Genomic DNA, 72,089 nt, shown 5'->3' with positions numbered 1-72,089 from the left:
CAGATTAAAAGAAGTAGAATACATATAAACTTAAGGAATAATTATGAATGTAAGATAAATAGGAACAAAATCTTGTGACACGGTGCCTCGGTTTTTGCGGTGTTATCCGAAGGACCGTCCCATTATAGTCGCCTCTTACGGCAAGCAAGGGGTACAGCGGAACTATTCTAACCCGGATCCCCACGGGAACGCATTGGTACTACAATGTGCACTTCAAGATGAATGAACACGACGCACAACAAAACACTGTAACTGGGTATCTATGTTGTTTTTCATGCATACTACTGTAATAATAATAATATTATTATATATAATCAGATGAAGTAATAGAATTCAGTGATAAGTTGTACGAGTTCAACTGAATGTACTGGACTGAATTCTGCATGCTTCTTCTGGACTGAATTCTGCATGCTTCTTCTGGACTGAATTCTGCATGCTTCTTCGTCGAGTGGTACATGTAAGACAGTATAGAGTACACGCAATTTTTCAGCTTTCAATTTATTTGTGGTTCACTTCTGTTCAATTCTATTAAAGTCTATGCTGATCATTTCAAATAGAAATATATATTTTTAAAAGACGTAATAACGTGAATCAAAGGCGTGACGAGGATTTTAAAGTCGTAATATTGCGGAAAAGACATAATAACGTGAATCAAAGGCAGTCGTAATATTGCGGAAAAGGCATTGTAACGTTGATTTAGAAAACGTAAAAACGTGTGAATCAGAGGCGTGATAGGGATCGGAATATTCTACATACTGTCAATAATCAACGCCAACAAACTGCACTTCATAGAGCGCGTTACAAAACGTGAGTGGGATTATTATGTGTACTAGTATTCTGTTTATTCATTGTGGACAGGGCACCATTACGGGGTAAACATAAAGTTTTTATTAACTCCCTGCACCATTACGCTTTTAACTTACATTACGACGTCATTGTTTCGCTTTATTTTTTAATTTGCGTTTTTACACTTTTAGTTTGCGTTATTTTGCCCTTGTTTCGCGAAGGCCTTTCATTCGCGTTATAACGCCTTTTATCATTATAGTTGTTGTATATTAGATTTCGCATTCCTTATATAAAGACAGTCACGTGTCCCTTATTACACATCCTGTATTATCAGTCTTTATTTGACCTTTTGTCTCTCCCTTTATTATACCTTCCTGGGACGTCCCGTGAGAATCTGGTTTAGAATAGGTCCGTAATACACCTTGCTTGTCGTAAGAGGCGACTAAATGGAGTGGTCCTTCGGATGAGACCGCAAACACCGAGGCCCCGTGTCACAGCAGGGGTGGCACTATAAAGATCCCTCCCTGTTTAAAGGCCGTAAGCGCCGAGGTGAGACCTAAATTTTGCAGCCCTTCACCGGCAATGCTGACGTCTCCATAAGAGTGAAAATTCTTGAGTGGGACATCGAAAAATATACAATCAATCAGTCAACCTTTCTGGAACACCTCTGCATTTGTCAGTCGTAGTACATCGGATTTTCTCCGCTTGGAAACAGACCATATTTTTGTAAACAATGGAAAAGAGAGTTAGAAATGGAAGAAAGAACGTTAAACTTATAGCTTTTAGTAATGGGGCATAAAGATAATTATTTTGAATTGTGAGCAGTATTTTCAAATACATAATAAAAACAGCATATCTGTATCGCGCCCAGATCAACCAGAGACCAATACCAGCCCCTGGGTGACGTCATGAGTTGATATGGGACATAATACAGACATGTATTGTATATTGATTTCCTTCATAAACTATAAAAATGGTTCTAGTAGACAACCTTGAATCCAATGTCAAGTGATTGTAATAAGCATAAGTTTAAATAATTATAATAGGCATCCATGCTATTCATTTCGTATAGTTATTTCATTTATTTATACTGGAATATAGAATTGCATTAAGCTTTATAATGTTGTGTATTCACTTGTGTGTAGGCGACTACATACAGTATTTGTAGGAAATATGTCGGTAGCTTAAAAAGCGTCCAATTTCTCCTCTAGTTACCTTGATGTTTCGTATTTGACCTGGAATCAGGTTATCAGACAAGAAATGTGGTTGAAATCTTGTACACTAGTCTGAATTACAACGAATACACGAACGTACGAAAGAATAGGCAATTCATTTATCTGTATACACTCTGTTGCGAGAGATAAAATTTATGCTAGTTATATATGAGAAACATATTTCCGAACTCTCAATTTGTTAAGCATTTTAAATAAAAATGGTGATTTTCTGAACAATTTTGTGGTCTTTAACACCAACCCCTCTTTTCTTGGGCGGATAAAGTACAAACTACGGTCTCAACACTTCATTTTTGAGAATTTTCTGGTCTGTTCCTGTTTTATCAAAGCTTGGCTTTAACTTTTCCCATGGCAAATATGGTATCCCATCTCTTATGTAAATCCAAAGTTAAAGTCGTTTCGCGTCAACGTTCGCATCAATCTCTTTGCAGAGGGTGCGTTACTACGGAAGTATTCATACCTAGTGATCAGTCATCCAAACACACCACCGATTCCACGCACACTGATTCCACGCACAAGTACTCTGAAGTTGAAATTAAAATATGCTGGAGTTCCCCATTGAAAATATCTTAGTAGTATTTGGTGGTCAGGTCTTCCAACAGTCTGTTGGAATTTCCATGGACACGAATTGTGCTCCTTTGTTAGCTGACCTATTTTGATATTCTTATGAAGTAAAATTTATTCAAAAACTTCTACGCGAGAAGAAAAAATCTCTTGATGAGGCGTTAAATACGACATATATATCGACGTTTTATCTACTAACAATAATAATTTTCATTCATATGTCGATTCGATCCCGTGGGGATCCGGGTTAGAATAGGTCCTCAGTACCCCTTGTTTGTCGTAAGAGGCGACGAAATGGGGCGGACCTTTAGATAAGACCGCAAAATCCGAGGTCCCGTGTCACAGCAGGTGTGGCCCGATAAATATCCCTCCCTGCTCAGAGGCTGTAAGCGCCGAGCATAGGCCTAAATTTTGCAGCCTTTCACCGATAATGGTTACGTCTCCATATGAGTGAAATATTCTCGAGAGGGACGTTAAACAATATACAATCGGTTCGATATTCTCTGAACTTAAAATAGAAGACAACACAAAGCCGTCCACTTCTGATATTTATTGAAAATAGATATGAACGGCAAACTAACAACTCAACTTTATGATAAGCGGGATGATTTCAGCTTCTCCACCGTTAATTACCCATATTCATGTAGCAATATTCCATTATCATATGCAGATACTGTGTATATATCTCAACTGATTTGATACGCAAGAGCTTGTTCTGTGTATCATCATTTTTAAATCGAGATAGGCTACTGACAAACAAGTTGATCATGCAGGGGTTTCAACAATCTCGTTCAAAGTCAGCATTTCGCAAATTCTATGGTCGTTATAACGATCTAGTTTGCCAATACAACCTATCATTGGGTCAAATGCTGCCTGACGTATTTCATACGATTGTTAGGCCGTTTTGGTACATTGATTTTTACTACTGATATCTCCGTTTACCTGATCAAGATAACGGGCTCACGGCAGGTGTGACCGGTCAACACGGTATGCTTACTCCTCCTAGGCACCTGATCTCACCTGTGGTATATCCAGAGGTCCGTGTTTGCCCAACTCTCTATTTTGTATTGCTTATAGGAGTTATGAGATTGATCACTGTTCGTTAACTACAACTTTCATGATCTTCACTTTCATTTTTGTCAACACATGGAAAATAGTTCTTGCATGGTGTGGCAATTTAATGTGTGATCGATATAAAGACAGAAATGATGGATGTAATTTGTGCAAATGGTTTGTGCAGAAAATGCATAGCAGCTGTAAAGTAAATGAAAGGAAACTGAAAGAGAAGATTTTCAGTCAAACTAATGATATGTGTAGTTAGTATGTTTGTTTGGTTTGTCTGAATTACAAATGTATGTTCATTAGCGACAACGCATATATATATTTAATTCCAACGTTATTTATTACAATTGTTTTGATTGGACAAAAATAAAGCTGAACAAGAGTTTATACATCAATAAACCCGAAAACGCGATGTATTCATACACGCCTGAAAACAAATAACATAGTGCGGGGAAACTATTCAAATTTTTGCAATTGTTAATAAAGTGAATAAATTGGAATTATAAGAATCAAACATTCTTTTTGAAGAATTTATCGATGTGTAAACTCCGGACATTTTACTCACAAACTTAAAATAAAAATGCTTCGCACTTTTATTCAGTTTGTGAGTAAAATGTCCGGAGGTTACATATCGATAAATTCTTCAAAAAGAATGTTTAATCCTATAATATACATGTGTGTATATATATATATATATATATATATATATATATATATATATATATATATATATATATATGTATGTGTGTGTTGTGTTTGAATTTCTCTAACTCTTCCGTCATTTTACAGGTAAACGTTTCATTACTGTGTATAATATAACGTAAAATGGTATACTGTTGTTACATTACACATACTGTCAGATCACACGTGAGTTTGTTTTATATGGTATGTATTCATTCACAATTTAGTCCCAAGTTTAGGGAAACAATAAATGGAATTCTCGTGATCTAATTGAAACAGGTATTGTTTCTATCAATTGAATATTTCATTTTCATGTCGAAAAACAAAACTGGAATATGATGAAGTGATCATTAAAAGTTGTACAAGACTATTGTACAAAGGTGTAAATGAAGCTTGTGTAAAGTATCCTCTCTCTCTCTCTCTCTCTCTCTCGAGAGAGAGAGAGAGAGAGAGAGAGAGAGAGAGAGAGAGAGAGCTTTTGTACAGACCATTTAAAGGTCAAGGTGATCGGTTGGTATACATATTTATGCTAAAAGATTGAAATATGATGGCATATACAAAGTTGGCTGAGAATAATATGCCCAGATAATTAGATGTTGATATGCATGCGAATGTCCATTACAAAATTCTATCAAGAGGGACTTTAAGGCGCTTGATCTTGTGTCGCGTTTCTGATACTAGTATGTATAGTTGTGACCCATAGGTTACATTTCTTCTCAAACGCAGAAATGCGATGTTTTATGAATGCAAATTAGAGCAGATTTTGAGAAATTCTATTTCGTAGTTCAGCATGTTAACAGTGAGAAACCTGGAATACCTTGGTTTGTTGGCAATAATTAAATATCATTAACCGCATTTGGTGCGATTTTGGTTTTCTAGAAATGTGCACTAATTTGCCATTGCTGTAGGGTCATGTTCGAATTTCAGACGGTACATAACAGATACGGTGCAGTGAAGGCAGACATGCACGGATAGGTTGTTGAACTATTTTAGATTTATATCATAGTACACACCTTTCTATCCCTTGAAATTAGAGTGGTAGCGAATTTGGGTGATGAGATTGCGTATAAGAAAATCACTGAGCACATTCACATATGCAGTGATGGTATCTGCCCCACATCCTTAGTGTGTAGAGGAATTTTCTAAAGGGAAATAACTCGGACACATCTCAAAACTTAAGCTTTGACAAAACGATATACAGCAATCAAGCAAAGCACTTGCTGACTGGACCTATAATTAGCTGTAGACGATTTGATTAATGATCCACCTATGCATGAGGATTATTTATCATCATTTAGCAATTTCTATAACACTAAAAAAAAAACCCCACATTTTCTCAACACCTATCATAGCGCAATTTAGTTGTTGTTTTTAAGTTGTTCTTGGCACACTGATTTTGACTACGGATAACTCCGTTTACCTGATCAGGATATAGGGCTCACGGCGGGTGTGACCGGTCGACAGGGGATGCTTACTCCTCCTAGGCACCTGATCCCACCTCTGGTGTGTCCAGAGGTCCGTGTTTGCCCAACTATCTATTTTGTATTGCTTATGGGAGTTATGAGATTGATCACTGTTCGTTATCTTCACCTTTCGATCCTCCAAACACTTTGACTAATCCGTTACAGAAATCCGTTAATTTTCATTTTGATTTAATCAATTTTAATGATATTACATACATAGATTTTTTTCTGTTTCATTTTCAATATTTTTCAAAATTTATGAAGATTTTCAGAAATGATAAATGAGTGTAACTTCATACAATTAGTTCATTATTTACCTACAACTAGAGGGACTGGTTGTTATCTATAAAGTTTACCAAAGTAAAATAAAAACAAAGAAAGCTTAATCAATTGACCTTTAACTTATATAGTCTAAACATGTAATAGGAATAAATATCCCATATTAAGAATGGTAGACTTTTTTTTCTTAGCTGATAGCTCAAGTGAGCTCGGTTTTAAATCAGAAATCGCCATTCTCTTTACGCCGCAACTTTTTCCTGTTTCTTAAAGGCAAGGGGGGGGGGGTTCTTTCCATAAATTCCTGGAAGTTTCTCTCACATATCTTATAGGAGAAAGTATCGTGCATCATTTTTTTCTCCTTTAGGATAATGATGGGATTTTGGTAGAACAAGCAATCCACCCATTCTCGTATAATGATTTCGTCAATGGTGGCTAATATTTATAATTTTACAAGCATGTAAGAGTTCAATATTGAATCCTGAGATACTGACAAAAATTCCTACCACATTCGTGTTTGTGTTACATATTATTATATATAGATTTCCAATGCTTTTGATATTGATACATTTACCAATTAAATGAAGTGTACAATGCGTATGAAACCTGATGAACACAGAACGTCTATTTCAACGACTGGAAATTTTGACAGAAATGAAGTAGAATGCAGTAATATTCCATTATCACCTGCATATGGTTTTTATATGTCTCTCAAATAATACGATAAGCGTGAACATGTTCTGTCTATGATCACTTTTTAAATCGAGATAAATAACTTGATGATACAGGGGTTTCAACGGTCTCGTTTGAAGTCAGCATTACGCACATTCTGTGGTCGCTATAATGATCTTATTTACAAATACAACCTGTCGTTACGTCGAACGCTGCCTGGTATGTTTCATATACTAATTTTGACTACGGATTACTCCGTTTACTTGGTCAAGAGAGAGGGCTCATGGCGGGTGTGACCGTTAACATGGAATGATTACTCCTCCATAGCACCTGATTTCACTTCTAGCGTGTCCAGGGGTCCGTGGTTGCCTACTCCTACAAGAGTCTCGGTTTACCTCCCTACGCTCCTTATATACCTAGGACTCTTACATTCGAACACCATATTTCAAGGAGCTCGTTCCGACTGAATTTTGGTCGGAAGGCAGGGCCGTAAATTACATGGAGGCGGAGGAGGCAGCTGCCTCCTCCAACTTTTGAGCCAAAAAAAATTAAAATTTAAAGTTCATTAGAATTTATGTTGTTTCCAATAACTAAGAACATGATACCTCCCTTAAAAAGCATTCCAAATCTTTCTTTTAGAATGAGTTAGTCAAGTAACATCTTAGAAGACCCTAGAATCAAGGATTTTGCACGAAACGTGTTCAGTGTGCACAAAATGTGCTCAGCGTCTGGGGGCCTGGGCGGCCCCCAGACCCCCGCCTAATTTCCTGCCTCCTCCAAATTGAAGGTTAATTTACGGCCCTGGAAGGATGTAAAATCTACACAAATATATTAATCTGTGAATACTTATCATAAAGTCTTTCATTACCGTTGAATAACTTTTATCTAATCGACTGAATCCTAATATCCCTTGGAAATCCTAATACCACGTATGTTTGATCGCATTTGAATCGGTAGACGATTTGACATAAGATATATTTTTTTCGGATGAATTTTCCAGAAAACGAAAAGACTTGTCATTGTGATGCAAAAACATTTGTTTATCAAATCAGATTATTTTTCATTCTTTCACGCGTTCAAGAAATTCAACCATATTTTTATTATCGCTACTTTCCTGAAAATTCTTTGCCTCAGCTAGGGTCCATTTTCGTTTTGTAACTTGTTTTGAATTCCATTTTCTATTGTTAACTTAACCACCTTCATTTTTGCCCCATAGAAATGCCGGTGTCCGTCCGTCCCACTTCACATTGTGGACGCAACTCCTCCGAAAACTCTCAACGAATTTTGTTCTCATTTTGTAGGTATGTTGTTTGTACATCCTGAACTATTGGAACACTTTGTGGACGAAACTCTCCAGAGACCGCTCTACGGATTTTGTTCTCATTTTGTAGGATTGTTAGTCATCATATGTAGTTGATCATATTGCGCCGCCATTTTGATTCAACAAATTTTACAGGAGTTATGGGACTCTGTTGAATTTGTACATGCTACACTATAGGAACATTTTGTGGATGCAACCACTGAGAGACCGATGTACAAATTTTATTCAAGTTTTGTAGGATTGTTAGTCACAATATGTAGTTGATCATATTCCACCGCAATTTTAATTTGAAAATTTTTACAGACGTTATGGGACTTTTATGCTTCAACTTTTTTGCAGCGGTGAGGGACATGGCTAATCGTAGCAATCTTGTGTATGTTGGCTTTCGACGATATACACGTAAGTTGGAAATGAAATGAAAATAGAAACATATATTTATTCAGTATATCAGTGCATCATTCTTGTTAACAATGTAGTTTATTAATATTTGTCGGTTTTTTCGTAGTGTGTAATTCATGTAATATTTGTCTCTTGATAAAGACGAAGATTGTGTCGAAAATTTGAGGCTTAAATAACCAACAGTAAACAATTTCTTGTATGTATGTATATATATACATGTATATATATATATATATAGAGAGAGAGAGAGAGAGAGAGAGAGAGAGAGAGAGAGAGAGTCGCCTCTGAACCTGCTCTTACATGTAATTTTATATTCTTCATGAGATGGGTCACTGTTCGTTATCTTCACTTTTCATGTATTTTTTTTAAACAAAATAAATTTCATTTGTAAAGATATACATGTATGAGAGTGTCAACTGCAACGCCGTGACGTCAGCGTTTTTATCATTAAGCGCTAACACAATTCATGAAGTAAGCTGGCGTAAAGCGCCGTAGCGCATGTCCTTCATGTAAATTTCTTAATGGTAGTAAAAACTGGATGTCGTGTCCGGAGAATAATGTTGCACTGTCCTTCACATCTTTATCCTGGTTCCATTAAAATTACATGACGACGAAATTTTCATTCGAGGGGGATTCATCTTCCCAATCTAACCGGAAATGTTTTAGGTTTACCCAATAAAACTGTTACTGAATGTAGTGCTACAATGTTGAATTATGAATCTACACGTCACAATTCAAATGCTATCATAAAATATATTAGTTATTAACTTTGATATTCGGTCAATAAACAGTTATATCATAATACAAACAAATAAATCCGGTTCTCATGGAAACTACATGTACTTACAGTGGAATAAATAAATCCGGAACACATGGAAAGTACTTACAGTGGAATAAAAACCATGTCTGCACTTAGACTCGGATACCAATCTACAAAATATAGTTATACATGGGTGTTTCCTCTGCATAACCATAGGTTTGTCACTTGAAATTTACACCTGTCCCACTCTGGCCATTACATATCATAGCACGTGGTGGATTGTATTATGTCACGTTTTGATAGATATTAAATTGTATTCCACTCTAAAGTATTGATGGTAGTAGAAATCTTCACTTCCGGTTTGTGTGCAGTCTGAATAAATACTAAAACATTCTAAAATTAAAACGTCAGGAATAGACAAATCACACATTGTGAATCATTTGATTTTAGTCCAACTTGCAGTGATTTTATGAATGGTATAGATTTATTACATCCTACGGTTTAACAAGGAACCAGTTTGAATAAAGATATCGTTCAAATACAAGTCGGGTTAATGAGAATAAGTGATAAAAATCTAACAGGACATGGAAGGGGTCTTCGACATAAACTTCACATTCGTTCTCAATTTATGGCCTCGATTGTCTTTAATTATTAAAACGCAATTAGGGCACTTCTGCTAAAGGATTGTACGAAATACACAGCATTCGTCATAATTTTCTTAATGACTTCATTTAAATATTGGTTTAATGCTCCTTTTATTGTTTGGTAACTAGTTCAAGACCACATAATGTAAAATTTTATATTTTTCAACAAATTAATTGTAGTTTTATTCTATTTTTACCATAATTTTATTCTTTGTTAAAATATTTCGGTTTCTCGATGATTAAATGTTTATTATTTATTCAAAACAATTTTAATGAAAAGCATTCTTTGTTGTGATTTTCATGCATAACATGTTTGATTCGAATAGATTTCTGATAAGAAAAAACGACGTTAATTATCCACGAAATCTGTTCAAAAGGAAATTTTATTTTCTTTCATCTAATTTTCATCTATCGCCATTTCAAAATATTGCGATAGTCTTTTCATTTTTCGCTTTCGGTATGTCAATCTTTTTGTTAGTCCTTCTGCTATGTATTTTTCTTGAATATTTCGAACCTTTTGCAGAATTTGGTTACCTTAACGACGACTAGTAAATGATATAAAAATATTTACATTTTCAATGTTTTTGCCTTCGATATCTTTACCTATTGAATTGATAGCCATTTCCTCATGAATGTGAATTATGTGCGTATGAATCTAGCTATAAATACAATACGAATATTTTAACGTATGGAATTCCGACAGAAATGAAATTAAAATGTATAAATTTATGAAAAACTGTTTGAAAATACATAGGGAATGAATAACCTCGCTTCCCGCCAGCATACTTTTCATAACGCGCTTCATGAAGTAGATTAGTGTAAAGCGTCGCAATTCATGTCCCAAGGTATTTTCAAAAATGGAATTTATTTCTTAAATAAACATAATCTAGTTCGTAATGCAGTTTGTGAAAAGAAAAAACGTTGAAAATGATTGTAAATATGGAATTTTGAGGGACTCGTTTCACGGTTATTTTCGTTCTGAAAATAGAAGAATTTGTCATTGGAATTGATAGTCGGATCTGGGAAACATTTCATCGGGTCAAAGTTTTCCAAATTACTCGTGACAACTGACAAACATTTAGATGTCAGCCCTTATAACGCGTACAAACTCATTTGTATTAGCCCGAAAGCACTCAGTCGTTTACTCTGTTTACCGTACATTGGGCCGTCTTTGCATTGCAAAATCGCGTAATTGTATCCTTAATTTAAGATTAAATGAAGGAACATACAATAATTAATCCTTTAATACCGTTAGGTCTTACCGCTTACTACTGACATACTTCTATCCAAACCGTTATTTTTTTTCTCTCTCTAATTATTGTGATACATGTACATAACCGAGAAAATATATTTCAAATAACTAGGGTTGATAAGTTTTTATTTGAGAGATAGACCTGGTATTCCATATAATGAAATTCGAAAAAGTGATAGGGTTTATAGAGTAATAAAAAAAAATCCCCATGCCATTTAGGAGCATTTCCCAATTCCATCAGACACAATGTGAATGTTTATTTTAAATACATTATTGACACTATCAACACTTAACCAACGTGGTGTCTTTATCCACATCCTATGGATTTCCCCCAACCTTATTTACATAATAACAACACGAAAACTTGTATATGATTTATAACCACGATGAAGTATTCAAATCAAATCAAATTTAATTATGAAAACTAATTTTCATAGATCTTCACATGTGCTCGGTTTTTCAGTTTCAATATCATTTATATTTGTAGGATTTAGCTCAGCTGTGGTTGCGGGAGGGCTTTTAATTCAAAAAGTTCCAATAAAATCTTTAAGTGCAATTTTGACAATTAAATGCTTCTATTATGCAAGATTGGTAAGAAGTAGATAAGACGTATTTTTAACGGGGCAATTCTTTTTTTTTTTTTTTTTTTTTTTTTTTTTTTCTGTTGCATCACATGTATTCATTTCTGGGTTTGTTCGGGAAAAAATGTATTCCCTTTCTTTCTTTTTTACAATCGATATAAAGAAAGACAACTCTAACATGAAAAAGGCGGAGCCTTGTGTCATATGTATCACTGTTAATTACACTTACAAACATGGTAGTTACTCTAATGTATTGCAATCATGATTAATGGTTTAATTCTCACTACATGCAAGATAAATCGTATGAAATTTTAATGTAAGACGTGTATACCAAATTAAGTTACGTGTAAAAATAGTTTTTGAAAATTTATGGGTTTTTTTTTCATGTTATTTAATAAAATTATCGGTAAAATATTTACAAGGTATCAGAGAGGTCCTGTAGACGATGTAATGATAACCATTACATAATACACATCAGTTTCTCTTGATTAAGATGCACATCGATGTTCAAAGAAATACCCATCATAAATATTTCATCTGAGGGAAAGAGATATCAATTCCTTGTCAGAGGAAAATCCGCTTATGGTTCTTATCACTTCATCAAACGGGCGAATGAGTGAAGTAGCAATTACAAAACCGGGGTTCGAGTTTTGTAAATATTCCCCCGAGAATTGGGAGCATCTCGAGCCCGATATTAGACGTTCCGTGACCAATTGACATAAATTCGTTCCCTTATCTAACCGATGCGCTAATGACTTAATCAAACATCACAAGGGTGCGAACTTCCTTGCACCGAGGGCGATTACGAGTCGCTAATTAAAATATTAAACATTCTATTCTCTTGAAACACTTAACAGTCATATACCTGCCATGTTTATGGATGGCAATGGGGAGAGAATTCGTAATACATGAATTGTTGCTCAAACAGAATGCAGAAATCTTTGTGTGTAAATGCATTGTTCTTAATACTAAAGCTTATGAAATAAAAACACCCCTTTCCTTTAAAAAAAAAGCTGGGGACTGTTTTTACTGTATATTCAACTGTTATATTATACGTGTTTATAAACAATGACAGACGTTAACAATTCGAATGCTGCCAAAAATGCAAACGAATGCACACTTCTAAAATTAGAAATACATAAAGATCTAGAAAAAGGTTATTGACTAAATATAATAAAATATATTAGAATATGTCATTTTTCACATATACGTATCCAGCAAAATCGGTCCGCTTTTCCACAGGTGTTTGCCAATATTCCGCCAATAACCTATTAATGGCGTATTTCTGGGAGAAGAAAAAATTACCACTTTATGCACATACATGTACAATGCATATAGATGAACATATTTAAAATGAGTTTCTCTAATGTATATTTTGTAATGTTAGGAAACCTCTCTAACTTTTATTTTGAACTGTTTTATCGCATTTCGTCAGCAAGACTGTATGTGACCATGACAAATAACTTATTACATCACATCATCCGGGCCTTTTCATCCCTGTAAAATCTAACTAATCTACAGGTGTTGTGAACAAAGGAGAGGCCATCATGAGCTATTCGTCCATTTCTATCAAAATCATTTATCCACATTTCGCTGCTGAAGGACCACACGGATAAGATAGAAACGAAATGGACAACAGTTTAATGACCAGTTATAATTATCCGTATCCCATTAGCAGGGGGGTATTTCGTCAGGCCCGGGTGATAATGACCTAGATTAGCGATCAGATCAAACGTGCACCGGACGTACCACGACTTTGCTAAAATTCCCTGAAGTCCTAATTTTCAATTTACCAAGGACTATCCCTGAAATGTCTTCTGTAGATTATTCTAAAGTGGTCGAGGCAAATCTTTGAGAATCAGCAGTTTTTCACGGGTGTTTCAAGAAGGAGAAGCAGCAATCAAAAGAAGGTGGATGGTCAAATTTACAGAGTTAGGCCTGATGATTCAAGAGAATACAAAAGTTCCTGATAATCTGTAACATGTGTAATGTTTCACCCTTAGTATGTACAACAGAGCATGATTACGTCTTTTGAAGAATTTTTTTTTTAATCGCGACATAGAAGGAGTACTTTGAATGTCTATATTGTATCGTGTTTAAATAACAACAGGCTCCTTGCATGCAGTATAATAGATGGCGGCTTTTTATGACATATCATCGGGGGATAAGCAGAGAGACAGCGATCAGCCTCCTTCATAATGCAGAGAGAATAAAACCCACCCGTAACTAGAGATAATTACTCAGTACTACCGTTTTATGAATATCATCATTTATACTGATGTCGAGTTGATTTCCGCGGGGAGGGTTAGTTATGGTCATTAGTCGAACCCTCATATTGTCTGTACCATCTAACGTCCGTGTTACCTGAATAATTATATTACTAGAAATACTTGTAACACCTGAGAAAGATAAACAGCCATAAAATTGTCGTCAATAATTAATAAACATACTGGCTTGCGTATTGTTGGGGTGGTCACTTATTTATTGCCCTTTGAATTATATAAAATCTTTGGTGTTCATTGCAAAATTTTCCAAAATATCACGCAGAGGGAAAAAAAAGGTTTTCTAAGTAAAAGAAGATTTGGATAATTCATATCGTTTTGTAGAGAAATATCACAGTTAATTAAACACACGGCTCATGATTACGAAGATCACAAATGACATATTTCCTGTTGCCAATGTAAACAAATAGATACCCTTATATAACCTGTGTGGCTTACCCATAAATTTTACTTCTTGTAATTTAATTTCAAAATGACTTTTCTATGATGTTGTAATTATGTGTATCAGAGTGCGCACTCTACCTTTACACCCTCACCGTGCCTGTAATTACGACATACTTATAATGTATTGATTCTTCACATCAAAGAGGTGATTAAAGTTATCCCTTCTAACAGTGTGTCCCCCATTAACATCTTTATCCGGTTACTTTTGCAGATCTGCGGTCTGTTTTATTCATTTGCAAGTCTCTTTTCACAAATTCCTGTGTAAGACTTCTCGATACCGAGGCCTTTGTACGTGATTGCATGACTTCATCATATAAAAGCCCATTTTCGATAAACTTCGAATTTTGGAAAGAAATATTAGACCGACACATGACAAAAACTTACTTAAAAGGAAACTTTGAGTCCTCTAAGGATGGAATTTGCACGAATATGAGTTTAAACAGAAATTAACATTTTTTTTTGTTCCATTCTTCTTTTTTCAATTTAAAAATGATTTTCTATCATTGTGGATCTATATAGTGTATATAAATACACACGAAGCATTATTTCTTGAATTACATGTAAATATGTCGTAAAACAGATAATTAAACTGTATACATCTTCACGTACTGGAAAATTAACGATGATTTAACTTGTTCAATGGGCCACCGGGACATAAACATATATATATGTGATCATCGATGCTAGAGCAGACGACAGAACTTATCCTGGTTTATCATATTTTGTGGGATGATCAAGGCATCATGGTCTAAAAATTTAAAAAACAAACCAAAATACGTCATAACAATTGACTTCTTATAATGAGTTCCAAAATACATTTTAAAATGAAATGTACTTGTACATTTTTAAATGAAATGTACTTGTACATGTACAAATGGGGCACTGTTATCCAGGTCAATGGAATCCGAGACCACGTGTCAATACTGCCGTTCTTCCAAATACTCAAGTAGGTGCTTTTGTGTCACTGGTATCGGAGACGAAGAGAGCAAAGATGATAGACGTTTCAACACCACCATTGACGCTAATGTTTGAAATCTCGGAAGAACTCGCAAATATCGCGAGAAGAGATGTCCACAAAAGATATATGGTGTGTTGGACTTGTCAGTTGTCAATCGCTGCACAGAAAACATTACTATCAATTACCAAACACGAGGTAGACATATTAATATCTGTTATTGATTCTGACGCGCAATAAAGACTTACCTTGAGGTAATAGTACATCGTTCATTGTATGAGATCTTCTCTAATTAACATTTTGTCAAAAGAACGTTTTGAAAAAATAGACACTAAGCTATATCAAGATGTGCAGTGGAATTCATCAAGTAATTTTTGTAGGTGTAAATAAATGTAAAGTGACACATGTAACTATACCGTTGATGGTACATGAACAGCATGTGACTTGGTTACATGGATATAGAGGCAGGAGACTAACATCGGTATTTTTAGATGAAAGGCAACGCATGGTTCTGTTCACCTAAAAGCTTTTTATACTATATAAAGACGAAACAAATATAATTCAAAATAATTCGTGATGTATTTAAATGAGGGGTCGAATGGAAAATGGGTTTTAAAATGCTCAACAGTTGAATAAAGGGATTACATTTTACGAACTCGCTCATATAAGATGTTATCAGTGGAATTTGAAATGATGCAGCACAAATTCAACATATTTATAATGGGCGAAAAGAAAATGAAGTTGCCATTATTTTCTCTAAACGTGCCAGATTGCGGAGATTTTTGTAAGAAACATAACGGCCTTTTAAATAGATATTGGAATTATCTAACTCAAATCTGCTTGGTATTAAACATCTTTTAGCGTCCATTTGAATGAAATTGCAAACGATCCATTAGTATCATTTGATATAAATCTAATTCCATAAATTCAAGGATAAATTGCTCGTAATTGGTCATAAAATGTTTTGCAATAAAATGGTCTGTAACTGATGTTAGTCAATTTGTAGTTTAATCTGTTTGGAAACCAGATGAATTTACATTTTTTTTTTTATCCTTTTTAAAGAAATCAAAATGTCCTTTTCTTCATTTTCCCTCTATTTCAAAAATTTAGATAATTTATGTTTTCTATCAGGATCTAAGTGCAACAGGATTACTTTCCAATTCGAACGGAACTGAAAAAAAGTATTTTATCTATTGATAAATATACCATATCAATGAAATAGCACTGCAGCTATTGTATATCAATATTTATTTTAAAATCAAAACCATTTTTCTAAAACTGTATTTTTGAGAAATATAACTGCTACTCCTTCCGTATCAAAGAGGAATGACTAAATTAAAAGAACTTACAAATGTGTCAATCGATATTCTCCTGATTCTGTCAGTTCACATCTATTCGATATATTGAAATATATTTCATCAATTATGACTATACAATAAATATATGTATTTATAATATATGTATTTATAATCAATATCCAACGCCTGCGATTGTTTTGGAATCACTTTTTCTCCTCAGAATGTGACACCTTCCATATACCTACACCATCAACATAAATGTAAGTAAGTATATAGTATATTATTGCCACGTGTTATAACAGTCGTCACCACGATATGTACTTATAGTTTTACAACGAACAAACCGTCCGGGAGAGAGAGAGAGAGAGAGAGAGAGAGAGAGAGAGAGAGAGAGAGAGAGAGAGAGAGAGAGAGAGATTTTATTACGTGTTACAATGTCACATACTTTTTTTTAACTACATATATTTGTCCCAAAAATAATGAATTTAATCTACAGTAGTCAGGAAACAAAAAGTAAAGATGTCTTCCAGTTTTCACCTATCAGGTTAAGTACCACACCTGTGATTTGTACAAAAAATGATCAATACTATTTTGGTAGATTAATGAATATGTACTGTTCTATATGAAAGTTTCGTTTTTAAAGCTATTTTACTCTGAAAATGTTTTCTATAAATGGTGAAAGAAGACCAGAGAGAGAGAGAGAGAGAGAGATCCTACATGAGAAGAAATAAACCCCGAATTGCGCACGGATGAAATTGAACGATCCGGAAAGGATATCGATGATAAGTGATGTCTTTAGAATACAAGTACATGTATATGAAATGAAACGTGCTTTCTATTAATAATTGAATGCAATTAACCTGCACATCTCTTTCATAATTTGTCAAATTTAGAGAAAATATTAATGAGAGGATTATGTTTATGGAGATCGGAGAAATATTTTGCCCCCAAGTCAAATGTTAGTAAAGGTACTAGACGATCAAATGACATAAGATGTCTTTATTTTGGTCATTTAGGGGATTAAAGGATTAACATTACATTGACTGATTTTGTTTGACACAAAATGCCATTAGTCTTTCAGGTTAATTTACTACCAACTGTAGATTTAATGTGGACAGTATTGATTGCTGTATAAATTTATTTACACATTACCATATCCCTCTCTCTCTCTCTCTCTCTCTCTCTCTCTCTCTCTCTCTCTCTCTCTCTCTCTCTCTCTCTTCTCTCTCTCTCTCCTATAAGCCCATCCTTCCTGCAATGCCCCTACCCTGTATGCGGTGATTGATGATATATATTTACAGATTCATTTCCTTTCAGACTTTCACGAAATTTTTCGCACTCAATACAAGCAACATAGCCTGTTATTGAGTTAAGAATGTGATATACCGAATTATAAAATTATTTCTATATTTTTAAAACATGTGATATTATTAATTGTTCATTTTACGCAATTGTACATTATATACTAGTATATATGATTGAAACCAATAGAAACTTTCCCCTGTTATTTCTAGACATCCAGGTACTAAAATGTGAGTCATTTTGCTTTCGTTGCCCGTCAAAGACGGGACGTATTATGGTATAGCATCGTCCGTCCGTTTGTCTGTTCAGACTTTGTAGGCAAAATGCAAAATGAATCGTAAACACCACGATCTTAAAACTTGGTACATTTGATCACCATGATGAGAGAACGGTGTCTATTGTTTTTTTAAGGTGAGAGGTCAAGGTTGTGGTATCAGTTAATAAAAAACCTTATAGGCAGAATACAGACCGAACTATTGAGCTAAGATCTTACAACTTGGTACAATTAATCTCCATGACGAGAGGAAAGATGCCTATTGTTTTTCAAGGTTAGAGGTCAAAGTTCAAGATCGTAGTATCAGTTAATAGGAAAACCTTGTAGGCAAAATACAGACCGAACTATTGGGACTAGGACCGTCAATCTTGGTACACACACTCCTCATGTCAAGTGGGGGGAATCGTTTGTTCTTCAAGGTCAAAATATCACTTAGTAGGAAAACATTGTACGTAAGATACAGCCCGAACCGTTAAGGCTAAGGACCGTCAAACTTAGTACACATATACCTTATATCAAGCGAAGTATGTCTAGAGTTTCTCAAGCTCAAATGTCAAGGTCGTAGTATCACTTAGTAGAAAAACATTGTTTTCGTTTTCGCGATTTTTTGGTTATTAATACAGGTATTGCCCTGAAATTTTGTCTCTACCTCCCTCTCAGAGAAATACATAATTAGTTCACATTTCAACTTGATTGGTGCACCGTGACTTACTTAAGGGCTTAAAGTAGGTCAAATAGTTTTCTGGACTTTTTCTCATCTGGATACAAAAATTACACTGAATGTCTAACGTGCGTATGTTATACCGTTTGCGGTACTCTTGTTACAATAGCGTTTCTATTGTACAGAAGTTTTCTTGGGGACCTCAATATGTACTCACTTTAGCTTAATGACAAGAGCATTATCAGTATTCCTTGTAACATACCCAAGTGATTAGCAGCATTAAAATTTTCATAGAATTCGTCATGTGGTATGTAAGGAATTTTACTGCGATAGGAAAGAAAGTTTCCTTTGTCAATTAGTAATTCAGCAGTGGCGGATCCAGGATTTATTAGGGGGCTGGGGACGCCGGAAGCTCCAGGGTTTTCGACACTTTTTAGGCTACTTTTAGGGGTTATTCTAGATATACTTTATGAATAATAAAATGAATAATTGATTTGGTCACAAAAAAGGGGACGGACCCCTGTTTAGATCCGCCACTGTTAGTATACAAATGATGTATATAAATCGTTGTTGTTGGTTTTTTGTTGTTGTCGTATTGCAGAAGCCCGTATTACTGTTTGGACATACCCCTTGGTCAGTCACGTAATACTTCAGTGACGTTTTATTATTTGTTTGCGTAATATTAATGTGAGACGCGGATTAACTGTAACTTACTCTAATCATAATAACAGTTGATAATCAATAAATCGAACATTTATGGTCCAATGTCATACAGAAGAAAACGATGATTGAAAAGTACAGAAGTCCTTCACAACTGATCAATCAGTTAAACTCTTGCTTTACACCATTGCTGATGCTGATAGGAATACATTGGATCAGCTTCTGTCCTTAAAGTTCAATTTTTGCTTACTTCGTGTGACGAATATCCAAACTTAATACTTTATATTATATTAGTTGCGAGATGTTAATGATGGTGGGAAATCAACTGTATGAGAATTGTATTCCAATATCTTTACCTGTCAATAATTCGCCTTTTGTTGAATCGAGGAAATAGTTTTAATATGTTTAAACTTGAAGTCATGAACAGGTTTTAATTCAAGTCAGTGTATAAAGGTTCAACATTTCCTACATGTATGTCTTTATTTGTAGTTTACCATCTCGTGGGAGTTAGATAAATTTGTTTTCTAGTTTTAATGCTTCTTTTTAAAATTACTTTATAGAAAAGAAAGAATTACGATCATATTGTCTCTCATCAAAACAAAATGTATTTTCAAAAATGAATTATTTTTCTTTGCTGTTTTCAATTCAATGATATCCATCTACGAAAATATGAATTTGACTAAAATCACAAATAGATTCTGTATATTTTTTGTTTCTATCTATATTCTATGTTGTATTTTTTATGAGTCGAATTACTTCTTGAAGATTCTTGAATATTGTAAATATACACAGGGACTGCAAATACTTATACCATTCTTGATCCAACAAATGATCTGTGATTGTGAAGAGACTTAAGACAACATAGTGCGTGTAATCATTAACATACATGTACATCCACACACTCTCATCATGCTAGAGAATATCCGTTCCTGGCGAGAACACTTTGTACAACATATTGTCATGTCATTTTGAAAACAAAAATCAAGTGTAAATGACATGTTGTAAATGTAATCGTTTAATATTTGTACATTTCCAATGCCTTTGTCTTTGGTATCTTTACAAATTGTAACGATAGCCATTTCCTCATGAGTGTTCAGCAGTTGTGAACAATGCGCGTATGAATCTTGATAAATATAACACGGCTGGGAAATGAAAATAGAATGTAAATCTAAATAATAAATTTCGTTTTTGAATAACACGCCTCATGAAGTATACAGAGTTGACGGTCGCATGTATTTTCAAAAATGAATTATTTTTCTTTGCTGTTTTCAATTCAATGATATCCATCTACGAAAATATGAATTTGACTAAGATCACAAGTAGATTCTGTATATTTTTTGTTTCTATCTATATTCTATGTTGTATGTAGAAATATCATTTCTGTTTTATAAATTGTATTGTAGGAAGAGGATAGTGTGCACTTTTAGAATTTGTGTCCAATCCCCGAATAAAACAGGTTTATTAAAATAAGATATATATATATATATATACCGGACACTGAGGCAATTTCTCATATTTGGATATATATATATATATATATATATATATATATATATATATATATATAATTCAATAAAAAATGCAGGAAAATATACAGTTCCAAAATATATTTAAATCACTAGCGCTTTCTGGATTTTAACATGACTGTATATTTTCCTGCTTTTTTTATTGACTGTATATTTTCCTGCTTTTTTTATTGAATTATTTTGACTGTGTGATATCAACTCTTTCTATTTGGATTATATATATATATATATATATATATATATATATATAGATATAGATATAATTTACCATTTATTTATATAGCTGTAATAGTTCAAATAAATTTTCTTAAATAAAGGAAATATTGAAAATATCTACACATACATGTATATACACTGTATTTTATACTTTCTTTATTTCATCCATCTGTACGGTATCCCCTTGTCAATCACTGTAAACTAACGACCCCGCTCGTTGGCGTTTTATACTTGCTTTACGTAACGTTAATGCCGATAGGAGATTAACTGTGTCAGAATTTATACCCAATAATAATTTATTATCAATCAATCGAACATTTATGGTCTCGTGTCACTATTGTAAAAACACGGAGACTGATTTTCTACTGGAAGACATGTCCGAATGTCTACAGCCTACCCATGGACACGTGGCCCAGTCCCGGGGGTCACAGTGTTAGTTTTCAATGGAATAAGAATACGACAGGTGTCTCATAAATATTACATTTTATTACATCCATTCGTCAATCGAAAATAAGTATTGAAAAGACATAATCCTAATCTTTAAAAAAAAAGCTCACTAAACTTTCGATCACATCTGAACGGGAAAAAAATGGAATCGAGACAAACCTGGTTTTCAATTGCGTTTTCATTTTGCTTCTATTTTTTTTTTTTTTTTTTAAACTAAAGTTTACATTTTCGACAACTTGTGAAATGTCAGCACGTTTTACGAGACACATGATAACGAGGTTTTGCGTTACACCACATGGATTCTGGGGAGGATATCTGATAGGAGGCGGTATTGTTCTGTGTAATTTGTACCCGATGACAGGCCCCATGATTTCTGGTATTCTTCTCCGTGCTTAATGACCTTTAATACCGACCAAGTTTTTAAGCAGAGTTATAATATCATTTTTCTGTAAGATTTTTTTTTTTTTAAAACATTTTGATATCAATCAAAGTACTTACCAGTTGTGAGAGTAAATTTTAAAAAGTTTTCAACAACTCATGAAGTTTATGCTTTATTAACACATCCAGATTTTAGAAAGTAAAGCTGTTTATGATTATTTGCCCCAAAAGAGTTGTGGTCAATATTTTTTTCTCCAAGATGGTTTTTATGGATTTGAAGGTACATGCATGTGCTTGGTTGGATTTGATTGGTAGTATCTAAATCTTAAGCGATCTAACTGTAGATAAGTCGACTTTCAAGAGATCATCAACGTCATCAGATTTCTAACGATTCGATGAGGATCAAACATTATCAATCTGATCGGGACGTTATCTCTCTAATTATGAAAATTATTCACATCTGTGCAGTAAGGAAAACAGTTCTCTTTGTGCAAATATTACTTTTTTATAACTGTGATGTGTATATCACGTTTAAAGACGATTTGACATCTAATAAAGACGGTGGCTTAAATGATTTTGTTCACGAAAGCAGTGCTAATCGCTTACTTTTCCTTTGCAATATTATGTTGCCTTTAATGTGTTTTCATATAGGTTGAGTGTGATTTATGGTTTAAGACATCCAAATTGGATAGAAGTGATACGTGTTATGAAATATATGCTTCTGAGGAGAAGAAACGATTTAACTCTTAGTGAATATGTTCTCTTTAGCTTTCAGAAATTTCTTTACGTAAGGTTTAAGTGATACACCAATACTATGAAATGAAAATGGTTTCTGCCATGTAAAATTAGAATTCTTTTTGTCAGTTTTATCTTTAAGAGAGATTAGTATGCCATATAAACTCGTTAGTTTTTACAAAAGGTTGGATGAACACGAGATTTAAAACGGAGGATGTGATATCCTTTTGCAATTAGACAACAATGAAAAGTAATTATTCAACTAATTATCCATAAAAGGGAATGGACCGAATTTCTTCAGATAACCCTCACCTGGACAAAGATAATCTTTGTTACCCTGTCTTATCAAGCTGTTTTGCTTCGAAACTGAAACCGTTTCCTTCAAGAACTTTATCTGATTTTAGGGCTGATATTAGGTTCCGATAAGAAGAAGATGAAAAACCTAACCTATGAATAACTGATAATTTGCTAAATTTCTGATAAATCATCGACTTTGGAGCTATTTTTTGTGGTTACAAACTGAGTCCTTTTTGACCTCTTACATCAATATATCGGTATTGAAATATTTGAAATGTTTCTGTTGAAAATTCAAGATTATGTGTCGATTATGTAATTCTTTTGTAATTTTATTCAATACAGTGATTAATGTCCAAAATACACACCTTTCTTTAGTTTTAAATAAGAAAAGTACCGTCACGAGTTCTGTGTTATTCTATATTTACACGTTATAATCGTTTATTTTGGGATTAACTGACCTTGCATGTACAAGGTTACATTATAATTATGTATCTACGCATTGATCAGCTTTCTTACATGGGAAAATATTCAATAATCAATCGCACGATATTTAATAAAACTTTGAATTAATTCAATCGATCATTTATAAGTGGAAATTCCCAAAGGATTTCATTTCTACCCACAAGAATAAAGTGATCAAATATATACTACTTTTTTCCCATGAGAGAACAAATCACGGATTTATACTTAAATTTATCATATGTTATAATCACAAAAGTTCACAGCAACTAGTCCTTGATAAAATGAGGGAGACATTTTATGGGATAATGGCATTCCCACTAAACATCAAATCAAAAGATAATCATTCGAAAAAGTTTCAATTTTTCACAGACTTTAAATAACCACTAATGGTTATAACTTAATTTTATTCTTGTTCATTTACCACGAAACTTTAAACTTTTAAAAGTTTAATGCACTTTCCCCTCTGGGCTTCAATTATATCATTATTATTTTTCTTTGCAAGTCAACAATGCAAGTAAAATGTTCGTACATGAACATAACACATTTATTTCAGGGTTACGTTTTTTTTCTTCATTTTATGAAACTTATCTTTTTGATCCTCATATTTTGGGAATTGTTTCACTTTTCATTTTGTTGTTTATCAATAACGATGTTGCTACACGTAATATATACATGTATGTAACTATTTATAATATTTCATTGTGCGATACATTTGGTGTAAATGTGTACGAACTTATTTTTCCTTTGAACCAATGTTTTAAAGTTTTGTATACCCAGAAGCAATTCTATGAATTTCCTTCGTTTCAAACCTTCAAGTAATGAAAATATTATACAATGTTCAAAATCAGATGATTTGTTGAAAAATGAAATGATTTTATAGGATCAACTTTTAGAAATCCATATTTCTACGTAAAACAGGACGTGATGTTTATATGTATGTGCATATCTATTAGAACACGACCATTCTTAGCTCAGTAGGTTATAGGTGACTTAAAACCCCAACTAAATAGTGTGAAGGAGGGTATCATCGCAGCCAAGTTTAATTTACTGCAAATAAACTGTAGTTGTTTATTTCTGTAATCTGGCCATATTCGTATTTTCCAATATTTTCATTTGGTTACTTTGTCAACTCTCAACTATATCAGGTTAATTTAGTCTTCATTCTCATTCTGAAGTCGGATGGGGAAAAAAAGTGGAGACTTAAATTCCTTTTTGAAACCCTTGATATGTCACTAAAACGAAATAAAGACATAAATATTGGCTGGCTTCAGTCGTTTAATAACAGTTCATATGTTAAAACAACATCTCAAAATATAAATACAACAAAGAATCACGTGACAGTGTTTCTACTTTTGTGTCTGCTGCTACGAGGCGTCACTGAAGACTACCTACTATGGAAGGTTATATTTACATGGATTTGCTAAAAGATCATTGGCAATATTAAACTTACATTAATCATGAGTATTCAAATTGCTCTCTTTCATTCTAATCATTTATAGACCATTGGTTCGTTATTTATTTATTTCATTCTCTCACGCACCCAACATTCAAGCAATAAATTGTCTATCATTTAATGCGATCTCACGATCTCTCTAGGTCGGCCTTCTGTAGGAGTGGATGTTGCGTCGAGGTTAGTGGAGAAGTGCGAAGTGGAGATGACGTAAATGGTGTTGGTGGGAAAAGACCCGTGATGGGTGAGGAAATGGATGAGGAAGACAGTCCAAAAGGTCCATGAGTGGTGCACGTGCAAGGTTTTCCCGATGTCGCGCCACAAATGGCGGGATTGTGTTCCATCCAGGGAAAGTGCATTCTGGGTGGCATGTGGAGCCCTGTGGATGCGGATGAGATGGGAGGGAGCGCATCTAAGCCTGGTAGACGGTGAAGGGGACTGCTGGTGTGTGCCAGGGAGTTCAACATGTCAAGACGTGACGGAAGAGGACTAGGAACGGACAATGGCGTAAATGCTGAACCAGCAGAAGACGAAAGTCCGTGAAGTCCGAGGGAGGGATAGGGTATAGAGGAAGCACTCGGTACGCCGTACGGGTAGGAGGCTGCGGCAGCGGCCAGGTAGGCGTACAACTGGGGATCTGGAGGGATCCCATAGGGCCAGGTCAGGGCCAGTCTCTGACGTTTGTCCTTCATACGGCGGTTCTGAAACCATACCTGTTGAAAACAAATAATATATTTTGTTAATTATTTTTTCTTATATCTCAAATTTAAAAAGGGTATATTTCTAATAAAAAGATAATTTATCTTTAGAAATAAAACGTGTGCTTGCATAGAAATGTACCTTGATGGTGCTTTCTGAGAGGTTTAGTTGAGCGGCAAGTTCACATCTCTTTGGGCGAGAAACGTAATTTTCTTTGAGAAATTCCTTTTCTAATCTGTTGAGTTGCTCTTTAGAGAAGGCTGTCCTGTACCGGCGAATATCCCTCTCTTGTGCGCTCTCTATAAAAGATAATAACCTCTGGTTATTACTCCAATTGATACTTTGGTGGTTAATGCAAGTGCAATTTTAGTCAAGGATTAATAGTCAATTTAGCGGCCTAACCAGGGTCTATAAAATCGTTTTCATTCAAACTTAAGTATTATTACTTCAGCAGTCTGGAATCTGTGCGCGTGCATTCGCGCGCAATATTTTCTTCATTTGATTTATGACTTGGAACGAATAGAATTATACTATCGATGAAACTCTTTGATTTTCAAAATTGGAAATCGTTTACATCGCTGAGCTATTGATGGTTGCAGGTGTGTTTCTAGGGGGTTTTCTGTAGCTACCTGGTGACGTGCTGCGATCCATTGTTTCATTTTATGTTCCCCTCCCCCAATAAGGTTGATTCGGTTCTCAGATTGTCCTTGCCTTGTATATAAATATCTTTTATAAGATGGCGAACAAATAGATTATTACTGTGTCCGAAAACCCCCTCAAAGTAAATTATCATTTGCTAAGAGAGGCAATACCATGAAAAAGCTAATGTATGATTATTGTTCGCTTACACGTTCCAATAAGTCTCTTTAAGTTTTACCGAAGCACATTAAAATTTGCACTTCAAAGAAATTGGAAAAGGTTTAACACACACTAAAATATTTCCACTAAATAAAAATAAATAATTTTACTCGCAACATCTAAGGCGTTCTCCTTTATTAAAGGCTTTGTGATTTTGACAGTAGCTAAGCAGAAACAGTTTGGGGTTAAACAAATTCTTTAACTTTTAATTTTTTTTTCAATTCATTTACCGTGATTGAACATATTCATATTCACAGATATTTCATATATACGGTGCTTTATTTTATTTTTTTTTCATGTTCATGTATATACATGTAAAAAAAAAATTCAAGACAATGATACCCCAAGTCGGAACGCTTTTGATGAATATTAAAACGTGTTAATTAGCAGATGAGATTAAATCACGTGCCTACCTCAAGGATACAGACGATACGATTATAACACGGTAGATGAGAAAATGAAGAAAAGAGCAATTAACAAAAGCCTTCGGACATATAACTCAAGTGAACTGCAATAATTGAATTATTCCTATCACTTTGATCCTTCTAATTACCTTAGCATAAACAAATAGTTGTAATTCTATTAGTGTTTGATACTTATTTGCAATGGAAATGAGATGCAATCCATCATGCACTGATTGGAGTCGATCATAAAAGTGTAATATCTACCATGGCGGACTTTCATCCGTTTTATTTACATTAAGATTGCAAAACGCCAACGATATTGGGATTAAACTTATTTTGGGTTTGTTTGTATTGCCAACGGTAAAAAGAAATTATACTTTTCTGTTTGAAAAATATGAAACAAATCATGACAAAGCAAGATTATGTGTATATTTCATCTCAGCTCGAAATTGCGCGCGCTTTGCAGATTAGATACTCTTAATCCTTTCTCGGTCGCGTGCGAATTACAGTTATTGTAAAAATAAGTAGTCAATTTATTTGTTTGCATAGACAATATTTATACAATTATTGTTCGGAATAATTGTCGACCCACGGTTTGTTTTCGAATAAAGTCGTTTAAATAACACATAGTAAGATAATTCTTAAAAACAAATTAGCTCTAAAAATCAATATTATTGTTAGATAAGTCTAGAGGGGTCTTTAATTTCAGCATTCGGACCTAACAAGACGACGACAAAATTAAGACCAGCGGAGAACCCGACGGGAGATATAATCTACTTTTATGGTGAAAATGGACGTGAGATAATGAAAAGAATTAGTCAAAATAAAACTTATGGCCCTTGGAAGATTGAGAAAGGGATTAGATAAATAAAATATACCCGATTCCAATTTGGAGTTAGTGGTTCAGCTGGGGTTTGATCTATTTTGTAAAATTACTACCGCTAAATTACCTCTCGAAAGGATGAAAGGACCGCGTGAAAAGATTACCTAAGCGAATTATTGCTCTATAAAAGGTCTGTGTGCGATTAAAGGCACATTTTAACTCCAAGTGAAATGTCCCTATATATTGCATGTATGTTGAACAAAAGTCAAAATTGATGCGCAAAGGCAACGTCTTAAAGCTGTTTATCAATATACCAAATTCCCATATTAAACATGCAATTCCCAGAATTCGCTGGGGATAAAAAAAGAAATCAGAAAAAAGTTTCATTGTACGAGTTAATTTCTTTTCATCGTACGACACATCAGCTAAGATGAACAGATTAGCCATTGGATTCGCTTTCTTTGGTAGCAACTGATTGTCAAATCATCGTACATCAAAGACGGCCATCTAAATGGAATTTCTATACCTCAAGTCTATTTAGTCAAATGAAAAACATTTTATAGCTTACCGTTTTATACAACATTAAACTTGAAATACTTTATCAGATTTGCGAGAACAAAAAAAGGCCCCTCCATGCGGCTATCATGAAAGTCAGGGGAAATGTTGCAAAACCAGATTGGCTACAAAATGTTTGCCCGCTCTAGTCCACGGTTGTTCAAAATAACACGAACCAGTTTTATGAGATTAAAACAACAGACTTGGGTACGCGTATAAATGGCATTTTAATTTTTTTCTTTTAAATTATCATGATTATAGTCAAATTATTTCAAAATTTCTAAACAAAATGTATATGATTTCTTATTGTAATTCAAATGCAATTTCCATTTCATACATGTATATATTTTGTTCTAATGTCAGTCATCTAATTTGATTTCAAAAACAATTTGTAAACTTTAAAACATGAACTTTAATTTTTCTTAAGACAAAAATGTCTATTAAATCTGCATAATCACATATAGTGGGGCGTTCAATCGCTTCAATGGAACGAAAACTGTATGCGATTGTCTTAAATGTAAAATGTCCATTAGCAAATTGGGCGAGAATATCTTGGGTAAACCCAGGTTTAACATAAACTGACTTAACATACACAATGAAAGACTCATGCTGAAATTCATTTTTAAGGAAGAAAATCATGAGGCAGAAAATTTCACATCCTTCCTAAGGCTAAATAGGGGTGACTTTTTAGTCAAACAATTTGTCATGACTTAAATATGTGATAAAGGCAATTGATTTGCACTCTACAAAACATGTTTGCTTATGACATATAAACTTTAAAAATTGAATTAAAACTGAATGTTGGAGATATCAATTACTGCATTAGCTCTAATAAGAATGACATCCCCCCCCCCCTCCTCGACCCGTCGTAGGTAAATTTTTCCATTATATACATAAACATAGGTATTCTGAGAAAATATGTTAGAGTTGAAAGTTTAATACTATTGTTAATACGCCGCACATATATTAAGCAAACTGACGTGAAATATAACGAAACAATTGATATTACCTTTATAATTTGAAAATAACGAGATACAATTTTTTTCTTCACCACTATAGGATAATTTGATGTGAAGAAATTCCATTGTGACTGTTTTGTACTAACATAATACTAGCATTATAAATACATTTAGAAATGTATGTGGCTAAAAGCCTGGATCATGCCATAAATTAATATATACCAAAATAGATATACTAATTAGTTTTAATTGCTGACTACATATCAATAATTAAATATGCATTAAAAAGATATCATTGTGTCATTAATTTTAATTAATATCTTGAGAGAGAGAGAGAGAGAGAGAGGGAGAGAGAGAGAGAGAGAGAGAGAGAGGGAGAGAGAGAGGGGAGAGAGAGAGAGAGAGAGAGAGAGAGAGAGAGAGTTATTTTTTTTAAATAGTCAAAACACATCAACATGGATCAGTAGATGACCCGAAAACGAATATTAAAGGCAAAATAACAAAGTAACACACCTTTCCATTTCCCAGAGAAGCGTTTATCAGGTGTCTCTATCCCGGAGCTGGAGTCGGAACACTCGGAGCGGGGAGATTCCGGGAAAGTTTCCAGTGACTTCTCAAGCTTTCCGGCATTGTCTTCAGACATGTTCTTCAGACTTTCTTCTGTCCCCGAGGAATCACTTAGGCTCTGGTTATTAGGAGAAGAAGGCAGAGATCCTTGCATGTTGATTTTGTTTCTAATGAAATTCAAAGTCACAAATTCGCTTGTCAATAATTAGGATAATTCCACTAAAACAAGAGTCTCTAATGTCCCTTTCTCTGAATTATCAGATACAAGAAGGCGATAATGTTGTACATTAATGTCATCTGAAGAATTGAATCTGGGAGCTGAGTTAGTTAGCTCCTTTCTCACTGAGGCAAGTCAATGCTCTGATCTTAATGTTCCATGATGAGTCTCTTATAGACAACATTTTCCCAGGTAATCAGCCGTGAAAACCTAAACATATTCATTGATAGAATAATTACCTCAATAAATCAAATAACAAACCTGTGAAGATGGCCCATTTCGACTGTCAATTGCGCATCGATAACAAGATTCGGGCGGGATGTCGTGCTCGCTTCACTGCGCGGGGCGGGGCTCCGCAAATATTCGATTGTTGATTGGTTGATATTAAAAATCCCGCTACTACGCGTCAATGATACGGTCGTCAGTGAAATTTCTTTCATCTCCAACAAAAACAAATTTGTTATCTAATACCATAATTCCATAAAGCACAATATTTAACAACTGCATTTATTAAATTAATTTATTACTTTCAATATATCAACAGATAAATATCAAGAGGCCACCTAAAAACCGGAATTTCAAGATGAACAAATGAGAAAATCGATGATTAAAGTAAATATTGCCGGGTTACATACTTATAGTGCATTTTATTACTTAAACGCTTTTGAAGTTTGATATTTACATAGAATACTATTTATTGTTGGACATTTGAATTATTCAGGTTTGTGAGATCTCTGAATAGAGCCGATCGTTAATACACTGAACTGCAATAAAATTATTCCACTTCAAAAGTCTCTCTAAGCACTGTTATGACACTGCATCCGTTTGATGTTCAATGGTTTGAACCATAACTCTAAGTAGGCGTAAATATTTAAGAAACATTGTAACTCGCGACTGACTCGCCTTGAAAATTCAACTTTTAAATTTTCACAGTTTAATTTTCAACAGATGGAAATAGTTAATATATGGTTATCAATAATTTAACAAGGTTATCACGAAAAAATTATCTGTCTCTCTCTCTCTCGCTCTCTCTTTTTATTTTTTATTTTTAGGAAGAAGTAATGGATGTATTCCTTTTAAACTGCAAAATCAAAATGGGAATGACATTGGAAACTTTTAGAACTTCGAAGAGGAAATACTCATACTATTTGAAAAGGCGTCTCCAGGAAAAAGACTATTATGTCGGTAAAAATTATCGTAAAACGTAAGTTGATGCACATGCAATCATATGGTAATATACAAAACATATTTGTATACTTCATCTTCATTTTTTAACCTGAAGAAAATGTAATTCAAATTTAAGATATAACTAAGAAACAGATGGAAACTATACTTTGAAAAATCTCTGCTATTGATATTTACACAGCGTGCGAAATTCGGAGTGGGTCGTTCCTATATCATTCCCCACCTTTAATAATTGTTATTGTTGCAACTAGAATAACCCCATTCATAACAATCGGATAAGTGTAATTATCTACACTATTTTACCGGTGCGAGTTCAAACAAACTCACAATATTGCGTGAAATTGTTCGGGATGATAAAAATTAGTACTGGTAGGTTAAATTCTTTTTATTTCTTAATTATATATCTACGGGGCCTAGCGCCTTGGCTGATTTTGCGCTCTGGGAATAAATAGAATCCACATCTTTCTGACTACAACAGATTGATGAAGTTTTTATGATAATTAGTACAAATACTTCACGTCTCTCTTTTTAAAAAAGCCGATTTACGACTGTTAGATGTGTTAGCAGAAGGGGTGTCCTATTGTGACGATTAATTCGAGTAATAAGAGCGTCTCAGAAAGTGTGTATTTTGTCATTTGTGGGTGAATATTGAATAAATATCGCCTTTCAATAACCTTTTTCGTCATCCACACTGAAACGAGTAACGTAATCAAAACTCAGTACAAGAATCCTTAAACACACACACATATCTTACGTTTTCTGCGTCGAATAAAATGGCAAATATTCTACTTTTCCTCAGAAAAAAAAAATCGTGTAACAATAATTAAATAATTCATGTGATATATGGAGAACAGTCTCGTAACATAGTACTAATTTCTGACACAATACCTGCCAATGTGCAGAACACGTGTAAAACACGTACTCAACAACAGATACAAGCTGACATTGATTTATACGGAGGACAGAAGGTACGGTACTCCGACATGGAGGTACAGGATCAGAGTTAGTTCAGTTGTTATTTATTACGACACTGTGGTGACATGATTGTTTTTCGGGGTACATTTAAATTTGCATCGAAACATTAAACAGTCGTAACTTCGATAAACGGGTCTTATTTAGTCTTGTAAGAGTAAATTGACATGGGTTGTAATTTTAGTTAAATTATGACAAGTGATCTTTGTACAAATAATGACAGAATTTGTCAACATTTCATAAAAAGTCCTTGATTTATCACCAATGAAGTTGAACACATTTGTCTATGATAAATCAGTTTAAACATATCTTGACGAGGACCATGCCCAAATGTCTTCATAAATGGATACAGATTATTAATATGGCCAATGTTTTCTGGTCATCATTATTTGAATAAATGCGTTATCTAAATACAATATAGGTTTATATAACTGAAAATGTGGTGAACAAATTAGTGGAAAAGTAGGTAAAATACAATTTATCTACTTCCATACATGATATATTACAATCTTTCACACTTTTTAAAATTAGCATCAGGAAATTACGAGGTAAAAAAAATCAATCCAATGTAGCACGGCTATTTCTGGTCCACTTCCGTATTAAAAACTTACAGCTAAGTTAAAGTATTACTTTTAAGAAAAACATCCCAATGAAATCAAATCTTTTCCATGGATATTTAAATGTATTAGTACTTTTGATGTATTAGCTCATTTAGAATTAGTTCTAGGGTGCATGTCATGTTAATAATGAAAATATAGCAATTAGACATGCATTATTTGTGTATATACTTTTAATATAAACTACTGCTCATCTAATGCTGTGTTTTATTTAAAATACTGCTCATTTAATGCTGTTTTTATAAAATACTGCTCATCTAATGCTATATTATATATAGAATACTGCCCATTTAATGCTGTATGAAATACATTTTCAGTTACATATAGGAACAAATTCCAAGTGGAATGGAATCAAAATTCGCATATGTTTATGGCTGAACACGTGTAAATGGTCTTTGATCCCTCATCATGACTGGACATTAAATGACCAAAACAACCAGCGAGGGAATCATCGGAAGAAGAAAAAATAAACATATGGAGTCTAACAGCGCAGTTACACAATTTTGTAAGGTCCAAGATTGAATATTTGATAGGATATTGATAGAGCTTCTGTAACCTTACTTCATCCCGAAATCTTCGATATTGTTCCTCGTGTGAACTACCGTATTAAAAAATGTACCCGGGTCCCAGGGAGCCAAGTCGCCACACTAATTTGATTGGCGGGGATCAAAGCGGTGTGTTTATTTTCGATCTGTTAGCTTTCATTGTTATCTATCTTGTAATTACACCTACACAATCATGAGAGTGTTATCTGTTTCATTGCTAGAAAATTAGGCATCAGTAGACTCTGCCCGTCGGCTGCTGTGCTGTGTTGAGCGTTCATAAAACTTTTAAAAAGAAACTGTAAAGTCGAAAAATTTCCGCGGGGTTTGGAGGCCTGGGTAGTAATTTAGCCAAAGAAAGTGTGAAATGAACCGTTTAACTTTAAATTTATTACATTTATAGATAATTTGAACTTCAAAGGTACAGGGAAGATTATCTTTACACCGAAGGTTATTCAGGGTACCGTAGAAAATATGTTTACACCTTCTAAACAAATTAAAAGATGTAAAGATATTTTTTTCCGTTTTCCAACGTAAAATGAAATTTATTACACGGTGCAATAAAACTAACGTTCAAAGTGTGGATTTATAATTTTATATCTGTTAAAACTTTTGCACTAGAAAAGGTACCGTTTCAAACCTGCATTTTACAGGTACTTCAAAGGGGCTGGATTTAATTCTGTAAATCCCCTCAACTGGTCTATCAAGAAAACAATCTTTTATTATCATATTCACTTTCGCAATTCCTACCACAATTAAAACCTTTATGTAATTGATTTTGGCCACTTTTAATTCATTGAAAACAAATAAATGGAAAAAGACACTCCAGAATATCATATAGAACTCTATTTGTTTCAAAACATTGTCGATAGAAGATAAATGACTATTTCATTGGATAATATCTCGATGTTCCACAGGAAAAAGAAGAAGAAGAAACGACAAGGGTACTTATAATTCATTAAAAATCATGTGACAGACAGACTGGAAAATTTGGAACAAATATAAACAATTTAAAAGATGAAGTAGAAAAACAGATGTGTCAGTGTCAACGTTTACACGAAATCAATGTCTGAGAAACCGAGAAACTTTCTGGTCCATTATGGCGGCTGGGGGAAATGCAACTTAATCAAAACGTCTCGTTCTCAATAAAGATCTGATAGGTTTTTGTTAGAAATGACAAATTAATCCGCAAGTGTCAGAGTGTAATGAAGGCCTACATCTGTCAATAATCCTGTAAAATTAAGTCATTTTAGATTAAAAAAATATTGTTCATTTTGTTGTAATTAGCACATTTTATGGGTATCTGATTAATCAAAATCGCTAGATTCCCCTCAATTACGAATGATTTATCAACTACGGTTTTTGTTTTTAGTTTACAGATTTCTCGAAGCAAAATAGAAGTCAAAGGATTAATAAAAAATAAAATATTGCATTTATAACGAACGAAAATTCACATCAATGAAAGTCGTTTGAAAATCAAAGATACTTGTGTATACTGATAGGGGACCTCATTACAAATATTTGACATTCATCACAAATCTGCTTTTGAAATGTTACATTGATAGATAGGATATGTCCGAAAAGTCCAATCAAATGCATTGTTATTTAATGCCCTTTTGTTCATTAGCCCTTTATACAAGTTGACTGTCTCTAAAATGTTTTCTATCTTATTGCTTCCTTCACGATGACCCTCATTCATTTACTCAAATAGCCACTTACATTGACGTTAATACTCGTTCCTATTTCGCGTTATATAGAAAAAGCCTAGTGTAGCAATTTCTTTTACGGCTAATCTGTATCCGAGGACTAACGCATCAAGCTTTTAATAAAGTAAATCATCTGTGTATATGAGGGATTCTGACATCTTGTTAACCAGATTTTTTAATTTCTCAATCATGATAAAACACGAGTTGGTTTTACTGTCCTCATTAGCTACAGCAGATGACACTGGACAGAGGACATACTGGTCAGCCAGAGAACACGGACAGCGGACAAGAACACTGATGTTGTTTTGTCAAATGTCAGTACACGAGAGGCGTAAACATGAGGTTGTTTGTCAACAAATGATGTTCAATAAACGTCATTTATACTGCACGTTTTACTAATGTACTGTCGTGTAAGCACGCCGTTGTACTAGGTATGTGGATACAGTGTATGGAGCGATACCCTAATTAATTTTCTTATCACACGATTCTTCACAGTCTCCCCTTTCTATTATTGATATTTATTCTAATATGCTACATTCAAATAAAAATGTAAGTATAGTATAGCTTTAAAAGAGCGCACAATGAACGTCATTGCCTATTTGGTTGAATTGAACAATTCCACCATACAATGTCATAGCACTTTTAAAACACCGCATCGAAAAACCTTTAGTGTGTCGCAAAAAACCAAGTCCAGCACTCACTCCAAAACTCTTTTAAATATGAAAACATTCACACACACACTTCATAAGTTGGTGTGTGTATAATTACCTATCTATCTATTACGGAAATAAATTTCAGATTTGAAAATACAGGAGACGCTTAACGTCGGCATGAAGGGCGTAGGCGCTCCATGAAGTACAATATGCATGCTTTTGATAATGGATTATTTCAAGGTTATTGTTTTCAATACCCTTTTTGTATTATAATATGAGCATTACTGTTTTATTATTGGTATCAAATAAATCTATGTACAATTTAAATTCTAACTATACCAACATCATATGTGTGTTCTTAAAACTAAAGATGTTAATGTGTTTTGTTTTAACGATAGTCTGAATTTTTTTTAAGCAAAGATGTTACATGTACTTTGGGGGGTGGGGGTGGAGGGATGGGTTTACATATTAATGGTCATCATGTGTTTGCTGTCTAAAAGTAGAGAATACTAGCTATAACAAGTTTTTCATTATTATTTTTAATGAAAAAAATATCTTTAAGTTTTGTTTTTAGAAGAAATATTCTGTTTCATTTGAATTGAAATAAGAAAAGAAAAAACATTTTCAAAATATAGGGGGGGGGGGGGAGCTGATAAGAAGTATAAGTCACTTGATCCTACAAATTAAATCTGCTTTAAATATTAAATAAAATAAAACAATTTATTTGCAATAACTGTGGAGTTTAACCGATAAATTCGAAATCAATTACTTTTCCTTTGTGTGGTGTCCATCTGTTATGAAGACAAACTGTATAAATCTTCAAATTACTTTACAGATACATTGTGTATATCTTTGATAAGATTATGCTATTTTACTGACGACATTTCTTGTCTGGGGATTCTTTTCCTGGTGGGAAAGACACGAGTTATGAACAAAGAAAAAAGAATATCTGCATGTTTGTCTCTCTCAGTTTTAAAAACTTGGTAAGCTGTAGGTCCAATGTTTGAAAAATGGATAGGTGAAGATTAGAACAACACAAAAATATCACTTTTTTTTTTAAATTAAGGTACTTTGAATTTTTCTTATATTTGTAACACTTCATGTCCCAGTACCAGAAACGTGCACGTAACCACAGCTGTACCGGTTTTAATCATTACAGTTCATACCCTCATGTATTACTCCTTTTATTTACATTCAATGTTCATTTCTATCGAGATATTCAGCATTACAATTTGTAGAGATACTACAGACAAAACGCATTATACACATGTCTCTGTGTGAGTATCAAAATGTGATAGGCGGCCAACCATGTTCTATGCACAAATACGTGAGAATTTGGAAAGTTGCATGTATGAATAACAGTTAACTCGGTTTTTGGTTTTTTTTTATATTCTATATGAATTCATATTAAAATTCTTTGTATTTTTAGACTTTGATAATTGGATAATATATCTATTAACATATACTTTATGCAACGCATGCAAAATGGGACGCAAATTTGAATAAATATCATCGTCGTTTTATTTCAAATTGCCAAACTCTCATAATGTTCTGCAAAAAAAAAAAAAAAAAACCAATGTGCATGCATCAGATCCCAGATCTATCTTTGTTTATAAGGATCTAATCAACTAGTCAAAAAAGAATTCCTCAATAATTAAAAGAATCACGACACGTGACTACACGGTTAGATAAAAACAGTACATGTATACAGAGCAGGCCGCAGACCAATGCTGATACATGTATGTAAGACAATTTTATCATGGCGATCTCAAATAAAAAATGAAGAGAGAGAGAGAGAGAAGTAAGGTATATAAAAGTTAATAAAATAATTAACGGAGAGAGAGAGAGAGAGAGAGAAGTAATGTATATAAAAGTTAATAAAATAATTAAGAGAGAGAGAGAGAGCAGAGGTAATGTATACAAAAGTTAAAAGTTAATAAAATAATTAACGGAGAGAGAGAGAGAGAGAGAGAGAGAGAGAGAGAGAGAGAGAGAGAGAGAGCAGAAGTAATGTATATAAAAGTTAATAAAATAATTAACGGAGAGAGAGAGAGAGAGAGAGAGAGAGAGAGAGAGAGAGAGAGTCCCCAGAAGTAATGTAGAGAAATAAAAGTTAATTAAAAGAATTAACAGAAATAAACAGCTAACCCTAGTGTTCAAATATACGCGTAGAAAATTAATACAAGTACAATCAACATACTTTACAATTTTCACTGAGCACATGACAAATTATAACACACCCTGTGAAAAGACAAACTCGTGGCGTAAAATACAACGTACATATACAGCATTTACGTCGCAACATTTTGAGTATTCAAAGATATGATAGACGATATTCACAGACGGATTCTCAATACAGTCCTGTTGATTTCCACCCAACAGATAAGAATTTCACACCTGTGTTTCCGAGGTTAATCCAGGGGGGTGTTTTGTCATAATGATACCTTGGTGTAAGAAACCAACAAACTATAATGCTCATAATTACCCTGCAACTGTCTTAGCCAAAGAAAATGTTCAAATATTTGTCTAATTAAAGACAAAAAACCACACAGTACTTGTTCGAGGCGTAGAGCTAAATTTTACATGCTCCACGGAAGGAGGGGGTAAACAAAGATCCCCATCCGCGCGAGAAGTAGGTTGTTTTGGGGGTATAATCTTTTGATGTGATGAGTGAATTTAATACCGATAAAATGGAATGTTCTCTTAATCTTTTGTATTGTTTTCACGGCGGATAAACAAGCGTTCAAACAAGACATAATGGTGTATACACGTATCGCAATATCTCACGTCTGCTAATTTGAGTGGTTCATTTATTTTCCCAGTTTGCACTTTGGGTGTTCGAAGGTTACAGATGTCATCCAAACACGCTCTAAATGAGAAACTCGCAGGTGCGAATTCGCTATTGTTTTCAGATAATAGTGCATGTTTGGATGAAAAAGCGATGCTTCACAGAAATTTGGCAAACTTTGGTTCATCATATCGAACTAATTTCTGTTCTTTTTTTTTTTCGCATAAGGAAGGTAACAAAATCGATATAACCAGGTATTTATTTAAGAATTAGAATACAAATGTCTTTCATTAAAATAGTTGCATACACAGTATTGTAGGAATATTTGCACTGTGGGTAAAATAAGACAGGTTTCTCTCACGTCGATAAAGCAAGCAAAGAACAGTAACTCAATATGATACAAATATTACCTTAGATAGTTTTAGATTTATCGTTCCTGTATCTACAAGAAATATACACGCATATACTGCCTAGTTAGGGGTTCATGGAGTGTTAGAAGGCTTTCACGGTCTCTGTTTAGAATTTAACAAATTATGTTGACAAATCATCAAAATGAAGTAATATGCAATAATCGAAACATTTTGCCAGTACTGACGGCCTATATATTTTTTAGTTTGTCCTTTTTCTGAATAGTATTTCTAAAAGGAAAAGTAGTTTATGCAGATTTCCTTGATTTATATCCCACACAACACGTTTATGCTTGTATTTAAATCGTTGTCATTTTATCCCAGCAGTTTTTCACGACATAATAAGTTTTTATGTTACGCTTTTTATCGAGAAATGAAATACACCGACACAACAAAAAGGTTACAGATCTGAACACGGCAAAGTCCAGGCATTTTGCTACTGTTCATGTTGATAATACTGGGAGGAATGAAAATTGCTTATGAGATTTTTTTTTATCGGTTTCTTATAGTTCGTGGTTGAACCTAGACATGTTTGAAGGATAACAAATATTTGTTATAAAGTTGTAAGGTGTATGTTTCTCACAATACATGTAGGAAAAATGGTGGAATTTTCAGTCCTGTCAAAATTATATCATTGTCCAAGATAGAAAAAAAAAATACCTCTGGATAATTTCTTCTAAAAATGGTATTCAAATGGGAAAATTCTCCCAAGTGTTTTAAATAGAATAATTAGTTCTGATTTGTACAAGATGAAAAACAAATGACCGAAGAGAGACTATTGACAAAGAAATAACCGCCAAACTTCCATCAGATACAAAGATCGCTGAAACCTTTCGCTCATAAATAAATTAGTAAAATGAAACATTTAAATTGTTAGTACATTTCTTTTTAAAAATCCTAACATGTTTCTGATAGAATTGAATATTCAGAAAAAATATTACTAGCATACCAATCTCATCTAGCAATCTTGTCTTGGAAGGATGAGATAGACACGAGCGATGAATTCGTAAATATTACTATAATAAAGGGCAGCAAAGGTCGAGTCTGCAATTTGTCGTGATCAGAGTTAAATATCGCTAATTGTGAAAGAAACATCCCCTCTCCAAATACAGAGAGAGAGAGAGAGAGAGAGAGAGAGAGAGAGAGAGAGAGAGAGAGAGAGAAGAAAATCAAAGTTAAAAATCTTCGACTTACATTGCAAATTTTTCTATGAAAATTCAAATCTTGTACCTCCACATTTACAGAGCTCATAATCTCTGTTATGCAAACAAGAACTGTGTCATGTTTTGGTTTACTTAGGTTAAATATACATGTAAAATTAATGTACTAGTAAAAGTTTCGTTTAAAGCAGATTTCTTTCTTCAATTTACAAGATAATTCTTAACACAATAAACAGTTTCTAGTGTTTGTCACATATCCTTTTGTTTTAAACATGATACTTTCTATTTGTCGGGACCGGAGTTAAATATAAAAAATAATGATAAAAACATGTTCACAGGAATTCAATTTCATATTTATGGAAAAAGTTAACACATTGTAGTTCAGTGTCTCTTGTTCCACACCACGGGAAATTCCCGAAAATTTACCTCCTGTAAAAATTAATGATTTTTAAAACATATAACGCAAAATAAAATCATTAATTTTTACAGGAGGTATTTTTTCGGGGATTTTTCCCGTGGTGTGGAACAAGAGACACTGAACTACAATGTGAAAACATAAAATACAAAAGCAAATTACCATCATAGCAGATTATACAAGCTGATAACCACTAAATGTCTTCAGAGAAATACATTGATTCAACACAATCACTCTGAAAGTATATTACGGCTTGATTTGATTACTTTTCAACTTTTCAGCAAGTTTTGCTTATCGAAAAAACCCTAAAATTGTAAAATAAGGATTTTCCTGAAAATATAAGGGTTTTGTTAGGATTTTAGAGCTTTAAAAAATAAGGAAAATAAGGGCCTCAGATATATAAAAAAAAAAAAAAAAAAAAAAAAAAAAAAAAAAATAGGAAAATTAGAAAAATTTAAGAACCCGCTTCAAAGCCTGTGTAGGTCGTCATTTGTTTAATACAATATTCCAAAGTCTTGTAGAATTGTTGCATGCAATATCTGGGCTATTGTTGCACACAAGCATTTCATGAAACAAGATGATCCACATCAAACGTCCAGGGTAAATGTAGTGTTGTTGTCGTTTAGAAGTAAACACAGGTGGCTGACGGACATTAAACTGTGTCAATGCACACTTTTATACATCTCAGTACTTATAATGCTTCAGTATCTGAACTTGATGAGAAAAAATAAATTACCAGCATAAAAAAACGGAAATATGTTTTAACTACATTTAAGCAATGATTTAATAGTACATGTACTTGAAAGGTGTAGTCTCATAACTGCAATTGTGTGTGCATACACATTGAATAACACGCGTTATGAAAATCTGTTGTACATACCGTTGTAGTTATGAGACTACATCTTTCTGTTGTACATACCGTTGTAGTTATGAGACTACATCTTTCTGTTGTACATACCGTTGTAGTTATGAGACTACATCTTTCTGTTGTACATACCGTTGTAGTTATGAGACTAAAATCTGTTGTACATACCGTTGTAGTTATGAGACTAAAATCTGTTGTACATATCGTTGCAGTTATGAGACTACATCTTTCAAAAAATAATAATCCATTCCTTATATTTACATTTTTGAAACCCTTTTAATGTGTGCATTTATTATTTATATCTTAAATCTCCCGCCTAATTCTTTGGGTAAGTAGCAATTAGACATGGAAAGCAAAAATGTGATGTCGTAACATAAAAGAAAAAGTGCGAAATGCTGAAAAAATATAGTAGTCCAATTCTTGAATTGGTTTTCAATTAAATATCATAAATATCAACTTATGAACAAAGTTGTACAATCTGAACTGGGTTTAAAGAGCTCTTTTTCAAATCTATCTAATTGCAAACAGTGTAGGTATAGTTTACGGTGCTAGTCGGCCATGTTGTCACTTCGTGAAATTGAAAGTACAATTACTGAAAGAAAAGTTGTTGAAAAGTCCCGCACTTGGAATATTTTTTTGTGTCTGTTTGGTGATATCAACCACATTAGAGACAAGATCGACTTCTTTGGCATCGAATGAGGTGCACTTGTATTGTTTGAAACGGGAATGGACAACAAAGCTTTGTTTTCATTCTACACACGTGCGACCGAGCGCAAGAACTGGTGATTTTGTCTGTAATAATAATAGTAATCCGAGATTCCTCTGACTCTTAACCCCGCTTTTATATTTGACATGTGCGGGGGAGAGTCAGAGCGGACTCCATATTGAAAAGTGGGAATTCAGCGACACCAGCTGGTGTCGCTGCTTTACCTACCTCTTACAACTTTATTTCGCGGACCCATCTTCCAAGACGCGAGGATTCAGTTATCGGAAGATTATTCTACAAATACATCATGATTAATACGATGCTATCGCCGTTTAAAGGATGGAATTTTGTGTTTACATGTGCTGACGTCATGCGCAAAGAAATCAAATGGCGAGGCGGCGACTTCATTCAAGTGATGCTCCATTTGTCGGTGTTAGGGCCGTTTAAACGGCGATAGCATCATATTAATCATGATGTATTTGTAGAATAATCTTCCGATAACTGAATCCTCGCGTCTTGGAAGATGAGTCCGCGAAATAAAGTTGTAAGAGGTAGGTAAAGCAGCGACACCAGCTGGTGTCGCTGAATTCCCACTTTTCAATATGGAGTCCGCTCTGACTCTCCCCCGCAGAAGTCACAAAATAAAAGCGGGGTTAAGAGTCAGAGGAATCTCGGATTATAATAATAGTAGAGGTCTATACCATACCATCCCCTAATAAAGGGTAATAATAATTCTACATTACATTATTGTAGCAAAGAATACCCCAAAAACATTGATGTAGTATTTGGTAAAACTACTTGTAATGTTTTAATATTGCTAAAAGTCAATATTTATCACAAAATTTTCCCCATGAAACCACCTTTATTTTTGCACTATTCACAAATCTTTACTTTGAAAAACATTATCCAAAAATTGAAATTCTTCATAAACGGTGCATTTCATGTATTGATGGCATCTACATTATTATTTGATCAAATAAAAGAAAATCCCACGTAAACACAGCAAAATCCTACTTCATTTGATGCTTCCAAAATCTTGGGTATCCTAAGACCTTAAGCGATTTTCATAGATTTTCCATGATTATTTACCATCCAAATTCAAAGTGTGTTACTTATTTATAACTGCACGAACATATATTTTCTTCAACAACTTGCCCTAGAGTCACTGAAAAAAGTTGGAATGTTAAAAAGCAACGCTTCAATCGACAAACAATGAAATGTGCACAACAAGCGGAAACGGATCACAAATGGTCATCGAACGGTTTCTTGTCCTTAAGAAAGGTATAAACATAAAGTGATTTCTGATTTTTTGTATGTGAATTAAGCTGACATAATATTTATTTTCAAATAATGAAACTTCCAAATGCCAAAAAGCTATTTTCCGCCTGGCATCATATATTGAATTTGGCATAAATATAACATCATTGAACGACAAGCAAAGATTTACAAAAATCAATATTCGCGAGGTGGAAAATTTCTTTGGTTGGATTCTTCAGAGTTAATTGCATCCGAATTTCTCGGGAATTGTCTTTTGCGACCGGTAGGATACACAGTGTTTCCACCCGACTTGTGACAACCGATAAATGATTGTCTCTGGGCCTCCTGCTTATCTCCAAGTAAGCTTTGGGGTCCCAAAAAAGCTGAAGATACTCTGTTGTGGAAACTCGCAGAAGGTACACCGTGAAGAGAAGTCAATGTTTGTGCGCTACTATTACCGATGTTCCCGGATCTCGACACGTGTTCGGCCTGATTGTTATAGACGATTTGTTGGTTGTGGAGTGCTCTCTCCCTGCTACGTCTTCTACCCACTCTGGACTCAGCATCTGTATTCCAATTGTCGCAGTCTACGTCACCTCCCGTTTCAGTGTTTTCTAAATTATCAGATCTAGAGAAAAACTTATCCTGAATCGTCTGACTGTTGCGCAGACGTTCTAGCAGAGACCCCGACTCTTGATTATTTCGATTTTCCCAAATTCTGTGTAGCTCTGGATCAATGGGAGACGCCTTTGGAGTGCTGTGTTTCGGATTGAGTCTTCCGTTGTCTAAACTACTATCGTTTCCTAATTGAGATATGTTTTGCAATGCGTTCCATGGAAGATCTTTGGCTCTTTCAGATGAAGTTTGTGATCGTTCTCTCATTCGCGAATTTCTGCTCTGATAAGCCATCCTGTTATTGTTACCTCTTTGTTCTACTTGCTCCAGAAAACTATTTTTTTCATCCCCAGTAAACGTTTCATTTCTATCACAATAAGGTTCTTCATTATACTGAATCCCCTCTCTTCGATTGATATGGTTTTGGGAATAGTCATAGGTTTCTTCCCGTGTGTCATTTAGATACGCTCTTGATCCTATATTATTGTTGTTTCCATGGTGACCTCTTGCGTATGCTTTTCTTGATGGAGTGCGAGCTGCATGTGTTTGGTCTCGAGGTTGCTCAAACGATGTATTGTCTTTGTTCAACAACTCTTGCAATCTATTTCCTTTTAGGGCATCTCTTGACCGCCTGATGTCAATGTCTCTCACGGGCCAACGAATCATACTTCTCCTCAAGTAATCTTGATAACGCGTTGTAGGGTCGTCATTTTCTGCAGTATGCCTCTGTTGCGTATTTTCTCTGCTCGCAGATGGTGGAGAAAACACATTTTTTGACATAATGGGTACTCTTATGTCCTTTCGCTCTCCTATTTTTGCGGCAGTTGGTGGGTATACAGTAGAATTCGTCGCAAACATTTTAGTGTATTTCAATTCTTGATTGACGCCCGACATTGTTTCCAGGGATTGCGGTATCACATCTTCGTAATCCTCTTTAACATTTTGCATAACCCTTTCTCGTACATCCCGATCATCCGTTCCTCTTCTACCGCTAACACTTCTTCTTTGTCTGAGGTTATACAACACTTCTTCATCACTTTCTCTGTCTCTTTCGTTGTCGGCTATATTTGAGCGGCGATTTTCACATCTCCGAGTGACAGTCCTTGGCGTTGTCTGTCGACTGTTTTCTATCAGACCACTAACAGTTTTCTTTTGGTGTAAATACTCTATAACATCGTTGTCATCCTGCAGGTCTTCCTCTTCATAATCAGAAGGAAACGACGCCGAAGGAGCTGAGCGGCGCCTTTGATCGTATTTACTAAAACGAGATCGTCTGGCGTCCTGTGGACTACGACGGTTAGTTTCCACGAAACTACTGACACTTCCCCGTTCGTTAAGAAATTGTAAAACCTGTTGGTCATTTTCCAAATTACGGTTATTCGAGGGTCTTTGGTCATACCTTCCTTCTCTACTTGAAGATCTGGATTCGAAATCATATTGTCTACGCTGTCCTCTTCCTCTGTCCGAGCTGTAGTCAGATCTCTCATATCTCTCTCGTAATTGTTGATATTGTGGCTGTGGAGATCTGATGTGTCCATGTCTTTCTCCTGAGTAGTCTGTCTCTCTGCTTCCGTTGACTTCAATTCCAGAATCAACCAACTGACGATCTGATCTAGTTCGATTTCTAATATTCTGCACACCAGAGGCTCCAAAATGTTCTCGATACGTGGTTTGGTACGAGTTTGCTGACGACTGTGTGGTTGGAACTTTGTATATAGGCATCACAACATGCTCTGCCTCATTGTTTAGATATTCAGAATATTTTGGTGCGTAGTATTCGTTGTAGTAAATTTCATTACGATCTGAAATATCGTTCGATTTGTGAGATACTGCTGGCTGTGAATAACTTCTTCTTGCGTGCATACGAGTACCGATGGGGTGGTAATTCTCAATATACCATATCTTCTCATCTCCCGAAAGCTGGTTTGTAGGGTCATCACCATATTCTTGATTTGAAAATTTATGATTTGACAATATATTTTTTCCGTCTGCTTTCATGTAATTCTCAGAATGAGAAGATTTGGAATGGTTTTCCTGTAGTCGATCCTGGAGATAATGGGCCGATTTTCCTGGTCGAATAATGTAGTTTCCTTGTAACCTCTCCTCTTGGTCTGAAGTAATCCTTCGAACACGTTCAGATCCACGGAGCGACGTTGAATGTGGCACTGAAACTGTAGGATTACTGCCCTGTCTTACATTTTGCTGTAAATACGTAACGTCATCATTTGGAATTGCGTTACTAGGAGAATGGGAATAGCTTTCCTGCATATCTCTCTGATGATCTGCAGTATAGTCTTCCAATGAGAAACGCTTCTTGTTTACATCAGTAAATTCCGACTTATCACAGCCCAGAACAGGACTTAGATTCAATACACAAGATGGAAAATTTTGGGATTTGTCTTTACGTACAAATCCAGAATGTGATGAGAGTGGTGGTTCTGATGTGGGTGCCAGGGGTGGTGGTGGTGGTATTGGTCGTTCTAGCACAGAACGTAGAGATGGAGTTGTCTGTGTTTGTGCTGACTTATCAAAGCCCAGAAAATGACCTGTACTCAATGCACAAGAAGGAAAATTTTGGGTTTTGTCTACACGAGTAAATCCAGAATGTGATGAGAGTGGTGGTTCTGATGTGGGTGCCAGGGGTGGTGGTGGTGGTATTGGTCGTTCTAGCACAGAACGTAGAGATGGAGTTGTCTGTGTTTGTGCTGACTTATCAAAGCCCAGAAAATGACCTGTACTCAATGCACAAGAAGGAAAATTTTGGGTTTTGTCTACACGAGTAAATCCAGAATGTGATGAGAGTGGTGGTTCTGATGTGGGTGCCGGGGGTGGCGGTGATATTGGTCGTTCTACTACAGAAAGGAGAGTTGGAGTAGTCTGTGTTTGAGCTGACAGAGGATTTGCATACCATGTACAAGATGGGAAATTTTGGGTCTTATCTACACGTGCAAATCCAGAATGTGATGAGAGTGGTGGTTCTGATGTGGGTGCCGGGGGTGGCGGTGATATTGGTCGTTCTACTACAGAAAGGAGAGTTGGAGTAGTCTGTGTTTGAGCTGAAATTCTTTTCCCTCTTCCTGACGAAATGTCAGGAACATACTGCCTCTGTTGAGTTTTAAGGATTGATTGATAACTTGGATTTCGTTGACACACTCTGCAGTACTCTCGTTTGTCCGTGGTTGCTATATCTGGTGTAGGTTGTGATGTATGTTGTCGTGATCCTTTTGTTTGGATAGCGTCCTCGTGTTGTGTTCTAGAACTCAAACTGCGAAAACTTTCACTTTTAAGTTTTGAGATTGGTCTGCCATGTTGATTCGACATATGCTGGACTCCAACTAATGAATTGGGATGTGACAGGACTCTAATGTTTTTCTCGGCAAGAATATCCTCCGCGTGGATTATTTGATCAGACGTAGCTACATAGGGTCTTTCACTATCTGTTCTGGTTTTTGACGTTTCCATTGTAGTATATTTACCACAACTACACTTCATTCCTTTCACAGTCTGATCAACACCCTCTGTTGACCTGGATAACGATCTAGAAGAATTCCTACGCAACTCTGGATATTCAATGTTCAATTTAGTGCTGGATGTGTCCGTCTCGTTACCTTCAACATTGATGACATAAGAATCATGACTTTCCCTAGCAAAATTGCATGTCTTACTTTCTGATTTGGGCCTCTTTTGCTGGTTAATTCTGTGGTCAGAGGGTATTTTGCTACGATTGGACCTTAAAGATTGTTTGCTTCCTTTTTCGTCGGGGATTAATCTATCCCTGGATTTTGAATTACTCTTAGATAAACTTCTGGCAAGCTTCAAATCAGACACCACTGAAATAGAGGGAAAGTTAATCAAAGAAAAATAAATTTAATATCAAGAACTTATATTATACATGTACATTTATCACTTTAAATTATCCAGTTGAAAAATTTCATGTCGATACAAATTTTGAAAGGATTTGGAAAGGACTACATTCTATGGCGGAAGGATTGTTTCATCAAAATGTCCTAAATCTGCACGATTTTATAGTTTCTGTTTTATCCAATCTATTGTCAATATTTGCAATCCTGGACGTGTACTTCAATTTTGTAATTTATGGTGCAAGTAGTAGAGATTCAAATGTTGTGAATTCATCAATTTGGTTATTTTTTTCCAAACAGAATACCGATTCTAAAAAACCTCTATATCATTTTTCCAGACATTGTGTATGAAAATTTTGTATTTTGACCAATAATTCAAATTTGTTATCCATTATTGTTATCCACTTTTTAAAATTCCGTTTTCAAAATTCTTGCAGAATTAGGATTTTTTTTTTAAATTTTCAATGTAACATAAAAATGTAATTTTGCAAGAGTTAATGCAAACTCTATTACATACATGTAGATCAGCTCAATATCATATGAATGGAACACATTCCTTTTATTATGAATTTCTTGGGTTCTCATACCTCCTTAAACCTCCCTCAACAAGACGTTCATATGTTGAGAAGCAAAATCCTTACAATACGCACATCTTAAAGTTGTTTACAAAGGCCTTAACTTCAAAACTGTGAGAGGAGTTACAAGGACAAACCATTTTACTCTTGCATCACTTTATAATATTTCCTCAAAACTGACTAAGTTCAACAACGTGTAATTTTCTTTCTTTAAAAATTGAATATCAAAATCTTTCCCACATGAACATCTTCAATACCAATGGTAAGAGAAGTTAATAGGACAAACCATGCACTCACTGGACGTATTATGTAATGACGCTGTAAAGAAGCGTAAGAGTGACTTTGCATTTCAGCTGGATTGGTGGACCGTGACTTACTTTAGGGCTAAAAGTAGGTCGAAGTTTTACAGATTTTTTTCGTTATGGATACAGGTATTACACCGAAATGTAGTCACAACCTTCGTCTCAGAGGAAGAGTGATCCAATTTGCATTTCAGGTTAATTGATAGCTGCAGAACTGTAGCTCTCTGAAAAAATATTTTGACATAACATACCCCTACTAACGTTATTGTTATTTAAATTTACACCACGTGGGTTTTTTGACCCATTAAAAGGTTAGAGGTGAGGTCAAATTCCGCAGTGAAGGAAACCGGAAATAAATATGCCAAAGCTATAGTCATTTTCTATATACTGTAATAGACATGTATCATCAATGCAAATTAGAAAATTCAATTAAGTACTGTCATACCAGCGATGATTGTGAAATAGTGAAAAGCTCAGGAAGTTAAAGTCATTTAAAGATTTAGATTGTAGTTTATCTGATATTTAGTCTTATTGTCGTGTCATGAGGGGGGAGGGTCTTTTCTTCTTTTGTTCGGGGGGGGGGGGGGGGGGGCAACGGTAATAATTCCATTGTTTATAACATATGCAAATAAAGAAATTGGGGAGACTGCTTTCTTTCATTTTTCATTTATAGTGGTATTTAGGGTAATACAGAACTGCAAACATATATGCATGTATTCATGGAGAATTTGTATAAAAAAAATTATCTTTGGTAGTAAGTTTTTAACACCCCCTCCCCCTCCGAATTAAGAAATCATGAATTTTTTCGAACTTAGGAGAAAAGTTCCCCCTCCCCGATTTAGGATTTTGTAGAGTGGGCAAGTCACAGGACAAATCAATTTTTTTTCTCTTGTCAAGGATTTTTAACAAATTAAGTTATCTTCAGCATTGGTTACAAAAAGAGAATATTTTGCATTGAAAATAGAATTGGTGAAGAAAATGTGCGATTCCTGCCTTATAGTATATTTGCGACTCATATAAACTGCACAAAATAATATATCACATTATAAGTTAATCATCGTCACAGAAAAAATGAAATTGATGTTATTGTTAGATTCTATTACTACACTTCTATAGCATTCTATTTTTAGATTTATTCCTCTTTAAAGATATCTCATAAATTTTATAAGATATGTTATTGAACTTTCAAGATATCTTCTAAAGTTTATGAAATATATTAATTGTATCCTTTATAATTGGATATCTGATAAAAGATGATAAAATATGTTATATATTTTATAAGTTATCTTCTAAAACATATATCTTATGTCTTTTAAGATATCTCAAACTTAATAAGATATCTCAAAAACGAAATTTTATAAGACATCTTGTTAACTTTATAATGTATCATATGAATTTACTTTTATAAGATATATATCATAAAACATACAAGATATCTTGCATGTATATTATAAGATATATCAAAGTTTGAGCTATATTTTTTTTTAAATTGTTTATGAGATATCTTATAAGATATGTAAGATAACTTATAAAGCTTGTGAGAAATCTTATAAAACATTTAAGATATTTTATGTTTTATAAGATATCTGTTAAACATTATATCATTTGATATACAAGATATCTTATAAGGCTTAGGAGATATCTTTCATAATTTATAATATATATCTTAAATATTTTATAAACTATATATTATATGAGATATATATCTTATAAGATTTATTAGATATCAGAAATAGAAGATATTTCATAAATTATATATGAAATCCTTAAAGGAATACCCGGTAGATACATTGTATAAATATGGCGTGCCATACACCTCACTTAGGAAGAAGCTAGATTAGCAGGATTTATACAATTATATGAATATATACATATTTTCTATATATTTTAAGAAATATCTGTGAAAAGCCTAATATGCATTTTCATAAATTTAAAACTTAACGTACTAATTTTACTCTTTATGCTAAAGCAATTCATCAGCAAATGTGAATTATTACCACGGCTGTACGTGCTCTGCAATGCATGCAAGCAGGTAGTTATAGTTATACAGTATCAAAGTTGGTTAGGAAGTACTATGTACAAGTTACTACTCATAAATGGAAATTCAATGGTTGAAAATTTTCCACATTTATTGAAATATACATAGTTTTCTTATCTATATGTATTGATCAGAAAGTAAGACAATGTTACACCACTGTATCTGCAAAAGTTTTTTTTAAGTCTTAAATATTAAAGAAATTAAACCTTTAGAGTGGAATTTTTTTTACAATATGTCTATATATACATAAAATCAGATGTTGAAATTTTATAAAATTTAATTCAATATCAGTATACATGTATATACATACATTTCAAAGTTATAACAATTTCTTAAAAATTCTTGGAAGTTATTTTTATAACTTTAGTCTGTGACATGCACTTTAGAGCATCCCAGATTACAGGATTTGAAGGTAGATCCTTAATGTAAACTGATGAATTCATTTAGGAATGTGCACTGCACACCAGCTATTTCCTCAAAATGAATCTCTGAAAGAAAAAAAAATTCACAATGATCAATATAAGCTATCTAAATTTTATTTTCCAGTATGAAATATGAATACTGATTGATTGTCTTAATTACTCCTTCTAGATATCTATTCTGTTTCAATTTAGTATCAATAGCATTAAAGACAAGAGGCCCATGGACCACATTGCTCGCATGAGTTACCTTGGCCCATATTTAAAGATTGTTCTTGTATATTTGCATGTAAAGCTTTGATCCTTATTGTGGACCCAACTTACCCCCATAACTATGATTATTACAAAATTGAATCTGCACTATGTCAGGAAGCTTTCATGTAAATGTAAATTTCGTTGTCCCAATGGCTTCTTGAGAAAAAGATTTTCCCTATATATTTGTATGTTAAACTTTGATCCCCTATTGTGGCCACACCCTTCCCCTGGGGGGGGGGGGGGGGGGGGGGGGAGTAATTTTAACAAACTTAAATCTGCACTATGTCAGCAAGCTTTGACATAAATGTAAGACTTTCTGGCCCAGTGATTCTTTAAAATTAAAAAACAATAGATTTTCCTTATATATTTGTATGTGAAATTTTTATCCCCTATTGTGGCCCCATCCTACCCCTGGGAGCTATGATTTTAACAAATTTGAATCTGCACTATGTCAGGGAGCTTTCATGTAAATATAAACTTTTGTCTTACTTTCTGGTCCATTGGTTCTTGAGAAGATGTTATATTTTCCCTATATATTTGTATGTAAAACTTTGATCCCCAATTGTTGCCCCATCCTACCCCCGGGGGCCATGATGTTATCAAACTTGAATCTGCACTATGTCAGGAAGCTTTCTTGCAAATTTGTGCTTTCCTGGCCCAGTGGTTCTTGAGAAGAAGATTTTTAAAAGATTCTCCTTATACCTTTGCATGTAAAACCTTGATCCCCTATTGTGGCCCCATCCTATCCCTAGGGGGTCATTATTTTAATAAACCTGAATCTACACTATGCCAGGAAGCTTGCTTGTAAATTTCAGCTCTTCTGGCCCTGTGGTTCTTGAGAAGACTTTTAATGAACCCACCCTATTTTGTGATTATCTCCCCTGTGAAGGGTGGCAAGTTAGGCTGAAATTAACACTATGGTTCTGGAGAAGTTGAAAAGGTTGTACAGATGGACTGATGACAGCAAAAAGTTATCAGAATTGCTCTTTCAAGCTTTCAGCTCATGTGAGCTAAAATCAATTTGGAATTTTTCTTTGCTATGTGATTTATCTCTACCTACACTGCATATACACTATGCCTATTTTACCAGAAAGAAAAATTTTAATTATAACTTTACATATATATCTTATGATTTTTTTTTCAAAATAGATATTTAATATAATTAACATTTCATAGAAGAGAAACAAAAATACCATAATCACAATTTGAAACTAAAGATTGTTTATTAGGAAATACAAATGTCTCCCTGAGCTCCCCAAATTGGAAGTTCTCCAAATGAAACTGCCCCTTATTGTACTGTATGGTATTGAGGAGAAAGCATGAACAGAAGCATATAAGCATTTATGAACTCCGATAAGCCATATAGAAGTGTTCACAAATTATTTTATACCCTCCACCCCTAAGATTTTAAGAAAACAATTGGATCTTCCTATCCCTACAATATATGTCAATCTGCAAATGGCATTGAAGTATTGTGAAAAGTTTAAGTCTAACTCTGATAATCCATATCAGAGGAGAAGCATTCACAAGCTATTTAAACATCTTCCACTCCTCTTAGATCCACTGTAACTTTTAGGAAAATAATTGGATCCTCCCGTCCCAACAATATGCACATCTCCATATGGCATTGAAGCATTGTACAAAGTTTCAAGTCTAGCGGATAAGCCATATACGGTAGGAGGAGAAGCGTTCACAAGAATTTGTGACAGACAGATGGACATACAGAAAATACAAAAACAATGTCTCGATCCCCCTGGAAGAGGGGAGACATAATAAACTAACTGTGACATCATGCTTCAAAATACTAACGATTTATACTAAGACACTGAATACTTACAATTTACACATGCAAGACACAGTACTATTTGATGGGCAGCAATTAAAACATGGCTTCTAAAAGGAAAAAAATCATGCACTTATTTAGTATGTAACAAAAAATGTAATATTATGAAATTATACGATTTGTCAGTAATTAAGATGCAGTATTCCATGAAACAGTGTGTGTCATCTGCAAGTGTACTATATACTCAACCAAGACAGAAATACAGGCAAAGTGATAGCATAAGCAATAATGTATCTCTTCATGAAAATATTTCTAAGATCTGCTACATGTATAATTATTAGCTTAATTCTTATAATCTTAAATTTTTTGACTTGTATCTGATGAAAGTTTTGAGGTAGAAATTGTGTTTGTGCCTTTGTGTGCATGTACATAATTAATTTGTAAATGTAGTTGTACCCCTAAGTAGATTTTACATAATAAAACACTGAACACATATACATGTACTTCATAAGTTCTGTTACATATGGAATCTGGATAGGGCCACGTAGTTCACTACCGCACCATCGCGCCATCGAGGTTTGGATCGATGGTGCGATGACGCGATAATGCGATGACGATGGCGCGATGGTGCGATGACGCGATGATGATGGTACGATGACGCGATAATGCGATAACGATGGTGCGATAGTGCGATGGAGCGATACTACGATGACGCGATGGTACGATGACGATGATGCGATAACGCGATACCGATGGCGCGATGACGGTATCGCATCATCGCCATCGTACCATCGCGTCATCGCACTATCGCTCCATTGCACTATCGCACCATCGTTATCGCATTATCGCGGTATCTTACCATCGTCATCGCGCCATCGCGTCATCGTCATCGCGCCATCGTCATCGCATTATCGCGCCATCGCACCATCGACCCAAACCTCGATGATGCGATGGTGCGATAGTGAACTATGTGGCCCTTTCCGGATTCCATAGTTACATGTACATATACAACCATGCATAAAAAGATGTTTAAATACTATAACAATTTTTTATGAAACAAAATTATCTGCATGCAGTGTATAGCTTGGTTAAAAATTTAAGGACAGATAAAATGATCTCACTTTGTAGACAGAATAATCTCCTTTAAAATCTTGAAAACATAATCATTACATTCAATTATAGGAAGATGTGATACCTTGACAAATCTAGGATTCCTTTGAGGATCTCAAAATACATTTGTTCAAAGGGTGGTGAATCGATCACTCAAAGTCCCCAAAAAGTACACTGAAAGCAGACACATGCACAAATATGTATTATGATTTGAAATTTAGGCTAAAAATATAAATTGCTGTGCAAGTCAAAATAATGGCAAGAGAAAAAGAATCCCACTTCTATGGAATACGGATAGGGCCACGTAGTTCACTATCGCACCATCGCATCATCGAGGTTTGGGTCGATGGTGCGATGGCGCGATAATGCGATGACGATGGCGCGATGGTGCGATGACGCGATGGTGCGATGACGATGGTAAGATGGCACGATAATGCGATAACGATGATGCGATAGTGCGATGGAGCGATACTACGATGACGCGATGGTACGATGGCGATGATGCGATAACGCGATACCGATGGCATAATGATATCGCGTTATCGCATCATCGCCATCGTACCATCGCAGTATCGCTCCATCGCACCATCGTTATCGCATTATCGTGCCATCTTACCATCGTCATCGCGCTATCGCACCATCGCGTCATCGTCATCGCACCATCGCGCCATCGTCATCGCATTATCGCGCCATCGCACCATCGACCCAAACCTCGATGGCGCGATGGTGCGATAGTGAACTACGTGGCCCTATCCGGATTCCATACACTTCTCTATGATACACTTCCTTGTATTGAGGTGTACCGAAGACGAGTCGAATATACCAGTCTAATTTCAATTCAGATTGGAACATATAATTCGTAACTTTTTTCTTTAACTGTAAACAATTAAGTTTTAATATTCTGATCACAATCTCCATTTAAACAAATTAATTGTGTCTTATTGAACTTATTTTCACTTGTCAATGAAACTTTTAGATTTAGTTTGATTAAAATTCCTTATTATAGATAAAATCATACATGCCAACTTTCCCGATTTGTGCGGGATTTTCCCGATTTCAAGCAGTTGAAAAGGCAAATCCCGATATCCCGATCGGGATTGCAAAAATACCCCGAAATCCCGATTTTCTAAAAATGTCTCCCATTTTACGACAACAAACCCCCATTTCCAACCGGAATTTGAAACCCCGCGTCATTTCTGAACTGGCCAATCAGAAATCGGGACAATAGTCAGCCATTGCTGTTTACCTGTGTCGCATGGTATCGGAGTGATGTAATTTCCTTGGTCTGCCCGTGTCGGGGTGCTTATTGGACAGTGCGAAGCATGTTTTGATAGTAATTAATCGGGAAGACGGATTTCAAATTGACATATCCTTTACACAAACGTGAATGGCAATGATAATAGTGTCACCACGAAACAATCGGACATTCCCGATTTTTGCCTCTCGCTGACAGCATCCAAAATATGCAATATTAAAGGTACGTAAAATATATGTTTTTCCAACTATGATAATATAGGCTACCCGAATCTATCTGTCTATAGCGATGTATTACATAGTCTATATAGCGTAGTATTCAATAGACTTTGTGATGCGTAATTTGCACAAGTCTGTACTGAATTTTTATTTTTATATTTTACAAGTATTTTACAAGTAAAAACGTATATTTTGATGTGTGTTTTCTTGGTAATTATTTCAGATGTCATGGGTGCAAAGGTTTTGTTCGCAAACTTCATAGCAGGGCAGATCACTCCTTTTCTGGTTGCAATGCAGATTGTTCCACCAGACTCTGCAAGCCCATGAAATTGTTTACAGACAAGCAAGATCGCCTTTGTAGTCGTACCTAAATGCATGTGCTTTAATTTAAATGTTGATATATAGACCAGCCAATGTGTATATGGTGTAAAAGGATGCAACTTTAAGTATTATTTGATATGTATGTGACTTGTTGGAGAGGATTTTTTGCTGAATAGATGATTTTAATAAAATACTTATCTATATCTTTCAAAGTTTTTTTTAATATAGTTTTGTTAAAGTTGATGGTCAAACACACTTGATGTATGATACATGTATAATGATTAGATTGATATTTTATTTGAAAAGACAAATATTTATTTTCGTGGTAAAATGTCGTGAATTTTGAGCGTTGAAAAAAGGTCGTCGCGCGAAAAATCCCCCATGGGGATTTTCAAAAGTTGGCATGTATGTAAAATTGAATTACAGATGTCAAACAATGTTTCTTCAATGATCTCTTCAACAATATATGTTTATTTTAAAAACTAAGGGTAGTGTGTTTAAATTTTGGTCAGAAACACCATATTTATTTGATGCCTTAATTTATGCTTTTAAATTTTCAAAACTCCATCAACATGCAATATAATAAATATTTTGATCAGTTACAATTGTATTTAATTCACAATTTCTTTTACAATTTAAGGCAATTCAGTTAAATATATAGCACAAACTAAAACATGTAAAATAATTAACATTGCACAGTCAGCTTTTTATTAAAGGGAGCTTATAATTACAAAATTCTTTACTTTAGGTTAAATAATACTCAGTGCACACTATGATCCTAACTTGGCCAAACTTGAAAAAAAAAATCCATGTAATATGATCATGCAAAATAATTTCTTCTCCTAAATTTCTAGAACAGCTTCTGGATGATCACAGCTCAATTTTGATTTCTGAGACTTATAACTGTTTAATTATGTTGCGAAATGTAATACTAAAAATGATACAGCAAAGGTTTCTTACAGACAAAATATAGTTGATGTATATTAAAACAATAGTTAATTACAGTGTAGTGCAATATAATCCTAATTGTGATTCAATTATTTGATTTAAGATTTAAAAATTTTGTACAGATTGTCCTCTAACATACAGATACATGACTAATCTAAATATGAAAAAGATTATTGATATTATTACATGTGTGTTTCTGTAATTATAAGTTTGTAATTGGAATAAGTAAATCTAAATTAATTAAAAAGATCAGAAATGCATGTAGGTATTTCATTCATAAAAGGATTGTTTTTTTTTTTTTTAGAAATGACTTATGAAAATATGTACTGCTTATAATGTATCAATAAAGGAAAAAGTTATGATGTATATCCATGTATATTGTCCCGTCACATTAATATATGTGTTAATGATTAATATATATCATAAATGCTTGCATAAATAAACATTAGTAATACATGTGTGTGGTTACAGAAACTCAGAGCTATAAACTGCCAATCTGTAAATGAGTATGAGACCTGCACCACTCAGGAATTTTAAATGTTTTCTACTATGATTTTATATAAATCAAAGACTGCGATATTTTGCTACATATAAGAAGATTGATGCATGATCTGATAAAAAATTTAATTAATGCATTGTCCACTGGTGTCTAATATGCACATTTTTTACCAGATTTAATATACATGTTATAAATGACAATTACAACCCTGCATTAGATACAGGGAGGATCCTGTTAAATATAATGCACTGTCCCCTGATGTCCTTTGCAGTTTTGTGATCAACTTTTAAAATTATCACTGGTACATTATATACTTTGGCAATGGTTACTATATATATACATGTATACATCTAGTCATGTTCTAATTTCCATTTATTGTTGCTTTCCCTCCACTTAAAAACAATCCATAATTGGTCACCTTTGAGCGTACATACATATAGTGGATGAAAAGGGTGCTATATAAATATGGTATTATTATTATTAAATCATATCATATAAGGAAAAGTTGGAATTTTTCATTTACATATGTACCAAATGATAATCATACAAATACATGTCATATACTTTTCATTCATTCTAATTTTCTTAGGTGTTCTGCATGCATCAATGAGTTTAATTATCAAAATCTTTACATATCAAAAAATTATGAATGGGTAGTATACACACCCCCTGGTCACCACAATAGATCCAATCAATAAACTTTACTTTCTTCATAAAATAAATTCACTTTATCTATACTGCTAGATTAGGAAAATGATTATGTTTCCATCAAAGAAATATTAAGTTTAGAAGTTTTAAGAAACTTGCAATGCATCTTTCTTTGCTTGTAACATGTACATTCACAGATACATACATGTATATACCTCAAACATGAAACAGACTATAATATTTTCTGCGTGGAAATGGTAAATTGTATGCAACATTTCAGTGTTTGATAAATTGAACACAATCCCTATGCAACATTAAAATTTAATTATGGCATTTGAAATAGAAAGATGTCCTCTCAATATTTTTTTCACGATAATCAAGACTTCTTTCAAAGTTGGCCTAGGTCCAAATCTAAGGACGATAACTCTTTCTTGCCATTTCTTATTTAAGCTTTATTAGCTGATGGCATTAGGAAAATAATGCATTGATACGTAGATCTATATATTGCAAAAACAAATAAAGCACAATATACCATAATTTCTAATTGATACTTACATTAACACTGGAATTCCTTAAAGCACATCCATATCCGGTAGAAAATTCACCGGGTCTCAGGTAGCTCGCGTTGGAGTCTCGGAGCAGCGAGATTATATTTCATTCGATAGTCTTTGATTTTACGCTCTACTTAACACCGATAAAGAATATGTTCCGAACACGTTAGTAGGGGAGCTACAGAGCCACCCCTTATAAAAACCTTCGATTTACAGCGCACAAAAAGCTGCGCACGGTTGAGGCCTTATATCGTTGTATTCTTGAGTTGCTGTCTCATAAATTTAATATCAAAAAATTCTTAACATATTTTCCTACTATACTTGTGTCTAAACATACCTTCAAATATTCATTAAAGCCCCATACGACCTGAAAACTCCCAGCTTCAAATGATTTCGTTTGTTGACGTAGCCATGTTAGGTAGCCGGTCAATTCGTACCCTGTTTTCATAAAATTCGTTATATGTTATGTATTCGCTCTTCATTTATTATCAATACGAATAATTTATAGAAATTAAAAAAATAAAGTTTTTCTAAAGGTAAAATAAGCTCTTGATTCATGAAAATGCTACTAAAGTCCTTAACACTCGTGTGGCAGCGATGGAGACCGGACCAGACTAATGAAAGCCACATTGCCGTGAGTTTAGCTATTTGAATAATTATTATTTAAAGGCACTGGGGTGATATATTATTTAAAATATTTAGCTAAAATATTTGTGGGGATATTAGTTCACATCTAGACGTTATTGTGCAAGTATGGAAATTAACCAGGATTCGAATTGACCGGCTACCTAACATGGCTACGTCAACAAACGAAATCATTTGAAGCTGGGAGTTTTCAGGTCGTATGGGGCTTTAATGAATATTTGAAGGTATGTTTAGACACAAGTATAGTAGGAAAATATGTTAAGAATTTTTTGATATTAAATTTATGAGACAGCAACTCCAGAATACAACGATATAAGGCCTCAACCGTGCGCAGATTTTTGTGCACCGTAAATCGAAGGTTTTTATAAGGGGTGGCTCTGTAGCTCTCTGTTATGTCAAAATATTTTTTCAGAGAGCTACAGTTCTGCAGCTAGTTAATTGATGGACCTTGACTAGCTGCAATAATGTAGCCTTCTCCGATTTTTTCTTTGAGAGGGGGGGGGGGGACTACAACTCCTTGGGATCTCCGTAATGGTGCAAATGCGGGAGTGGTTCATTCCCGCAACATTTTCGATCATTCTAAACATGTGCTGACTTTCTTTACGCACATAGAACTTTCCTTGCTCCTTGTAACTATGAATAATTAATGCAAATTAGGTGACCTATGACGTCGCAACATTGAAGCGGGCCGTATATTGATACGACCCTATCAGGTATGCGCATTTCTATTTTCAGACGGGATTTTCCCTTTGCACATGCGCACTGATCTGAAATTGAGAGAATATAAATAAGCGCTTCGTTGGGAATTTTTTTTATAGAAATTGATCAAGAAATGAATTTTTAATGATTTTTTAAATATTTTCGACTGGTTGTGATTAAAGAGATTGATATACTCCCAACTCGGTGATTAAACTAATAATTGTTATGAGGATATTTTGATTTGAATCTTCGATTTTTGTAAGTAGCTTGAATTTCCTCTGACGATTAAGTTGCAGTAAGTCCAATTCAGAGTTTTTTCCTCATTTTCTGGGTAAATCATATTTCCTTACAGCAAATTTTGAGAAAAATACTACTTCCGGTTGATTGTTTTCATTATTAAACGTAATTTTTCGTTAGATTTTTAAATTTTTCTCGGCTTTTGAAATGATATTTCGAAGAGAATTTGATTCAAATATGCATTCTTATCTCTAAAGTTTTCAAATTTAGGGAATACACTTGATTTTAGTTCCCATTTCTATACAAACCCCCATACAATAAAAGAAAATCATCAGTTATCTTCGTCAAGATTCAATAATGACTTGTTCTGGCAGATGGGGCAGTGCCTGTCTGAACTGTTTTACTTATTGCCCCTACACCACAGTCAACAATGTTTATTGTCCACTTGCTTTCATTTATATCAAAATTTAAAAATCATCTGATGTGCTAAGCTAAATGTGTTTTTATCCAGCCCTCTGCATGCAATATTTTGTACAAAGACTACAAGCTCTTGACTGAAGAGGGGGTAATGCTAATCCTGAAGAGATTATTTTGCCAATGGCATGGCCTATATTGAGACATCAGATTCCGTAACAAGGAAATCAAAATTTGTTGTAAGTCAAGATGATTCTTTCATTCGTTTGGCACCTATAGCGCCCCCACTCAGCATGTAACTAGATTACTTCACCGTCTGATAATTCTTCTATTTTTAATTTCATATATGAATTTTCTTCTTGAGGTGGATAAGTAAAATTTTTAATTTCCAACTCTTACTTTTCGCCATGTACGTAGCCTTACTAGACTCAGCTCAGGGAAGGTACAAATCGCCAAGACATCGTTTATTGAAAATTTACATACACGTGCTTCCGCTTCTAAAAATACATCGGATGTTGATATTTTCTTACCTATTTACGTATGGCGCATGCCCTAAAACACGCATATTAAGTACATCCGGTAGGAGCATGATTAGTTCAAGGAAAGTTCTATGTGTTACGTAAATAAAATGATATTCTATGTTTCTTGGTCATTATATAAATTAAAAACCTGCAACTTACGATTTGTGAGGCTCTATTCTACAGTTTTCAACAATTTCGATATATTCCAATTTCTCGATTCATATTTGTGCGCCATGTTTGATGTACTGAAGTTTCAACTTCCGATTGTCAAGTTATTTGCATATGCCATATTAGGTAGTATTTACACCAATGGACAAGTACGGAGGTGAAAGCTCTTTCGTCGGTATTAAAAAGGTTTAGATTTAATATCAAGTTAAAAAACGAACAGCAGAGTGTAAATTCTTTCTGCAACCATATGCTTTTCTTTCTTTGTCAGAGTGGCTCGAGTAACTACATTTTCGCGCAGATTTTCAATGTTTAAGTTTTTCAGTAGATCCACCTATGAGATCTCGCGATAACAAGCATGGCAGAGCAGACGAAGAATTTTGCATGTTGTACATGATGTTTAATGAAAAACACCTGTATTCTACATACCCAAGCACAAAAGCGGTACTCCTTTTGGTGTAAACAACATTTGGGACTAATACACGGAGCTTATTATTGGTTATTCATAAAATTATTTTGCACCATAACGGAGATCCTATGGAATTGTAGCCCTATCCTGAAAACCTCAGAATAAAAAAAGTCGGATAGGGCTACATTATTGCTGCTAGACCTTCACCTACTTTAAGGCTAAAAGTAAATCAAACAGTTTTCTAGACTTTTTCTCATTATGGATACAGTTACAGATATTGCACTGACATTTTCTTAACTGTCCGACAGGCGTATGATGTACCTTTTGTGGTACTTTTATGATTATGTATCTATTTGATGTAATGATTAATTTGCATTGCTTATGTTGTGTTGATACCGACAGACAAGTCGACATTATGCAAATAAATCAGAAGTAAAATTTAAGCACAAAAAGGCCAAGTTTAATACATGTATACTATAGCTCAATAACAAGCACTATGACCTCAGATTTTTCTTTTTGATGTCACGATTTCCCTTCAATGTTGAAATTAAAAGTATACTTCCGACAAATTTGGCATGCTATAAAACTCAGGAGCGAACCTCTTTCACTACTGTTTAGAGGGACATTTTCGTGCAGTGCTATTTTCGCCCAGACGTATTGAACAACATTTTCGTTCCAAGCCACTTCAGAGCTCTGAGTATATTCTAATTTTCCCAGTTTTAGATAAACAGACAAAGAATGAGGGTGAAAACATGGGAAAATAAAATGGGGGTAAATGTCTTCCTGTATCAATATTCTTAAAAGCGTCTCGTTAGATACATGTCTTTCAGGGACGAAAGGGTATTTGTAAATTCTTTCACTTTCTTGAAAAGCTCATATTCATAGACTACAAGCTTAAGATTTATTTGCAATTGACCAAAGTGGCATACAAAGTTTGCAAATATACTACAGTGGTTCTAGAGCTATTGGTACATTATATTGTTTTCCTTTCCATGTTACTTACACTGGTCAACGTTAACTTCGGCCACCTCCTTCTTTATGTTCTCTTTGATGATACCCAGACAACACAATGTCTCAAAGAACACAACGTTACTTAGCTCACAGCAGCCAGGAGGAAGAGTATCAGGGACGTCGTGCGACTGTAACCGCCTCAGGTAATCTGAATCCTCCTTCTTCCTGTGTATAACATTCAGCTGAATTCAATTATACAATATGAACATGGGTTGTGTCCGGCCCTATTCGTTTTAGATATTAAACAGATTATAATGTCTATAATTCATATTATAATTAGAAAAAAGTTCTTATCTACTTGCTTTCTACGTATGACCCTGCAGCAGTGGACTGTGATAATCAGGATAATGCCGAGTACTGTTCCACCAAACACCGCCAGCATCTGGGTAGCTGTTTTATTGTCAATCAGGTTGATAACATCGTTAAACGACATATTTCCATTCTTTGGACGGGTTTCTTGTAAATTGATAAAGAAAAACCCAACAATATGCATAGTTTTATACAGGCCTCTGTGAATGCAGTGTAGTGTTGTAACATATCAATAATCACTGACTTATTAATGTTAAGGATTGCAATTTTCTTCAGTTATTGTTTATTTCCACATCTTTTTTAAAAAAGGTTCAGCCTAGGTCAGACGAAATGGATTCTTCTAAACAGAATATTTTGTCAATTTGCTTTATCATATTTCAAAACGTTTGTCATGTCACAAATGAAATATGTTTAAAATCTTTTCATTAAACTAGTCATACTTGACCTTTACACAAAGCAACGATTTACATGTAGTTTGTTGAAATATAATTCTATATTGAAATTAGCTATTTTTTCTATTTTCACATTTTGCTTAATAAAAAATGTCCCTTTCTATACAAAAACAAAACATAGTCCTACAATGTAGTTGCCTTCCATTGATGTTTAAATCAAAAATCTTTAATTGCGTATCAAAGCATTCAGAAAAATAATTTTATTTCCTGGAACTTTGATCAACGTTTTAATTTTAGATACATCAGTACAGTTAAGCCGTTGACAGATTTTTTTTTTTTGCCCACGAAATGAAGATAAACACTTTCATGTATGATACATGTATATGATACCGACATATTGCAGAGAATTGAACACTGAGCAAGAACATGTTGAAGAAATCAAGCCAGTCTGACTTACTCGGAACTTCAAGTTAACATTTTCGTAAATTCTGAAAACAACGCTATACAGTGTCATCGTTATTTCGATTTATACAGAAAAAAAATCGTATTTAAAACGGCGAAATATTTTGCTTTTGTTGTTGTTGTTAGAAATACGTTTTAACCCCCTTTCCTTATTTTGAATTAATTTCTACGATATAGAATAAATATTTCAACATTTTTACCTAAACACATCTCATTTTATCACATAAATTTCATTGAAGTTAGTATTCTATATAACTCAACCCTTCATATCGCGTATAGAGTATGAATATGAATATTCCACGTTCCACCCTTCAACTTTGTACAATTAAATGTGTATGTATGTCTGTCACATTTTAGAACTGTGTGACTGTAAGAGATAAGACTATCATGTATATTGCAGTGACAGTAGTTATTTAAAAGTTGCGCTGTAAATAAAGGTTATTTTTGGAGTGAATCTGTGGTTCTTTGGTATATCTCCAATGTCCACACTGTAAACAATGTGCTTAGATTTTAAACATAAAATACGTGTTTAGACATGTGTTTAATTCGTAAACGCATATAACATGACATGTAACTTTACAAATCAAAACTTTATCGTTCTTGAGAACATTTTAAAAAGTTTCCCCTTTATATATATTTTTATGAAAAATTTTATGATCTCATGCACTAATTGAGGGAAAAAAAACCAACGATGTTTTCATTTGATAAAACCAGTGTAATTTTATGGCTCTTGAAAGATTTCTAAAGAAAGTCCCTATACATTGTAATCCTATATAAAATTCTAAATCCCATTCTAGCCCCATATTGACCCCAAAACCACCATTTGAACAAAATTGCATTTATACTACATGAACATGCTTCCAAGTAATTTAGTCTTTTCTGGATTAATGATTCCCGAGAAGATTTCTAAATGTCTCCATATTAATTTGACTGTTTCCGTACTACTTACCCTTAGGAAGAAATACATTCCCTCTAACAAAGGATGTTTTGTGTCAACTTTAGTCGATATAGCCCAGTGCCTCATATTGAGATCAATTATTTTTTTAATTTTACGTCAGACAGACAGATTTACGGACAAAAAGACATCTGACAAAAGTTGACCAGTAAAGCTCACTCAAGCCTTCAGCACAGGTGAGCTAAAATCAATCACAAAACTATGCCATTCTTTAAAAGTGAATAAAGTTTAGGCTTACCACCACCCTCAGCTTTAACACCATGCAAGTCTACAAAGGATTTTTTTTTTTTTTTTTTAAATCGGATTAGATAAAAATTTGTTGAACGAAATCATTTGACTATAATTTGGTCTGCTTTCGTAAGAAAAGGAGAAGTTCGGGGTGTTTCATAATATCTGTTCCAAAATCACTTACCAAAGACATTCAACAATGAAGAAAACAATCTAAAGATGCAACTGGAAAACATATCAATTGAGCTTTGAAGTAAATTCAAATAAAATTCTATAAGTAGGCGATTTTAATCCAAAAGACTCCTTATAGTTTTCATAGTTACTGGCACATTGACTTAAAATGAACAATGCTAAAATTACAGACAGACGAAGAGAAAAATGACGGGCAGGCAGACAGATGATGATTACATCAATTTTTATAGTTTTGGTCACAATCCTCGAGACATAGGGATACAGAGTCCAAGAAATTCTCAATGTTTCCCCCTTGAACAATAGATATTACATATAACAAAGTTGGTTGAAATTGATTCAACCGTTCCAGAAATTCAAAAGTTTTTTGACCGACACATGACTACCGAAGATGGACAAAAAAACGGAGAGCAATTCTAAAAAACATATTGTACCCATACCCCTCGTGGTAAGTGCCTGATTTAGCCAAAGATACTTTCAAGATTAATATAATCTATGATTACCCTGCCTAATAAATGATTGTACCATTTCTTTTCAGTGAATTTCCAATGATGAATGAAGTAGTGACAGTCAATACTCTACCAAAGTCATTGACTTTATTATACTGTAGCATCAAAGGTTTCCATTCAATGTTCGGAAGTTTTAGCGAAAGGTGTGAATATCGATACGTCGAATCCTAATTTATGGTTAAATAATCATCGAGTATGAATAAAATTATCACACTGTACATCAATTACTGGTGATTATGTAAATTGTAAGTAAAAGAAGGATGGATGGATGTACATTGTTTAACGTCCTTCTCGAGAATTTTTCACCCATGTGGAGATGTCGTCATTGCCGGTGAAGGGTTGCAGAATTTAGGCCTATGCTCGGCGCTTACAGTCTTGCAGCAGGGAGGGATCTTTATCGTGCCACACCTGCTGTGACACGGGACCTTGGTTTTTGCGATCTCATCCGAAGGACCTCCACATTTACATGTAGTTCCCTCTTACGATAAGCAAGGGGGAAGACCTATTCTATAACCGGATCCCCACAGGAAAGTAAAAGAAGGATGTAGAAATAATCGTTCCAGTGTGTACATTCCTTTGAGAACAATTTGTGCAGATTTTATGGGCCTAGTTCAATCATCAACCATAGTAGTTGTCTAGTTGATTTCCGAAACTTAATTGCGCATGCCTATAGCTTGCTTCCGGACCTTCAGTGTCCATGTCTGGTTACTAAAGTTTCACAATTCTGTAAGCATAGGTTGCTATCATCCGTAGTGTGCCGGATGAGGTTGCTGTGTGGTAGACCAGACATGCGCAGTGATACTTCTTCCGGTTTCGACCAAAGGCAGTTCGATCGTACTCAATCGGAACTCCTCGAATGTCTCGCGCACTCGACATAGATCTCGGATGTAATACGATGGCATCCATGAGCGAATTTGATGCATTGCTGTGACGTCACAATTGACAATGCATCAAATTCGCTCATGGATGCCATCGTATTACATCCGAGATCTATGTCGAGTGCGCGAGACATTCGAGGAGTTCCGATTGCGATCGTACTATGGTTCAACTCTAGTTAGGCCATGCATGATAATTTTGTGATTTGGTTCTGTTCACAATACTTAGCTTACAAATGTAACAACTAATTTTTTCTTCTTCATAAATTATCCTTGTATATATACTTTGCAAATCCCAGGAGCGGGGAAAGGGGTTACGGACACCCCCCCCCCCCACCCCCCTCTAGATCCGCGCATGAATATGCATACATATGTTGGCTTAAAGATACGCTGTACATATGTACCAATAATTATTTTTTTCCAAAACTAACATGGTTAAATATTAATGTGTCTTTGAATATCATAACTTGTACCAAGGCAGTCCAGATGAAAGGAATAGGTCAAACTCTCGGATATATTCGGATGGCCTAATTTTTATAGCATTACGTGCAGTCTTCACACGCGGGCGGAAAGAAAACAACGGCGTCGGGATTTTTTTTTTTACATCGAATTCATCGACTGTACGTACATGTAGGAGTAAGGAGGTATCACACTAAATTCACTATGCTAGATCATGTGTAAAACACTTACGGTTTGTTAAATACAAATAAATAACACGTGGTATGGGACAACACTCGGCCTCTTTTTGGAAAGAAAGTGTGTAAAAAGACAGGCTGCCCTTCTCTACAACCGCAGTTTTTTATATGCATATGTAAGATATTTTTTTTTTTAATTTCATATTCATATTCGTCTTCGTAATATTGATATTATTAAAATCTAACATAAAAATTGGAACAAAAACACGTCCGCTAAACACACATTAATCCGTTTAAGTGCTACTCTGTGTGAATGCGTGCTATAATTCAGATTCTTATCATATTTTTATTCAAAAGTATATACCGCAATAGTAATACCTATACATGTATTTCCCAAATTATTAAAATAACCAAAGTCCATAGAGTTCAAGTTCACAGTTTTCTCAGACGGCAGTTATTATGAAACACCCTCTATTTACCATAAGACTTTTATATAAATCTGACTTCACCTTTTTCGCACTTAACTCCGGTGAAACCCACGGGGCAGTGGCAGATGAAGGGCGGGCTACTCCTGGGGGTCCACTCACAAAGTCCACTGTTGTGACAGGGATTATGTCCACAAGGATTGGAGTCCACTTCAAAAAAGACCAATTTAAGAGCGTTATAGAGACCGCAAAGTTAAACACACATGCATATATGAATAACGACCATTTCAGTCCAACTGTTCTGGATCCGCCAATCAAATATTTTCAATATGCATACTGCCGGTGAAATGTTAAAGTTCCATGGTCCGAATTTCGAAAAAAAAAATTCCACCTTGTAAAAACGCTGTTAAATCATCGCACGTACGTATTTATGAGGTTGTACATGTCAAACATCATTTCCTCTGTTTTAGCCGCAATTACTTGTTTACAAACAATCGTCACTCGGCCATTTCAAGTGACTTTTTCAGATCATCGGTGAAAGCCGTGTATATTGCTACATAATTTTCATCGAATATCTCTTAGTAATTCGTTGTTTTACGCTCCTTTCGGTCTTAAAGTTAGACAGTTGCGTCTGAGTTACATTAGCTGCAATAATGTAGCCCTCTCTGATTTTTTTTCTTTTTTTTATTGCAGCTAGAGTTACATGTACATCATGTTGAGATTCCCCTGACGCGCATGGGACTACATGTAACAGACAATGTATAATTTATGCATACCACTTATATTTACGTTTTTTAGAAATAATCTTGTCACTACTTTCTTTTACATGCAAAGGTTTTCAAGCATGTAATTAAGGGAAAGTTAATAAATTTAAAAACTAATTAAATCTGCTTTAAAGCAATTCTGTACAAAAAAATATATATATATATAGTCTGTATTTCTCTATGTCATGTTGACTGACTTGTGAGAATAAATGAATTGAATTGGATCCGCTATTGTCAGCGGATCCATAACCTGTAATCTTAATTAGCGATAGACTGTATGCAACAGATCAACATCATGGGGATAAGTAAATTGATTATCAAAACAAAATTTTAAACACAGGCTCCTGACTTTTGGATCCACACTCCAGTTGACTATCGGAGAAGTGCAGAACATGTATTCTCCTGGGTCTTGGTGAATTTTGTAATCGTGTAGCTAATTAAAAAAAGCATCGTATTTACCCCAAAATGTCAATAAGTGTATAATAAGAAATCCTAAAGCAAGTTTTTGAAATGTGTTTCTTGGATGCCAGATATTTGAACAAGAGGTACTGTGAGCAATGCTCACTAAGAATACCCCCGCTTACCCCAATCTCCCAAAGGGTGTTGTTAATAGGTATAAATTACCTCTTTCCTGAGTGTAAAAATATGGTATGCCTTTGTAGAAGAAAATGGAAGATACAGTCCGAACACAAATCCATGGTATAAACCTATAATTTTGACCTTGAGATCAAAGGTCAAGGTCATAAAGAGGTCATGAATGTACATGACACATAGTCTCATGGTGATACATCCATGTCTTATGGTATGACTATGTTAAAACCCTATCATCGATTTTGACCTTGACGTCAAAGTTCAAGGTCATATAGAGGTCATGAAGGTACCCGACACATCGTCTCATGATGATACACTCATGTGTCAAATACGGTATGCCTATGTCAAAGAACAAAGAAGTCATGGCCCTGACACGAATCCATTGTAAAAACCTTTAATTTTGACCTTGAGGTCAAGGTCATATGGATGTCATGAAGGTACATCACACATCATCTTATGGTGATACACTCATGTGTCAAATATGGTATGCCTATGTCAAAGAACAAAGAAGTTATAGCCCGGACACGAATCCATTGTAAAAAAAAAACAAAAAACTTTAATTTTGACCTTGAGGTCAAGGGTCAAGGTCATATAGAGGTCATGAAGATACTCGACACATCGTCTCATGGTGATGCCTAAGTCAAAGATATGTATTATATGTATTCTACTTCTTTTAATCTGTGTTTATTTTACTAATATCTGTCTGTATGTATGTTATATGCAGGACCATATTGAAAACTAGCGTTATCGCTAAATATGTAATCCTGGTTAAATAAAGGTCTTATTATTATTATTATTATTATTATAAAGAACAAAGAAGTTATGGCCCGGACATGAATCTGCACAGACAGACAGACGGACGGATGGACGGACGGACGGACAGAGTGATTCCTATATACCCCCCAGAACTTCGTTCGGAGGTATAATAAATTTACCAGTCCAAACAATGAAATGTACTTTCACTTCCTACCAGTCCGAAGGAATATTTGGTGGACGAAAATCAACAGTTTTCAAAAAATATGCCTGTGTATAAATATCTGATTGAAAGAGAACTTACCTAATTCATGAAATGCTGAAAAATACATAAAGCAACAGAATTATCATATTAGCATGATTAGAAGTGTTCCATAACATCAATACATAATTGTACTACTTTTTTCAGTTGATGGTGTATGTATATGGAGGGAAGACCGAATATAAATAACCCCCTCGTTTCCACAGACATTAGTTGGACTTGCACTTGGACCAACCTTGAAAAAAAATGTTACAAGGAGTGGATCCTAGTAGATCTATCCCCACCTCTTGGAATAAAAAAAACCCATCTGAATAAGTGGATTCACGCATAGTTCTGTTATCAAATCATAAATTGTCGATATAACCTGCTCGTACCAAACCAAAATCTACATATTTTTCTTACTCTTTACTGGCCTGATCGGTTTTCTACTATCCACGGAACGCTTTTGGATATCTGATAAATCCGCTCCCACTGAAATAAATGAAAATATGAAGATTGAGAGTTATCTTTCTTTGCCTTATAAACTACAATATTAGACAGGAAAATATCGAAACATGAACACGAAACATCGATATAGACTATCGCCTAGTGTATATACTTGGTGTTGCAGTTGGTATGCCTGTGGGCATGTCGACAAATTCCTCACAACATCTAACCACCCCACCTTTGCCTCTTTCTCCGTAAGCTGAAGATGCCATATTGGAAGAGCTGAATGCTAAAATTTCCAAAAATCCAAATGATAAAAGTGGAATTGATAAAAACTTTACAAACATATTTGTCTGTTTATTTAATCTGGTAACGTCATCATTGTTTGTTGTAAACGTCACTAATAAAGTCGCTAATAAACTGGTTCCCTGTCGATTGACGCAACAACAGAAAGGAAAAAAAGCAAGTGGCGGATCAAAACAAGAATAACACTTAATGCATGACTATTTAGGAGGTTGTTTTGCAGATATTACTATCATATTAGATCAGTGATAAACAAAGACTGACGTGTGAAACTTTCTGTTCTCAGAGTTCGTGCATAACATGTAACACGTCTAACTCAGGTGAATATTCAAACTCATGAGCCTCTTGTTTCAAATTGTAATGCATTGCCCTTTTTTGTCGAGAATGAAAAATCACTGTCCTTTCCCAATAATGCCACCAAAGAAAAAACCCAACATAATTAATCGGTGAATTCACGTAATCATAGTGGTTAGCGTACTTTGCAGCCAGGAGGTCTGGGTTCAAATCTCAATCCCGGCGACAGTCACTGCTCAAGGTATTGTTCAAAGTCACCCGTTTGCCAAGCGAAGTATAAGTCACCACTCTTTCGGATATGACCTTAATAGATTTGTGGCACTTCACCGAAAGCTAATTTAATGACATATCTACACTAAACGAATAGTACATTTATATACATTTAAATGTGTCACAATTCTTAGTCTTCATTAATAAACCTTACTTGAATCTTTATAACGCCGTAAAGCTAAATACACATGTACTGTCATTTATGTGAACATTTTAGATTCATTCATCTACCTGCATTCATATGAATTCGATTTTTCTGGGATGAATAAATCTTCATATCTCCATCTCATCCAGTAAAATTCTGAATTTTATTAGTATTTAGTCGTACAATCCAGGTCCGAATTTGTTGTAAAGTGTAAATTGGATTTCATTCATCTACCTGCATGAATTCGATTTTTCTGGGGTGAATAAATCTTCATAATCGTGCAATACATGTATATTGTACTGTATTCCATTATAGACCTGTGTTGAAGGCTTTACATCACAATTAGTATGTAAAAACAAATTTTGTTCT

General features: G+C 34.5%; 2 protein-coding genes and 1 long non-coding RNA gene across 3 annotated transcripts; all 3 read right to left on the bottom strand.

The window, feature by feature from the left end:
• Nucleotides 1-24,892: 24,892 nt before the first annotated feature.
• Nucleotides 24,893-30,489, bottom strand: LOC125683678 (homeobox even-skipped homolog protein 1-like). Its single transcript, XM_048925117.2, has 4 exons — nucleotides 30,424-30,489; nucleotides 29,892-30,112; nucleotides 25,921-26,078; nucleotides 24,893-25,793 (listed from the first exon to the last, which is right to left on the bottom strand). The coding sequence occupies exons 1-4, from the start codon at nucleotides 30,438-30,440 to the stop codon at nucleotides 25,212-25,214; spliced, it is 978 nt and encodes a 325-aa protein (XP_048781074.1). The 5' UTR covers nucleotides 30,441-30,489; the 3' UTR covers nucleotides 24,893-25,211.
• A 12,993-nt stretch (nucleotides 30,490-43,482) lies between these two features.
• LOC125678011 (uncharacterized) lies at nucleotides 43,483-71,142 on the bottom strand. Its single transcript, XM_056142663.1, has 8 exons — nucleotides 70,881-71,142; nucleotides 70,685-70,753; nucleotides 70,325-70,339; nucleotides 67,997-68,122; nucleotides 65,290-65,319; nucleotides 63,232-63,389; nucleotides 62,926-63,094; nucleotides 43,483-47,880 (listed from the first exon to the last, which is right to left on the bottom strand). The coding sequence occupies exons 1-8, from the start codon at nucleotides 71,053-71,055 to the stop codon at nucleotides 43,631-43,633; spliced, it is 4,992 nt and encodes a 1,663-aa protein (XP_055998638.1). The 5' UTR covers nucleotides 71,056-71,142; the 3' UTR covers nucleotides 43,483-43,630.
• On the bottom strand, nucleotides 51,085-59,001 carry LOC125678012 (uncharacterized). The gene is made up of 4 exons (XR_007371366.2): nucleotides 58,837-59,001; nucleotides 54,478-54,566; nucleotides 53,337-53,392; nucleotides 51,085-51,313 (listed from the first exon to the last, which is right to left on the bottom strand). It is a non-coding gene; the product is annotated as an uncharacterized LOC125678012 (long non-coding RNA).
• Nucleotides 71,143-72,089: the final 947 nt, after the last annotated feature.

The sequence above is a fragment of the Ostrea edulis genome, chromosome 6, assembly GCF_947568905.1.
Source record: "Ostrea edulis chromosome 6, xbOstEdul1.1, whole genome shotgun sequence".
NCBI lineage: Eukaryota > Metazoa > Mollusca > Bivalvia > Ostreida > Ostreidae > Ostrea > Ostrea edulis.
Note: the sequence above shows the minus strand (reverse complement) of the source record. Positions and strands in the feature narration are given on the sequence as shown.

Bases quoted from the DNA above. Each gene is read 5' to 3' on its own strand.
- LOC125683678 (XM_048925117.2), bottom strand. The intron at 26,079-29,891 runs GTGTGTTACTTT...TATCTTTTATAG, and splicing joins CTTCTCTGGGAAATGGAAAG to AGAGCGCACAAGAGAGGGAT. The intron at 25,794-25,920 runs GTACATTTCTAT...TGTTTTCAACAG, and splicing joins TCTCAGAAAGCACCATCAAG to GTATGGTTTCAGAACCGCCG.
- LOC125678011 (XM_056142663.1), bottom strand. From the start codon at position 71,055: ATGTTTGTAAAGTTTTTATCAATTCCACTTTTATCATTTGGATTTTTG. The intron at 63,390-65,289 runs GTAAGCCTAAAC...TCAATTTACAAG, and splicing joins TGTTAAAGCTGAGGGTGGTG to AAACCCGTCCAAAGAATGGA. The intron at 47,881-62,925 runs GTAAGTAACATG...CCTCTATTTCAG, and splicing joins CGAAGTTAACGTTGACCAGT to TGGTGTCTGATTTGAAGCTT.